Genomic DNA, 71,007 nt, shown 5'->3' on the forward strand with positions numbered 1-71,007 from the left:
GGTCCCAAGGCCCACCCGGCACCTCACTTAGGGCTGACCACAAACGTTCAGTAAATCCTGGTGATGAGAACTCAAAGAAATGCTCTGAGAGAAATATCATGAATACTGTAGGATGCATTCTCCCTTTATATTTAAATTATCTTCTTATCCTCTGATTTGCTTTAGAACTACTCTGATTTCCCAGAAAGATTCAATGTCACATTTTCCTCCAGTAACTTCTTTCATTCTTAAGTATTGAAATGACTGCTTGGTGCAGGAGGAGAAAGCAAGGACTCAAAAGGGAGGTGACTGGTTCCAAGCCCCTTGGGGAAAGGGGAGCCTGAACGCCCCATGAATCTTAACAGAGGGGTTAGCCCTGGTGTGCTCTTCTGCTTCCCACAGCAGCCTAGTCAGGGAGTGAGCCAGCCCAGGACCAGCACTCAGGTTGTCCCTTGGCAACCGCTGAGGGACTGGCAGCTCCATGACGGGAAGGAATCTCAAACCAGGTGCCACGAACAAAGACTATCTAGACACATGGCGCAAGGTGACTTTTAGGCCCTGGGATTAATGCCCAGGCCCCTGGGACTCACTTAGCTGACCCCTGAGGCCTAGTTTATTTAGTAATGTGGAATATTAAATATTCACATTTTTAACAAGGCATGTGCCTTATCAGTATCTGGATTCATCTTCAGTAAAGGCCTTCAATAAACACAAGTTCTTTCGTACGTTTGGAAATACTTGGAAGACCCAGTATGACAACTATTGAACATGTGGATAGAAATAATTACTAGGGTTTGATTATATTATTCACTCTATCCACCAAATCTTAGTTTTAATAAAGGTTGTATCCTGTTGGAATTGCTGAAATCTTGTCATTATTTCTCCGACAATCAACTTCAGACATCAGGCTTAAGTCGATTAAAATTGGTGCCTTGATCACGTATTCCATCCAACATTAACTTACCGCATATAAAGCTATTAATATATAGTCCATACGTATATCCCTAATAGTAGGATTGAAAAATATTGTAGTCTAAGTTGCAACATTTGGATTTTAAAATCCACGACAAGGCTGAGATAATCCATGTATTGCACTGAACTCCATTTATTGTACTGAAAGCAAATGCCTTTTTAGTAACCAAAGACTGTGCACCCTTGGAGAAGGTAAATTGCAGCCCACTTCCTACTCTGGTAATTACATTCTCTGCTGGTTTAAATCTCCTCCCAAGGTTCTGTGCCACACACAAGGCTCTTCCTGCCCTGGCTTTGAACCTCTGGAGTCTGGAGTCCATTGGAGCAGCGTCCCTACTTTCTCTGAGCAACCCCATCTCTGGTCCTGGGCGGAATTATTTTTATGAGGTTGGACTAGTCATGTGTCTGTCACCCAGAGCTGAGAGCGTCTTCCTGGGGGCTCTACCTAAGAGCAGTCACAGCTGATTACCAGTCTATCTGAGATTCAAGCCTGGATGACTTTTAATTTTTTGATGCTTAATGTAGAGAAAATAGAATTGCTTTTGATTGATCCTGCTGAACTCCGCAAAGCATGTACTTCTTTTACCGTTCAGTGGACCACTGGAGGCTAGCAGCACAAGATGCTCTATCCAGAGGGGCCGGTGCAGTGGAAAGACTGGGCCGGGGGCCATGTTGCTGTCTTCGGCTACTGGCTCTGTTATCATCTGGTTAACTTTACCCAAATTACTTAAAGCCTCTGAGTCTCAGTTTCCTCATCTTTCAAGCTGTGCTTAAATATGCTGTTGTTACAAAGAGCAAATGAAACTATGTGTGTCACATGACATTGCAGGTATTGTGATTATTCACAACATGCAAAACTATTCTTTTAAAGGCATGAACACTGTGCATCACACACATAATCAATTTTACTTTACTAATATTACCGAGAAGATTATAAACTTTGACAATAAAGTTTGCACCAATTATCTTATAGAAAATATATTAATAGAACTATGGTGAAAGCTTTAATAAAAAGTACATGGTCTTAAGAAAATGCAAGGCAGCGCTCCCTTGTCCAAATTTTGGTTTATGTTGAATTGTCAGTACAGGCTGACCTGGTTTCCTATAGATGTATGAGCCTGGAAGAAGCACAGTTATATTTTCATTGACAAACAATTCCACTCCCTCTATAAATCAACATCATTTCCTCCTGGCCCCCTCCAAGATTCAGCAGCTGTCACAAGGTTGCCAGGTAGAATAATGATTCAGGACCCATAGACCACACTGTCTTATTGAACTGCTCCCAAGCTCACTGGCTCTGGGACCAATAAATCATTGCTTTACAAGTCATCTGGAACACAAGGTGTAGCCCAGAGTCAAGAGTCAAGGTTCCACGGTACTGTTAGGAGGTATTTGTTATGAAAAGATTTCTTTAAAAAAAAAATAGTTTTAGTCACAGAATAACCTTTCTCCTGATCCTTTGAATGGTTTCCTATCGGCATGGTTTTCATCCTCTGAATACTTAATAATCCCAATTCAGTGTTCAGATACCACTGTGGTTTTCTTCTCTTGATTTTGAAGCTCTTCCAGAGCCCCTGTTGTTTGTTAAAACGTGGAACTCAGGATTCTTTCTGGTGTGGCTTCCACCTCGTTCTATCCCACTTCCCACGGAGATTACACACTCGGTAAAGAGCCGGCCTGTTTTCGGTGTCCCTAGCAGATGGAGACAAAGTTATTCTCCACTTTTGTTCCAAGAAACAAGGCAATAGGGTGTTGCCAAATTTTTGCTTTTTTGTACTGAGCAGTTGGAACAATAATAATAATACCAACCTCTCCTCTTTGTAGGAACTTTGCCATTTATACAGTTTCTGCCCCTCCCTTCTTGCACCATCCTGGTCTCTTTTGGGAGAATCAACTGTGAAATGTGCTTCCTGCTGCCACTGAGAAAAAAAGTGAAGGGTAAGGACTTTGTATTTTAAACAACATCTAAGACTCCAGAAGTTACAAGATTTGCTGGTGAGACTGAAAACTCAAAAACTTCTCTGGGTCTTATGGATTTCTGCATAAGTATTTAATCATCCCACTTTATTGATAGCACCTCTTCTGTTTCTTATAACTCTCCTGTCTTAATTTTCGTAACAAATATCTGAGCTGAAAATTGAGACGTATTCTTGTAAATTAAGGACTATTGCTTGACTTCAAAGTTAGGGCTAGGAAAAGGGGGAAAAAACCTCAATAAACCCCTCATTCCCATTCCTCTAGGATGAATACTCTTTGCTGCAGGAGCAATGCCTTCAGTTGATTAGAAAACTAAATTTCAAATTTCAAATGAGTTTAAGGATTTGCATTCTTTGTACCAAAAGGTATCCAGGAACATCACAATGGTAGTTGCTACCAGGCAGGCAAGATCCCTGATGAATGCTAAAATTTGTGGGTGAAAAAAAAATTAAATAGTAGCATGGACTCAAAGTATCTCCCCTCAAATAAATTACTGTGGTGGTTTTAACATGTGTCCACAATTTATTTGATTCTTCTTTCTCCAGGAGGTAGAACTTCATTCCCTTCCCCTTGAATGTGAGCTCAAATTAATGACTTACCTCTATTGAATGGAAAGAAAAAAATTGTAAGTTTACATGGTAACTTTACATAGACACCACCTTAACTAAGTGATCAAGTTAACATTATGGTAATAATACTTATCAACAATTTGTATCTCCCTAATATAATGGGATGAAAAGGGTATAGTACCTCTGTAATATACCTCCCCCAAATCCATAACTACAGAAATCATGAAAAAGCATTGGATAAACCCAAACTGAGGGACATTCTGCAAACTAGCTGACCACTACTTCTCAAAAGTGACAAGGTTATAAGAAACAAGAAAAGAGGATGAAAAAAATCATAGATAGAAGGAGACCAAGAAGACACTATAATTAAATGTAATATGGTATTCTGGATTGGATCCTGAAACAGAAAAAGGTCGTTAATGGAAAAACTGGTGTAATCTGAATAAAGTCTGTAGTTTGCTTACTAGAATTGTAGCAATGTTAATTTCTCAGTTTTGATAAATGTATCATGGCTATGTAAGATGTATAACATTAGAGGAAGCTGGTTGAAAGTTTACAAGGACTCTCTACTATCTCTGGAAATCTAAAATTCCCTCAAAATATAAAAAAGTTTTAAAATAATCTCCATGTTTATGGGTATGCCTAAAGTCAGCATAGATGAAGTTTACATTCATTCATTCTTTCAATTCAGTTCATTCTACATATATTTATTGAGTGTCTACTTTCTGCCAGGCACTGTTCTAGGCACTGGAGAAACAGGGCTAAAATGAGTGAGGTTCACACACTGATGCCAAGTTACAGCCTCACAGGTATAACAGATATAATGAGTGATACAAAGGATAGGTTGCTATGGGCGCATATTACAGGGGGCAAACCTGTTCTGAGGGTTAGGGAAGGCTTATCTCAGCAGAGAATGTTTTAGCTGAGACCATAAGCATAGTGTTAGCTGGGGTGGGAGCTGTTTGGACCGAGAGGGGTTGCTTCCAGGCAGAAGGAACAGACAGCATGGCAAGAAAAGAATGAGGGATCAAAAGGAAAGCCAAGAAATGGATTTGAGGAGTAGAGAGAGGGATCTTAATACAAAGGCAGGGACTAGATCATTCAAAGTCTTATAGATCAGGGAAAGGATTTTGAACTTTATCCTAAAGTAATGAGTAACCAATGGAGTATTTTAAGTAAATTTTGTAATTTTGTTGCGATCTATTTCTCTTAATTTATGTAATTCCTAGCTACATAAGTCAGAATTGTTCATGTTTGAGAATGGTTTCAACTTCCTAATTATTAATGACTTTACATAACAAAGGAATCATTTATTTTTCACCCTGACCCCATCTCTACCCTCCAGCAATGAGCTGAGTTGAAATCTCCTTTATTGACTGAGCCACATTGTGGATAAGGAGGAGTCTCTGAGCAAGCAAATATATTTTCCAGTTGGCTCCCCAGCACTCAAATGACCTTCCATTTGGGGTACTCTCTCCATCATCAGGGCCTTGATAGAAGGCAGGGCCCTACCTCCCACTGCAGATGCCCGTGACTTAGGGTCAGCTCTCTGGGTCTCTTCAACCAGATCTTTCAGTCTTAAGTAGATAATGCAAAAACACAAGGGCTATCAAGAATCCTTCCTGGGAGGAAGTACTGGCAACCAGATCTAGGGGCACTGGTGGCAGCAGTACCAGCAGAGATGTCCAAAAACTGGACAGGTCCTGTGGCACCATGTGGGCTCTGGTTCTGCTGCCAGCCTCCCCTTGCCTCCTTCCCATTTGTTAATCCTAGCTAAGTCTCTGTGGGCTATCCAATATCTTCCTGATAATTTCTTTATTTGCAGGTCTTTTTCTGACATTAATGACAAAAGACATTGACTAGTAATAATAAGAGTTCACATTCATATAGCACCTCATTATTTGAATAAGCACTGTTTTAAGTGCTTTGTCAGACCTATCATCTCCTTTAATACTAGTAAAATAGAGAAATAAATTTCTCTGCTGACAGAAATAAATTTCTCTGCTGACAAGCCATATGCCAGAATCATTTACTTTAATAGGAAGAAACTAAAGTATAGAGGCAAACCTTTTTTCAGGCCAAGAGACTATAAAGGTGCTTTTCTCTAATAGCAGGAAATTGGAAGTAACCTGAAATGTTTGAGAATGGGGGACCAAATGGGCAAATTACAATACAGTCACTCAAGGGACTAGTATGCAACCATTTAAAACAATAATTAGCAAACCTGAGATGTAAAGTGAGAGAAGCTTGTGATGGTAATGGTGTGGACATATGAAAGCAAATGGAGGAATTATGAAGACATTCAGAGTTGTTTTGTTAGGGTGGTGATTATAGGGGGGGTTCCTCCTCTGTTTCTAAACCCTCTCTAACGTTATAGTGTATCTATAATTTTAAAAGGAAGCACCCTTGACCTCGCTATATATTTATCCCAGTGCTGCAGGATGACTCTTCTCCAATCATCCCCTTAGCAACCATTTAAGATAATGAACTTCAGGGCCACTTTCAAGCCTATGCTGGCAGGGCAGATATTGACTGCAATGTTGAACTGAAGTTTTCAGTACCAAATCCCCAAATGGACCAAAATTTCAATCCCCATCAGCTTCTGTCGTGAGGTTAAAATCCGAACCCAGATGCACATATCTGGGGCTGGGAGCCACCGCTGCCCTGACCCAGTTGTTCTTGCTGCACAGCAGTTTTCTGCCTCACACAGGGAACTCAGACATCTGATTCAGTTTGTGAAAATTTGCAGAAACAAGATGTCAGTCCTCTGAGTCAAACTTTTACCTTCCATACAGGCTTATTCCCAGGGGTCTTCTATACCCTCAGTTTGTGATGTTCTTGTCCAATTTCCTGACCCTCGCTCCTATCTCTCTGCTTCCTGGGCTCCGAAGTCCACCTTCCCTGTGAAACCTTCCCCGTGAAACCTTCCCCAGTTCCCTAAGGAATTTTCCCTAAGATACCAATGAATAAACTTAATGTTAGTTGAACTGCTAATGAGATGAAAATAACACTTGCAATTTTTGGAGATGAAAAATGTTCTAATATCTAAAATTTCATATGGCACAGCCTAATTAATAGCAGGCAGCACTACCTACAGTGTGCAACACCAACAGCCCCCGTAAGTCACACTTTAGAGTCACTTATTCTGCCCATTAGGATCTGCAGGGCTCCACGGGTCAACTTTGACATTACTTTCGACAGGTAGGTCCCACATCTCCAACTCATGCCTTTTTCATACGTTCCAGAGATTTGTAGTTGGCACCTAATTGAGACATTCTCAGAAAGGACCTTTGAGGTCCCTTCTGACCTAGACACTAATTTATATATAGCAGGATGATCTTATTAAATAAGAACTGCTAAACAGTTCTGCTTAATAACACACACACTGATTAGCTTTCAAACTGAAAAAATGCTTGAGTCCTGTGACCTAGCGATTCCATTTCTTGGTAATTTGTCCAACAAATACACCCACATTCATGCAAAATGATGTATATTTAAGAACATTTATTGCTACTTTGGTTTGTAATAGCAAAAGACTATTTTTTACTGATTAAATACACTTGGCACATCAATACGGTGGATTGAGTAATGCATCTCCAAGATACAGCATTAAGTGTAAGATAGTGTTATGGTATGTTTCCATTTCCATGAGGAAGTGGTACAGAGAGAACATGTGTGTTTGTGTGCATGTCAAATTGTGTGAGTACATAGAAAATCTCTATTTAGATACACAAATCTCTATTTAGATACTTTTGGGAAGGGAACTCAGTGGTCCAGGAAAGGGAAGAAAATTTATCTTTCAGTATATGCAATTTGGTGCACTGTAAATTTTCCACCACGTGTATGGATTATTTATTAAAAAATAAAAGTAATGTTTCTTAACTAGGTTTTTTCTTAAATGAATAAGATTCATAATTAAGAGCACAAAAAGAAAAAAAGCACAAAAAGGAATATATTATATGTATAAATGAATCACTATGCTGTATAACAGAAATTAACACAACATTGTAAATTGACTGTACTTCAGTAAAAATTTTAAAATTTTTAAAAAATTTAAAAAATAATTAAGAGCACAATCCTGCTTTGCTGTTGACTGAAGGAGAAGTCCCTTTCACTGATCCCCATAGAGTTAGAGTGAGCCGTGCCTTATATTCACCTGGTTCATTCCAACCCTCCTGAGAAAGGCTGAAGTATTGATGCACAGCATCATACCTCTCCTGACATAAAACTCCCAGATCACTCAAAAACTTCCTCAGTTTGTTCTTTCAAGCCTGGAGCAGGGGGAGGAAGGGGACAATTTCGGGGGAGGCAGAACATATCAAGCAAATTAAGCATAGATGTAATGACATGTAGATCTATATTTTCTTGTAAACCACTAAGAACACTGTCCCATAGTAAATGTCCCCCCAGGTTTACACAATATTTATTTGTTTCTAGAAAATTAAATTGTTAAGATCCTTGAAAGCAGAGCATTCTTTTGAGTAGGCAACATATCTCCCCCATAATTTTGAAAGTAATTTGAACCCAAATGAATAAAGATTTCCTACTCAGCCACCACTATCCATTAAGTACTACAAAGCAAGCACACAAAATCTAGGATGTTTTCCAAGGTTGTTTTATTTTTGGTTTAGTCCCTTGCCTTTAACCTCTAGTTGTAGGCCAATTCCTTATACAAAGGACCATACATTTGATCTTTAGGCAGATTTTAGACATGAAGACTACTGAGGGAAAAAGAAAAGAAGAAACCAAATGACAGTAAAAGAGACCCATCCAATTATGTTTTAGTTTTGGCCACCCTGGTGCTATAACCACCCAGACGCTCCTTCAAAACAACCCCAGTCCTAAGAGGTCTGAGCAATTCATGAAACTTTGAGAAAAGTAATGAAAAATAAGTTTATGTTATACTCAGATTTTTTCCAACTGGGTTTTCTTTCCTTACTTTTGGAAAATACATAAGCAAATAGTGTTAGAATATCTTCGAAGCCTCTGGCATGTTAACTGCCCAGCAGCTCCTTCTGCATCCTCAATCAAAGATGCCACCTACCCTTCGCAACTGTTTCCTTCAGTGAAAGCTTTTGATAGCATTATGATACATGTATCATTCCCCCTTTACAAGTGCATTTTTCTCTTTTTAAAGGGAAATGCAAAAATATAATTAATTAAATTTAATTACAATAAAAACAAAAATTGAAAACTAATGGAAAAATATATGCAACATATACAAGACAGACCAATGGTTACTATTCATGATAAATAAATTCTCCATTTTTTTAAGGAGCAAAGAATACGAATTGGTCATTAAATATATGAAAAGGTGTCAAACTTTACTAATAAAGAAATGCAAGTTCAACTCAGCAACAAAAGAACATAAATAACCCAATTAAAAAAACGGGCAGAGAATCTGAACAGACATTTTTCCAAAGAAGACATTCAGATGGGCAACAGACACGTGAAAAGATGTGCCGCATCACTAATCATCAGGAAAATGAAAATCAAAACTATGATACAATATCACCTCACAACTGTTAGAATGGCTATTTTCAAAAAGACAAGAGATAACAAGTGTTGGAGAGGAAGTAGAGAAAAGGGAACCCTGGTACACTGTTGGTAGGAATGTAAATTTATGCAGCCATTATAGAAAACAGTATGGAGATTCCTCAAAAAAATTTTAAAAAGAACTACCATTGATCCAGCTATTCCATTTTTGGGTATCCAAAGAATACAAAAACACTAATTCAAAAAGACATGTACACCCCTATGTTCACTGCAGCACTGTTTACAATAGCCAAGATATGGAAACAACCTGAATATCCCTTGATGAGTGAATGGATAAGGAAGATGTGGTATATATAAAATGGAATACTAAATAGCCATAAAAAGAAGAATATCTTGCCATTTGTGACAACATAAATGGACCTTGAGGGAATTATGCTAAGTGAAGTAAGTCAGATGGAAAAAGACAAATACTATATGATTTTAGATATATGTGGAGTCCAAAAAACAAGGCAAACAAATAAAACAAAAACAATCTCATAGGTACAGAGAACAGATTGGCAGTTACTAGAGGAGAAGGGAGTTGGGGTGGGTAAAATAAGTGAAGGAGGGTCAATTATATGGTGATGGAAGATTACTAGACTTTTGGTGATAATCACTTTGAAGTGTATACAAATATCAAATTATAATGTTGTACACTTGAAACTTATTTAATGTTTTTGCCAATTTTACCTCAATTTTTAAAAAGTAACCCAAATTCAAATCTGTCATTTCACCTATCAAATTAGCAAAGATAAACATTAAGTAAACATTGTTACTATTTAATGTTCTCTACCATTTGGGGGAATAAACACTCAAAACTTGCTATGGAATCATTAGAGAACTGAGTAAATTGTAATGCATCCATAAAACAAAATGTTTATCAATGTCCGAAACAATACCCAAGAAAATGGCAATTAATAATGGCAATAATAATCACGGAAAAAGCAGTTTACAAGAATATGGTCCATGTAAAAGCAGAGTGTTTCTAGAAATGTGTTTCACCAAAATGTTAAGGTGATTCTTTTTGGGTTGTGGGATTTCATGTTATTTTTTAAACTTTCTTCATTGTATTTGTCTGCATTATCTGATTATTTATTATCAATATATCAATTTTACAAAACCCAAAAAGCTCCTCTCTAAAAAAATGTAAGGGAATAAGTGACTCTTCTTTGGAAAGCATCTACCATGTGTATGGGAAGATTCATTTTTCTTGAGGCCTTTTATTACCCATTAAAATGAACTGCACATTATTTTTACTGCTTGAAGTCCTCTGAATAAATTTGTGGGTGTTCTCTTCCAAAGACTCAGTCTGGAAAGATTAATCTGTGGTTTTGGTTTAAGAAATGAAGTCTATTAAGTGGTCTTAAAAACAAAAGTGGGCATCAATGCTCATGCAAATTATTGGTGCTTTAAAACTCCCGAGCTTCAGCGAGCACTGGCTTTCTCTTCTTTTGCACTTTATTTTCAATCAGTGGAGAAGGCAATGGGGAGGGAACCCTGTAGGAGAAGCATCCACCTGTCCTACACACTCGGACTGAAGGCCAATAGACCTTCTAAAGTTGGGAGTCTGAGTGAGCCTGTGAGATGACAGCGGGGCTTTGATTTTGTGATTACAATAAAAGATCAAGGTGAGCACTCGGTGCCTGCAGACCTTGCCTGATGGAAATGAATAAACACTTGGCTCTAATACTATACCCAGCTAGAATACAAATAGAGCATATTATCAGCCATCAGAGCATGTCGTCCCTGAATAGCACTGGATTGAGGAGCAGCCTTTAAATCAAAGTGAAGGAGAGTGCCCCAGTGCCCCTTATCAACCATTCCTCAGCTGGGCTCCCCATGGAGCCAAGAGAGAGGGGGGACCCCCCTTAGGCAGCCAGATCAGCAGAAAGAGCTCTGGGATTCAACAAGGTGTCAGGTGTATTCATTGTACACAGATTCTCATTTGCCTCTTCCGCTGTCTGACAGATTGCTTCTTTGCAGACCTCCACAAGGAGGCAAATTACTGGGTAGGGCGTGGGGAAAGAGGCGCACACACTGCTGGTGGGAGTGTAGATTGGTACATGATTTGGGGAGAAGGACTATTTGGCAGTGTCTGTCAATTTTTTAAATACATGTGCTGTGTACCATAGCAACTTCGTTTCTAGGAGTCTAGCTTCCAAACTTCTAGCACAAGGATATATGTACAGGGAAGTATATTGCAGAATTGCTTATAATGGAAAAAGTTCCAAATAATCTAAATGTCCATTGCTGTGGGACCATTTAAATAAAATACGTCCTATCCATACAGTGGAATATTAAGTGTGGCCATTAAAAATGAAATTCTATGACATTGACTGTTAAATGATGCCCCTTGGGGGTAGGAGGGAATCCTTATTTCCACAAATGAACATATAGATATATGTATATGTCTACTTAATGTTGAAAAGAATTTGAAACAGTTTATGATTTTTAAGGATGTGGTTAGGATTGAAATAGAAACAGAAACTCCCTTCCTACTCTATAAATTTCTGTATTGTTTTCATTCAGAAGTTTTTCCTTATGATGTTTACTGTTATGTCTTAAATGACACATTTTTTTAAAAGGGGTCAAACGTGTCTGTTCACTTAATAGTTCATGTTGACGTTCTGTTCAAGGTGACCCTCCCTCTGTGTAGAGGAGGTTGTCTTGTAAGTTCTGAACGTACTAGATCAAACTTGACCATTGATATCTACTCCCGAGAGAGTGTTGTTCTCTCTCTCTTGGTTCTGTCTACCTGGGTAGAACAGGAACACCCAGGAGCAAAGGAGGAAGCAGCAAAGGCTCTCCCTCCGTGTCCTCTCAGGGACATCACTCCCTATGTCTGCCAAGTGTAACAGCTGATGGGGCCACTTGTCATGTCTTCTTTTTTATCTCTTTCTGCCATTTTACACCCTATGTTCTAAGTAAGAAAGGAGAACAAAAGGAGAGGGCAAGAGAGGAAGAAAGGAAAGACAGAGGGAAGGAAGGAAGGAAATTGGGGAGGGAGAGGGGGAGAGAGAAATGAGAAAGTAAGCAGAAAATTTGAAAGATGAATGGAAGAGAAGGCAGGGAGGACAGAGGAAGAATTTGGAATGGCCAGAGAGGACTGCTCTGTAGAAACAAGGGAGGAGGGTCCTGGAGGGAGGGAATAAATTAGAAGGCATAAAGTCTTGGCATCTCCAGAGGGACTAGGATATGGGAGGTTCAGGGTTGCTGTGAGTGGGTACATGTCCTGATCTGACTCCATCTCCTCCCACCACACCCTCGGGTCTGTCCTTGGTACAACCACCTCCAGCCGCTTTTCTGAGAGGCCCCTTCACTTTCTTCTCCTGACGCTTGGCTCTTCCTCTACAGTTCCCTCGGTTGGTAGCTGCTTCACACCTCAGGACCTGTTCTCTGGCAGTTTCACACTAGTTTCTCCCTCCTCTGCAAAATGCCTCAGCTTTGATCTGCACCCCCGCCATCCCACTATAGCATCTACTATCCTGAGCTGTTGGCTGAAGTCTTTAGACCCCCAGGTCTTTCTCTCTCATTCTTTAAGAACTTTAGATCCTATCTTAACATCCTTCTCTCCCACATCGGCCCCTCCTAATTCTTGGGGAATTTCAATATCCATGAACCTTCTGGTGCCCTGGCCTTTCAGTTCCTTGACCTCTTCTGCTCCAATCACTCATTCTCATAGTCTTGATGTTGACATTAATTTCACCCTTCCATCATTTCTATTTCATCCCAACCTCCAACCATCAGTTCCTATCTTTCCAGCCCACTCCATCACTTCGACAATTCATTGACCCACTAAGATCTGAAATTCAGTAATCCTACAACCTCTTCATTGTCCTTCACTCCCTTGGGTCTTCATTTCCTTTCCTACCCAGTTTAGATTCCATGGAATCACCTCCTTGCTCACATAAGTAATGCCCTTGCCCCCCTCTCTCTCCCTTCTTCATATTGTCCTTGCAAAAGCCCAACCATGGCCAAATCCAGCCCCAGAGCTGACTTTCTGAAGAAAAATATACACCAGTGAGGCTGACTGGGCCTCCAGAGATAACCAGAAACCTTGCACAAGTCTCCAACCACTTCACACATCCATTCTCTAGATGACGTTCATGATTTCCTCCTTTCACCCCAAACCCACAATACCTCCTCCTCCATCCTTACTCTAAGATGATGACCTGACTTCCTGTTTCACTGAGAAAATCAGATGAGAACCAGCTCCAACTCCACCACATCCACCCCACCGTATCTGAGCTCATCAGCTCTGCTTTCCTCAATTTTTGTGGCTAGACCATCCATGCTCTCAACTAGACCAACACCTCCATTTATGCACTGTATCCTATTTCTTCTCGCCTCCTGATGGACACTTAGAAAATTCTCCCCTCTCTCCCCTGCATCATTGATTTTTCCCTTTTAATGCAAGATTTCCCAGCAGAATGCAAACTGGTTGATTGTTTTCTCCCATCTTTAACAGATCTTGACCTCTGTCTACTGTCTTATTTCCCTGCTCCCCTTTGCAACAAAAATCAGTGAAGTACTTACACCACCTCAAAGTTCTCTTCTCTCACTATGTTGCAATCTCACTACAACAAGATTTTATTCCCACTGTTCACACTATCGAACAGTTCATGACAAGGTCCCGAGTGACCTCCACATTGGTAAATCCCACAGTCCATTCTCCGTCATCACCCAACCTGATCTATTTATAGCATATGATGCTCTAGTTGATGGCCAACTGACCACTCTCTCCTTCCTAACATGCTTTCTCCACTTGGCCTCCTGTGTATCACTCTTTTTTGATTCTCCTCTTGCCTCACTGGATGTTCTTCTTAAATTCCTTTCCTGATTTCTTCTCAACTCCCAGATCTCTAAACACTGATATGCTCCAGAGCTTGATCCTTAGACCTCTTCTTCTCTGCCTATATTGACTCCCTGGCTGATTTCATTAAATCTCATAGTTTTAAAAAATATCTCTTTGTTAACAATTCCCAAATTCACCAGCCTGGACAGATCCCCTGAACACCAGACTCATAATCCAATCCTTATTTGACATTTCCACTTGGATATCTAATAGGCATCTCAAACTCTTTATTTTTGATAATACCAAATTTTATACCAAATTCTTTATTTTCCTCCATAACCCCCAACCCCACCACTGCCGCCCCAGTCTTCCTCTTCTCTACAAATTGCAAATCCATTCTTTCAGTTTCTCAGGCTAAAACCTTGACTCTTATTTCTCTCAAAACTCAATCCAATCCATTAGGAAAAAAAATTTTTTAAGTATGTCCAGAATCCAATCACTTCTCATAACTTCCATGCTACCATCATTGTCACTTATTGGGATTAACAGTTTCCTGACTGTATTGTGTATTGTTGTGGATCCCGCTGGTAGTTCACCACAATCCATTAGCCTTTCCTTTTTTGCACGTGGGTTGATACATTTCCCAGTTCTGCCTGCAGTTTATTGTGGACACATGACTAAGTTCTGGACAATGGAATGCAAGAAGGGATGTGTGCCACTTCCAAGGTAGACCTACAGATCATGGGATGCTTCCTGTATCCTCTTTTTACTTCCCATAAGCCAGAACCTGTAGAAACCTGTGAGCCATGTAAACAAAGGCAGTGTCCTAGGGGATAGAGGATCCTAAACGTCTGAATAATCATACAAAGCAGAGCTGCCTGCTGTCCTGAAACACACACCACAGGCTGTTAGATGAGAGAGGAATAAACTTAAAAGGTGTTTGAACATAGTCCCTTCCCTCTAATAATTTAGCAGCTCTAAAATATGAAAAAAAAAAAAAAAACAACAACCTGTAAAGTCAGCACGAATAAGTGTTTACATGACTAAAAATGTTAACATGTCAACAGGCCAGCTGCAACTCAAATATGTTACATATGATCATGAAAACAAAATGAATAATATGTTCCTAACAAAATTCAAAATTCTTTCAGAAAAGCTTATAGCAAAAAATAATGCACATTTTATTGTTTGATATGATGTTGGGGGTATGGTCTCAAAACCAGAGTGTTTATAGGTCCTGGAGTGGCCTTAAGTCATACTTCCTGACTCTGCTATTTCCTAGCTGAGTTGCCCTGATTAAGTCCCTTAAACTCTGAGACTCGCTTTCTATCTCCAGTAAAATGGAGAGCGAACAGGAAAATAATACTTATTTCACAGGGTTGCAAGGAGAATCAAAAAGTACACTTGTTTTGAAAATACTTTGCACTCACAGCGAAAATAAAATGTGACAATGAATATATGTATGTTCACGTATAACTGAAAAATTGTTCTCTACACTGGAATTTGACACAACATTGTAAAATGACTATAACTCAATAAAAAAAAATGTTAAAAGAAAAAAAGAAAGAAAGACTTTGTCCAAAAAAACTCAGCACCTAAAAAATGTTCTGGTATTACTTTTTATGAAATAAAGATTATTTGTAATATGAAACAAAAAAAGAAAAAAAGAAAATACTTTGCACACATTATGGAAATGTATGGAAGGAACGCTATTACATTATCATGTACTATTACAGTTACCATAAAATCTCAGTGTTTGAAGGTAGTCTAGAAATCAGTTAAGACTATAGTGCCCAACCCAACAGAACTCTCTGGAAAGGTTTTGAAAACAGATGGAAAGGCCCTTCTCTCCAAAGAGTCTTATTAAGTAAGCCCTGGGACTCTGTGCTTTTTAAGCTCCCCTATACTCAGGTATACTGAGTAACTGGTAATACTGGTTGCTTCCAATGGTTAACTGGGTGGCTGAGTGACAGAATAAGAAGGAGAATTTGCACAAAATGTTTTTTGAACCTTTAGAATTCTGAAACACGTGAATGCATAGTCATATTTAAAAAGTAGTTATATTAAAATTATTTAGTGTATTAACCAGCAGATAAATAAAAGCTCATTGAAGGATCCTAATATAGCTGGATATATCGAGGGTTTGGGGAATAGGTCAAATTTCCCAACCATGGCTCATGCAGATTTAACCTTCACTGTATCCCAGGTCCCACCTGAACGTTCCCCAATGTCTCCACACACCTTACTTTACAAAGCAGACCACTGAGTTGTCAGACAGCTGTAATTGTTAGCATATTGTTCTGTGGAAGTCTGTGTCAAAGTGAGGGATGCTATAAACATCATCATGGAGGTGGGGGTATAATTTAACCCACAGTATAACTGAATTCATAGATGACAGTGAGATACTTGATAACAGGGTTTATTGGCTACGATTCTGGTGGGTCTCCACCTGTCACCAAGATAGAAAACTAACATTGATTTTATCTTCAGATTTTTGCTTGACCTACTGATGTGATTGTGGCTTTGGTTATTAGGGAGCTTTCAAAATGGGATATGAGTCCTTGTTTAATCAGCATTGTGTCTATCTTGTCCCTGATTCTTATTATCTAATGCAAATTGGCTTCCTTATTACCTAACATAGTAGCTTCAAGCAGGGAGAGCCAAGCAAACTGAAGCTACAAAACTCAAGCAACGGCACTGTCTTGCCCTAGAACAATGTAAGATTTCTTGGTAAATGAATGTGTCAATGCCCCAATCCAAATGCACTACAATATTCAAAAGAACAGAAATCACTAAAAGAAGTGATTGGGAAGAGTTTAATTTTGTACTTGGGTCCATGATTTCAGAATAGAAACCAATTGTTTCAACCCACGAGACTATACCAATTGCCCTTACTTTATCTCCACCTCCACTACCAAATTCCTATTATTTGTTCTCATTTGAATGGTCTGAAACTGTCACGCAACAGAAAGGTTGTTATCAATACTGCATCAGCCCCAGATGGATTAGAGGGGGAGTGATGGCTGTGGCTCTCTTTAATCCCTCCATCGATTCCAGGATTCTGAGCTTCTCCAGGGAATGTGGCAAAGCCACAGGAAGTCCCCAAAGGCAAGATGTTACAGGCTGCTCTGTGGTTCAGCTGCCAAACACAGAAAAAGTAATGCAGGCAAGAAGATGAGAGGAAACTCTTCCTTGCCTGAAACTCATAGGCAAGTGAGAGCATTTTGTTTGTTTGTTTCTTTGTTTTTTTAAGTTCCTCCAGAAGTCCACTATAGCTTGTCAAGGAACACATACTTCCATGTGTGTCTTCTGTTTCCAAAATGAACCCCAAAGCCACCTGCTTCAAGTAGCCTCATATGGAGCCAGAGATGTGTGCTGAAGTTGCCTCCAGCCCAGTTCTGTTTCCAAGTCCAAAAATAGATTTGAAGGGGTCTTTGAACAAAATCTTTATATTCCCTGTGCTTGAGTGCCACTAAATTGAATGGCATTTGCCACTTACTTTCATCATGGAATTGAGGGGAAGTAGCTGCAATGAGATTTGTAAAGAAAAAATGTTTTTATAGCAGATTGTAAAGAGAGAACAATGAGATATAGAGTAGCCATTCTTTACTCTATTAAGCAGTAATCTATATTTATTGAAATTCATAGCGCACACATAAGCTATGAGAAGACGGCAAGGCAAAACAGAGCAGAGGTGAATGTTCTTATAAAAACATAGAATGAAGTAACAGAATAACATTTGCTGAAAAACTCAGATTCCTTATATACACACACACAAAATTAGGACCACAAGCAACGTTATAGGCAGTTGTAACAGCATTATCTCTTTTATGTTTTCAAGCACTTTTGTCAGCATTGTGTAAGACTGTATTAAATTCTCAGCACTATGCTTTATTTCATTTAAATGAATTTGCTATAAACAAAACAAAAATTTTCAGTTTTATGTTTCATGAACATAAAGTATTTGATTTTTGAAAGGACTTAAGGAGCCCAAAATGTTTTATGTAAAGTATTCATTAAATTATAGGAGAATAAGACAGAGAAATAAATACATTATAGCTTGTCTTCCTAGAGCATCCAGGCCCTAAAACGGCTACAACTGACATTAACAGTGCAGATATTTAAAAATCAAGAATAAGGGGGGAGGGTATAGCTCAAGTGGTAGAATGAATGCTTAGCATGTATGAGGTCCTGGGTTCAATCCCCAGTACCTCCCCCCAAGATAAATAAACCTAATTACCTCTCCCTCAAAAAAAAAAAAAAAAACCAAAAAAATTTTAAATTAAGAATAAGATATTAGCACTTTAATAACAACAAAAACAGAGCTGAAGTCAATTTTTTATACCATATCTGTGTTTAGAAATATTTTCAGACTATAAAATCACAGATACATTGATACTGGGGAATGTTTGATATGTATTTTTTGGAAAAAACACATGTGAAAATGCATCATGTGAAAAACACGTGATGCCTTATGCCCCCTGGCAATTTTTGCTTCATTTTGAATGAAAAGACATTCATTATATTATTTGTACTCCATACAGAAGCTAGGGAAATTCCTTCGTCCTATTTTCCTCCTTATTTTAGCTTCTCTGAAGTTTGCATTATGTTTCAGCATATATGCTTTTTATCAAATACTAAAGCAGAAAGAAAGAAATCCCCACTTCAAACACACAGAAGAGCTAAACAGGTCTTCAAGGTTTTCAAAAATCACTTCTATTTTTGCACACATCACATACACGTCCTACAGCAGGAGAGGTAAAAGAGATAAGAGTGAAGCAAGGTGAAATTTGATCTTGCCACAACCCTATCAAAGTCCTATTAGACTGATTTTTCTTCCCTGCAAACAATTGGAAAGTAGCAGTGACAGGTAGTCCTTAAAATCTGAACAAACACTAGGGAATACTTCATTTCATTATACAAACAGGGAGTTGAGTGGTCTCCACTAGCTCTGTGAGTTTCCTCAACAAGAGAGAATCTAACACCCAAGTTTTGAAACTATGAACTACAGTATTCTACAGATGATTGTGCTTGGTGTTTAAAAAGGCCCCTGCAGAGTTCCAGTCAAAATATTTACATTCCTCTCAGAAACTGTAACGCCAAGGAAAAGAAAAACATAGTGAGAGGACGAATCAAAAGAAAAACTTTCCTTCCCCCGCAGGGAGAGAAGGTGTCAGGCCGCTGGGTCTTCTCCAACGACAGTCCTGCTCTCTTCCTTTAAATCAGGCGTGGATAACACACCTTTTCGGTGAGTGTTCGTCTCTGGCAAGGTGTATTAGAAGGATTTTGCGTCAAAATTAGGGTTGTATCAATTTTTGAAAGCAAGTGGGTAACAGAAAGCCGTGAGTGGGCGTGTTTAATTGTCCATGCGTGCTCCCCCGGACACTGCACCGGCGCTGTAAATAGACGGGTGAGTGATGGGCACGTATATTTTTTTCCATGAAGTGCAGCCACTGGCTCAAAGTGAGTCAGACTCTGGCATGGAAGCGTTTTCGGGGCTGGACGGCGGCGGGGCTGGGGTGCGCGTGGAGGAAGGAGCCGGCGGGGGCGATGATTAGCGAAGGAAATGACCCAGCTCCCTCCCTTCTGTTTTCACAATCTGCGTCACGCTTCTGTACGCTCCGAGCCCGCGGCGGGCGAGCGGGCGGCCGCGCACGCCAGGTCAGGCCGGGCACCCGCCAGGCGGTCGCCTTTCCCGCCCGGGGTCCTCCAGCCCTGACCCCGCCTGCGGGAGGACCCCAAGAGAGGCCGAGATGGGGACCTGGCCTGGCGCCTCGGGGACCAGGCCCGGGAGCCGCGGAACTTCTTCCATCACGGCGCCCCTCGACGTGGACGCGGAGCTGGGAGTCCGGAAGCCGGGTGTGACCGCCACGGAGCCCGGCCTAGGCCAGCCGGCCGCGGAGCCGCGCCGGGCCGGTGGGGAGGGGGCGCGGAGACACCTTGGCCTGCCCCGCCGCGGCCGGGCCCGCGTTCTAGACAGAAATGAACCTTCAGCCCAAGCATTAGTAGTAATACTCCATTATTCCTGTTAGAACAAGTTAATGTAAGGGTTGGGCCGGGAGGCCCCGGGCGGGGTCACGTGCGCCCCCGTCACTCCGGCTCCCCTCGCCTCTCCGGTTCGAGTTATGCCATCAAGCTAATATATTGTGACTGCTCTTCTCTCCTGTGACAAAGGCGTGCAGCTGCCTCCAAATCAATAGACGTCAAAGAAATATGAAAACAGTCATGACACAAAACTTAAATCCTGGCTGGAGCCTACACAATCAGAACTGTGCTTCTGTTCTCCAAGCCGCCGATTAATTTATCCCAAAGTTTAGTCAAATTTTTATTCCGGTACCTTTTTCCCAGCAGATCCCGCTACATCTGTCGGGTTTGTAATGTAATTTGTAATTACTGCCCTTCATGTGGTCCAGTGCCTTGAACCATCTTTAATTAAAAGCATAATTAAGGGAAGATCTAAAGAAAGACAATTACCAGATGGTCTTTTTTTTTTTTTTTTTAGAGGCGGTAGTTTCGCGGAGAGGGGTTCAGGGTCTGTCCCCTGGACCCTATGCCTGGGGAGGGGGCGGCGGGCCTGAGCGACGCTTGCGCACAGCGATGGCCTCGGCCCGGAGCACCACGGGCCCCTCCCAAGTTCTGGCCCAGAGATTTGGCCGAGGCCGCGCCCCAAGGTGAGCGCCAGCGTCCCCGCGGTGCAAAGAGACCCTACCTTCCTTCGCTCCTCTCCTTCCCTAGTGTCGTGTGGCGTGGGTGTCAGCAGGGAAAGCTGGGGCAAGTTCAAGGCCAAAACAGCTTCCAAATTCTCGAGAGGGCCCCCGGAGTCAGCCTTGCCCTGCCCTTAGCGCAAGCCTGAGAACTCAGAAGCTGAAAGAAGGAAAGGACACGGGGGCTGGAAGGAAGGGGAGAGGGAGAAAGGCAGCTGTCCCCTGCCCCCATCCCTGAGAGGGCCACCTGGAGAGAAGGTCCCAGCCTAGGCCCTCCCTAGACCCGGCGGGGTTAGGGTGGGAGCTGGGACACCTGTCCCTTGAGGGTCTGAGAACCCCTGGGGACAACGACCTTGCCATCGCCCGCAGCCCCCTCGGGCAAGGTGCGTCTTGACAGCGATTGTCTCGGCTGTCGGCTCTCCTGTGCTCCCTAGTCCCTGGGATTTTCAGAACAAGTTTTGGGGTGAGGAAGGAACAAACCCATTTTCCACCCTATCCAACCCTCACGTCCCCGAAATGAATAATGCAGGCAGGAGCCAAGATTTCTGACTTAGAGCCGCGTTGCTCCGGCGGCTGGCGCTAGGATCCCGAAGTCGGATAATGGAAATTAAACTGTTGTTGTACGGCAGGGGATGTCATTATGTGACTGTTCATATTCAAAGTCAGGCAGCAATGAATTGTAATCATTTCAATTATCTTCAATGCACTTTCTTTAGGACACAAGTTGTTAACGATAAAAAAAAAAAAAGTAGATTCTTGCGGCTCTGTGGGTCCATTTTCCAGACGGTTTGTTGCTCTTGCTGCCTGATTTGGTTTCGGCTTTTATTCCCCAGCCTCAGATTGTCTTACAGCGACTCTAGTATAGCAGAGTGAGCGAGCCGGGGTTCCGACGATGCTGTCCGGCTACCGCGCGAGTCTGGGATTGGCCTCCGTGCGCCTAGCGCGCGCATTTTGGTTGCTTTCAGGTTTAATTAACTTTGAACAACGAAAATGCCCGGAGCTCTAGATCTGGTGTCGCCTTGGGGAAGGGGGCCATCTTATATTGTGTCCTCCCCAGCCTAAAAGGGTGGGGTGGCTGCAGCAGCCTGCGCCCCCTGAGGCCAGCACCGTGCGACCGAAAGGCACGTGCCCTAGCTTTGGAGATCCCCCAAGAGAGCCGGTACCGTCTTCTTCCAGCCCGGAGAAGGCAGGGAAGAGCCAGAACCCGCGGAGCCTGCTCTTCTTTGTTGAAACTACTGCGAACCCGTGCTCGCTCCCTCTTGTCCCTGAACTTGAGGCAGCAGCGAGTTGGATGTGGTGTCTTCGGGGGATGGCAAAGCGCCCTCCGCCCCTAGACCGGGCAGAGAGAGTAGGGGTCGCCTTTGAAGCCCGCGTGCATTGCGCCGATTAGGACTAATCCCGATCTTTACACTAATATCGCCTCTCGGGTTTTTATTATACCCATTTGGGAGGAAATGAGCTCTTGCCAGGCAAATAGCACCCCGCACCCCACTTTTCATAGCTGCGCAGGGCTGGGGCCTGAACAACCCCGCGGGCAATCTCTGAGCTGCCGATATTATATTTGTGAAATGTCCTTTTGTTGAAGCTTTTAACACCTTCTTATAACGAATCATTTGTTCTTTTCTCTTTAATTTTGATAGACAATTAGCCATCAGAGATACACCAGTTGACTGTAACCGAGCATTAAACTCGCCTTTATGTAACGCTAATTTAGCATAGCTGCTTTGTTTAACTTTGCTATATAAGAACCAGGTTTTGTAGCAAAAAAAAAAAAAAAAAGTGTAATTTTATGTGGGGCTTCATTTCTTTTGGCCCTGTACGCAGCAAGACCTCTCCTCTTTGTGAAGCGTTCTGCTGGGGCCTGACGCCATTTCCCGTGCCTAGCACCTGCAGGGTGGGGGTGGGGGGGGGAGAATTAGCATTGATATAGATTTAGTTGAAATGTAATCTCTTAAATCTGTCCAAGATTCGGGGAGATAATTACACTTTCACTGAATTGCCAGGGGTCAGCATCTCAGAGGACCTGAAGAGTTGATTTACTAACAATAGTGTTACATAAAAAATGGCGTTTGAGATTATAATGTTAATGGCTGCGGTCGCTGGGGAATGCGGGCGCTTCCAACTAATTCCATGTAACTTGTTTTTTGCCTCCCTTTTCCTCCCTCCCCTTCTTCTCTGTCTCCATTTTTGGAAAGACGCGGCTTTGCGGCGTTTCTTTTGGTGGCAGGATCCAGGACGCTGGAGCGTGGAGTTGACGCGCTTTTTCAGAGAGTGTTTGTGGTGACAGGTAACGGCCTCGACAGCAAGGCTGGGCTCTTCCTCACGAGGACCAGGTCGAGGGCGCGGGCTCCCGGCATCACGCAGCGAGACTCTGGCTGGAGCGGAGCGCAGGCGGCGGAGGCGGACCACGGTGCCCTCCCAGGCCCGGCCTCACCGGCCCTCCTGGAACCGGACCTGCCCAGCTTCCAGCGGCCTCGAGCTCCGGGGCTGGGCGAGGGCGAGGCCCTGCTCAGCACCCTAGTCTCCCGCCCAGGCCGCGCTTCTGCTCGTAGGGATACTCACTTCCCGCCGCTAACTTTCCGAAGTTCCATCTGGAGTTTGGCGACGGCCCGAAGCAGAGGTGACCAGGAATACCGAGAGACATCGTGAAGTCCAGAGTCTAGCTCGGGTGAGACTAATCGTAAAACTAAGAATTCAGCCTCCTTTGGGCTTGGAAACCGTTAAGGAGTTTACACTCCCCAACACACTTGTCAAACTCACGTCAAATTTTACCCACATTGGTCTCTAGCCACAGACCCTAGACTCCATCCGAAATCCCACCACCACCCCTAACTAGATGCCCCACCTGGTACTTCCTGAGCTTTGCTCCTCCTAAACCTCACTAACCCTACTTGAATGGCCTCAGGCCCCTCCCCTGAGAGACCTGCCCCCTGGACTCCCCCCCCCACCCATGGGCCAACAAGGAGCCCCTGAAACTGTGAACAGAAGTCAAGGGATGAATAGGGAAAAGCAGCCCCTCAGCCTGGGTAGGACTAAAAGAGCTGGTTTTGTGACCTCCACCCAGGTGGCGCTGGGCCAGACAATTAGAGCAGGAGTCCAGAGCATAGGAGCTCCCTCAGGCCACACCAGGGTTCAGGGGCCTAGGCCTAGCCCCAGGACGTGGCCATTGTTGATACCCCAAGATCAGGAGCTTAGATTCTCTAGTGAGGCTGAGGCTTCGGAGCATGAAAGGGAGGTGCCCCTGCTACCTCTTACTCCCTACTCAGCAACTAAGGGAGGCAGAGAGAGCGGGGCTCATCTTGCCAGACCTGGACACAGGCCTTGTCTGGGTTCTCTCTTGGTCTGGGAGCTCGCTTCAGTGAAGAAAGGGTATGGAGCCATGAGTAAAGGAAAGGTTGGAGCAAAAGAAAGGACCACCCTCAGCCCAATACACCCTCAGTCACCTTACCCAGCCTGGCGGTGCCTGCAAACTGGCTGGGCACTGTGGCCCATGGGTGCCCTCCAGGGCTCACCGATGAACGCAGCTGGGGAGGCCTGGATGCCCAAGCCCTTGGTGCTGGGTTGGGGTGAGGGAGGAGGTCCCAGACCTTCACAAGTGTTTATGTCGGTGCCCCCTTATCTTATATGTAACAGCAATATATATGTTAATTGAAAACTTCTGAATTTAAAAAGGTTGTGACAAGTTATAATTTGTCCTGTCAATGCCTGGAATCCTTATTTATCTCTTTAGCTTGCCTCCCTCTTGCGCCTGTCAGCTAACAGCTTGCCTAACTCGTTGACTTCCTCACTCATGGCACGGAAATGACAAATGTGCTGTTTTATCCGTACAATTTATTTCATTATTGTTGCCAGCACGAAGCATCACAATCAATCATAAGAAAGTCCAGTTGGCAGGTGTCAATCTTGGTGTGTTTTTGTACGTCTCAGTCTATATTTAATCCAATTATAAGGGTCACAGAGTAAGTGCCAATCCTCTTGTTACAACTCACATCTTATTTAAGATTTAAAGTAAAAAAAAAAAGTCAACTCAATCACATGGACCTTTTGGGGGATGGGAGGGGATGCCTTTGAAACCCCCATCTCTCTCTTTCTCTGCCTTCTCACTTCCAGTTTAAATTATGCAGCCATCTCTTTTTATTAAAGAGTTGCAGGGAATCTGAGTTTTATGAACATTTGTGTGCAAATGAAGGCTCTCGTTATTTTGCTAAAGTAGAAGCAGGCTTAATGATGATCTTTCCGCTCATTGCCCATTCAAATACAATTGTAGATCGAAGGCGGCCTTGTCACGTTGAGAAAAAGTGAATTTCTAACATCCAGGACGTGCCTGTCTACTTTCAGCGAATTGCATCCAATCACCCCCAGGGAATTCAGCTAGTGTCTCAGTCTCCACCCGGACAAGGGAGAGAAAGAAATCAAACATGGTGCCACAGACTGACTTAACACGAAAATGTTTAAAAGGAAAAGAAAAGCAGAGTTTTCTCGAATTGATTGTAACAGAGATTTTTCTTAGCAGGAAAGCAAACTGGAAGGATTTGGAGATTTTTCTCAAATGTCCAAGAAAACTTTATGGTGAGGTAGAACAGACAGAAGAGAGAAGAAACTAAGTATTTCTTTAAAAGAGAGCAGGAAAAATAATTGAATAGCAGAGAAACAAAAAAGAAGAAACTAAATATCTCTTTGAATGAGAATAGGAAAATAACCGAATAGCAAAGAAATCACAGCATTGCACATTATCATGCCATTATGCAGTCTTCTAGACCTGGGTAAAGAGATGGCAAATATTACCTATGCTATTTCCCTTTTTGATGCTCAGATTCAAACATTCCTCTAGTTTTTACTTAAAATGAAAATCTGGTTTTAAAAACTTGCCATCTAAAGGGGAGGAAGTGCAAAGGAGGAAAGGAAGAGCAAAAGCCACATGCAGTGTCCAGTAAATTCAATTCCTAAGATAATATATGGATTTCTGGCTTGGACAGCCATTTGAAATGACACACAATGTACACAATATTTTTTCCTCAGTGAGTCAGACTTCTCCCTCTATTAATTTTTATATGGAAAAGTTTTATTAAACCCCTTTATAAATTAGCACCCACTCAGGAATAATAATTTTAAAAACAGAGTTAATAGGATGCATTATCGTCCAGACTTAGTAAAATGAAATTAAAATACTGAAGTGGAAAATCCATTTCTACTCTTCAGTTGTTTCTGAGACTCTGCCCATTCTCAGTCAAAAGACAAATTCACTACTAAATCAATTCCCACCCACCCCGAAGCACAGATCCGGCGGGAGGGGCTCTGCCAATCTGGAAGCCGATTTATCTGCATAAAGTAGTTAAGGGGTGGGGGAGAAACCTACCTTGGACAAGAACACAGATCTCAGCTACAGTTCAAGCCAAGAACGGGTATCTCTAGTGTCTCTCCTCGTCTCCTTCCCATTAAACCTCGCTCTTTAATCTTTCCTCTCACTCCCTTCCTCCACTCCTACCCTCAATCTCAGGCCCCTCAACCCCACCCTCCTCCCCACCTCTGCTGGAAGGAAAGCTCTGGGCTTCCCTGCAATCACAGGTCGGGGGTGGGGGTAGTGGTGACCAGGGAACCCCGCGGACCCAGGGGCTGCCGAGCTCGCTCGCTGCTGTCTTGGAGAGCGAGAGCGTAAGACTGTCCTGGATGCCGGCGAGAGCTGAGGGGAAGCCCGGAAGGAAAGGGGTTCCTTTCCCGTTTCTGGCCCTTTGCACCCCACCTGCAGCCCGCCTCGGGTACACTCCTCATCCTCAGACTGCGAGTCGTCGGTGACGCCCCCCGAGCCGCCCTTGGTGCCCTTGTGCCGGCGCTGCTGGCCGGTGCGGCCTACAGTCTGCCCCTGCCCAGGCGGGGCAAAGCCAGGCCTCGCAGACTGGGCACCACGAGGGCCCGCGCCCCGCCAGGCCGAGCCGCCCACAAAGCGAGTGGCAGTCTTGAAGGGGCTCCCCGGCTCTCGGGTTCCGGGAGGATCTCCAGAGTAGTCCCAGGCCACCAGTTAGCCAGTGGGGTCGGTACCGAGCTTCGCGGCGACTCAACTTGCATCCTTCCCAGTGGCCACCCCAGCGCGGGCTTCCTCCCGCCCTGCCTTCTGTGCCCGGGGCGAATGGAGAGCGGCTTGTGCGTTGGCCAGGAGCTCGGAAGGGCCTAGTCCGGCCTCGCCTCCACCGCCCGGTGCTCCCGCGCGGCCCGAGGGCGCCCTTTATTGACAGGCAGATAAGAAGGCGGCTGCCGTGGCGTTTCCAGCGTCGCTCTCGAGCACCCTGCTGGGTTGCAGGGATCCGCGCACACTTAATGGCCTGTACTCCAAACATGCTGGGAGCAGCCTTGCCCGCGGCCTCCGGTCGGGACAGAGAGGGCGGGTGGGGAGCGAGCCGCGGACTGAAGCTAGGGAGCCCCGAAGGCCTACTCAAGCCCGGGGCCTACCCGCAATCCAAACTCCAAGGCAGACCAAGGGGCGGGGGAGACCTCAGGACATCTGGGGTCTCGAACTGGACCAAGTCCTGGAGGTGAGTTAGGGGCTTACCAAGAAACTAGGTCACAGGAGGTGGTTGATGACCGCGGAAAAACCAGAGCTAACTCCTCCCTGAGCGCCACTCCCTAGGAGAGCCGGGTTTGGGGAGGCAGGACCAAGGATGCGTCCTGGCCCAGATTAGAGTGGTCGGTGGAGGGATGGATGCTCCTTGTTCTTGACACTGGAAGACCAGGGATTTGGGATGGGAAGGAGTGTGGGGAACGTTTCTAAATAAATAAAACACCAGCTTAGACCTCTCTGCCAACAGGGTCCCATTTTCTTTTCTATCTCCAGCCTACCCTCGACGGGCTGAGCAAAAAATTTTAAAAAGAAAGAAAAAAATCAAGTCCATCACGCAGCTGGCCTGGCCAAGAGGAGGCGTCAGGCAGGCTGCCTGGAGATGCCTCTCTGCCCGTTGCGAAGTCCCACACCTATCCAGGTGTGCCAGGGGCGGGAGCGGGAACCGCTCGACCTCTGGTGCCTCGGTGCCATCTGTGTTCTCTGTGCTCTCTTCTCTCCCCCACCCTGCCAAGCAAGGTGCACAAGAACTGGCCCTGGGGCCCTTCTCCAGCCTAGGCGCCCCCTCTTCTAGCCTACACACCCACACACACACACACACACACACTTGGGTCCAACAGAGCTAGGCCTCCCACGAGCTGCCTAAAGGCGATTCCACGCCCCACCACTTCCCCTGCCGCCACCTAGTAAACTGCCCCCTGCCCCTCTGGGCCGGACCTCTGTCACTTCCAAGTTCGATACCCGGTTGGAAGCAGAAAAGGAAGGGATTGGACACTAAGAAGCCCCCTCCCCTGTTTGGGAGGAGGGAGGGAGACACCAGAATGACAACGCAGGTCTAAGTCCCCGTCACAAGATAGCCAGGCCCAACTCGATTAAGCCAGTCTCCCAGTCCACAGCAGGTGAGGGAAAAACAAGCACAGGCCACCAGGTCGGTATCCTGCGAACCTCTCCCCATTTCTGTTCTTTCCTTGCCTCCAGGAAGGGGACTCAACTTCAGAATCTGGGTATTTTCCCTATTTCCCACCCCTAGGCCACAAAGTCAACAGTTAACCCCCAAGTCAAAGATTAATACAATCACCTAATATTTTCTACGTGGCTGGAGCCTTTTAGCCCAAATGGGTGAGGGAAGCCTGGGCCGGTGCCGTTTGGGGTTGCCCTTCTTTCCCTTCCCCCATCCCGGCCCCGGAGCCCCTGTCGATGCCCAGCTGGTGACTTTAAGGCTCGATGGCCAGGTTGGAATACCAATCGCTCCTCGAGCTCCTCCTGAATACGATTCCTGCCAAAGCTCCCTCTCAACCAGGCGCCGCCTCCGGTCTCTCTGATGAAGTGACTTCCTTGGGGGATTCGAGGAGGGGATTGGTGGGCACCCAGAAAAGCAGCTGGCCAGTTTAGGGGCAGGGGCTCGCGTGCCAGACGGGGAGGAAGATCACACTCAGGAGGACTAGTTTCCTTGGGGTTGACGCTACGGCCTAAAGGAGGGCGGGGCAGGCCCCTACAGGTTGGGCGTGGGCAGCCAAGGGCCGGGCTCAGGAAAGCCGCGGCAGGGCACGGAGCGGGCCGGACTTGAGATGGGGAGGGGAGGCTCCCGCCGGGCGCGAGCGCTAGTCTGCGCAGAGCTGAACCCAACTCTGGCCGCCATGACGTCACGCGAGTCGGGCAGCCAATGAGGACCACGCTGGCGTGGATATTAAGGAAAGTTAGCGCCTGCCTGAGCACCCTCTTTTCTTATCATTGACATTTAAACTCTGGGGCAGGTCCTCGCATAGAACGCGGCTGTCAGATCTGCCACTTCCCCTGCCGAGCGGCGGTGAGAAGTGTGGGAACCGGCGCCGCCAGGCTCACCTGCCTCCCCGCCCTCCGCTCCCAGGTAACCTCCCGGGCTCCGGCCTGGGCCAGTCTCGGGACCTGCGCCGTATCTCTGCTGCCCGCGACGGGTTTCCCCAAACCAGGCCGCCCCAAGTAGCCCAAGGGCTTGACTTTTGCTTTTAAAAGGAGACAAAGATGGAGGGGAGTTACTGAGGGCGGGATAGGATAGGGGTGGGGGAGTCTTGTCTTTGCCGAGCGTGCTTTTCCGCAAAAGTGGAAAAAAATTACAGTCTCCAGAGTGGACTTCTAGTTGGGTGCTGAGCTGGGGGTGAGAGGGGCTGGGGAGATGGAGACTGGGATCTTACGCTACTGTCTGCAGAAGCTTCTTGCGACCATGAGAAATGCGGGGAAGGGGGTGCAGTTTGCACCCAGAACTCCCCGGTACAGCAGTTCACGACATTCACGCGTGCGGAAGTCCCCACCCGCGCCTGGAGCGCGTGGAAACGCCCCGCCGAGGGTCGGGCTAAGTGCAGCAAAAGTTTCCCGCGGTTGCAAGGTGTAGATGACTGGACCGAAACAAAGTCTTAGGAATAGGAGTTCGTTTCTCAGAAAGGAGCGGAGAACGAAAGAATGCTGCCCGTAGAGCCGGGCAGCGCGTAAAGCCCGTTGCATGTGATTTGAGCTTCACTTCGGAAGACCTAATAATTAGCGATTCTCACTGAGCTAGAATGTAGGCTCGGGTTACCGCCGGCGCTGGGCTCGCTGCCTCGGTGGGAAGCTTGTGGGCGCCAGAGAAGCCGGGCCTCTGAGTGCCGGGGAAAGCAGCGCCCAGCCACACTCTCCTGCCTTCGGACGACCCAGGTCGGGCGCCAGAAGTTTCTCCAAAGTGGGTCAGGGAGGAAACTACCCCCAACTTCTTGGTTCCCCTAGACGAAAGTTCCAGGAGTCCAGCCCCAAGCAGTGGGAGAAGCCAGAACAGGCTTAGAAAGGGCGCGGGAGCCCCAGCCTGAGAGGTTGAGGAGGCCTCTAGGTCAGGCCTGGGCTCCCCCGACAACCTCGCTTGAGCTCCTGGCGCCCCCTCTCTAGACCTTCTGGGGGCATCTTCGGAGGACGTGTGTAACTCAGGCACCTGTGACAGGTGCTTGGGACTGCCGCTCCACTCCTAAGCCGTGGCCGCCCCCGCCCATCTCCTCCGGGAAGCAGGAGAACGAGACAAGTGGCCACTCGGGCGCGAGCCTTACCTGGGCCTGGGTCCTCTCCTCTGCGGGTTCCTTTCTCCGGAGCAGGGCGGCGAGCAGGTTGCCCGCTTCACAGTGAGAAGTGGACCTTCTCCTCCAGTCATAAATCAAACCCAGCCATCCTTGGGCCTCCTCCCTCATTAGAGATGTTTATTGGAGATTGTGTTTATTCGGCTGTCACGGCGAGAAAACGCAGTGACATAATTACCTCTGACCAGAGTCCTCGCTCCGCGCCCAGGGCGAGCCGGGGACCTCCTCTGTCGCCTTCTCACTCCCGTGCCCTCCTTGATAGGAGGGCTATGCGGCTAGCTTGTCCTTTTTTCTCAGACCCTCTCATATAATTTGGATTATTGAATGAGTTATTACTCAAATTCCCCCAGGGCCTGGGCGTTTATTTATTTATTTATTTTGGAATTTGAAAGGAAAACCGAAGGGAACTTAACGCCCCTCCGGGGCAGAAGAGGGCAGCGCGGCAGAGACGGAAGGAAAGTCCCTCTTGCTGCGGCAACTTTCTGGCCCGCCCCGCTGCGGCGCGCGGGGGCCAGACGCCACCCCGCGCAGGAGCCCGGCCTGAGCAGTGGGGAGCTGACCCGAAGGGATGGATGTCGATATTGGTGGTGATATAAATTGTTTTATTTATCATTCTCTTTTCTCTTGGGAGGAATGAATTTGAGGCTTCAGGGCCCCAGGCTGAGGATTCTTAAACTCTCGCTGGCTGAACTCCGAGAAGCCAACCGGCAGATCCTCCCCCACCTCTCGCCCCTGGCTGCCCCTGGGCATCAGACTGAGTTAGGAAGTGATGAAAAGCGCTGAATTGTTTTCTAATTGAAAATACTTTTTTTTTTTTTTTTTTTGGTGACCGGGTTGACAAATATCTGGGATTCCGGCTTTTGATCCCTCGCTGCCGCCTCTTTTCTCCAATCGCTAATAAAACTCACATTGAGCCCCTTAGTGCCTTGATTAACAGGCAGATTAACTCTTACTGGGGTGGGGAACAGCTTGTCCCAATCAACGTCATTTTAAAAGCTGGTCAGGATATGCTTAGCTCTGCTTCCCTGGCTGCTCCAGCGAACCAGCCATGACATTTGCTCCCTCCTTCTTGCCTTGCCTCAAATTCCCCGCTAAACCCGCAGTTCCCAGCCCCAGATCCCTGCTTGCTTTAGGACAAACTGCAGGACCCAATCCCTGGCTTTTAAAACAAGCAGCTGTTTAGAGAGGGGATTTCCAGGAAGAAGGGACTGAGGTGGCCTTGGCTTGCTTTTCGTTTGAAGCTAAACACTTGTCTCTTGATGGCGGATGTTACAGGGAAGGGAGAGATAGGGAACTGTCCCAGGTGACGAAATGGAAAGAACTTTCCTAGGAACCATATTTGCAAAAATAACTGATTGCAAGTGTCCTATATACATCAAGAGTTTTAAACCTGGTCTCTATATGGACGACAGCATATAGGGTCCGGGAAGCAAAGCCTTAGGAGTCTGACCTGTTGGGCTGCAGGGATCTCTTTGCTGGGAGATACAGCTGGACAATGTTTTTAAAAAGTATTTTTCGGGGATGAGGGGGAAGAGAAAGAGACGCTTGCCACCTAATGCGAATGGAAGAGAATCGAACCCAGAGAGCGCTCTGACACACTTGCCGTTTGGCAGGAGGCGAGGAAGGGCTAGAGCACCGCGGCTTTCCCTAGTCTAGCGTGGCCACAGCCTGGAGGACCGGCCGGCTCTGGGCTCTGCTCGGTTTCCCCGCGCTCTGGACTCCCCGAGGCTGCCGGGTGAGCTGGAAACCCGCAGCTGCCGGAGAAGAGAGGGAGAGAGGCCCCGAGTGGAGGAGGCACCCCGAGCCCGGCGGAAGGCGCCCCTTTGCCTTTGGTGCTCGTTTGACCCGTTTCGTCAGCTCCGCTATCCGGGTAACCCACCTTCCCAGGGCCTGCAGAGAGAGAGCCGTTTGAAGCTCTACAAATTGACTCAGGTGTCTGCGGAGACTTCCCTCCTTCAAAGAAAAGCTCGTTTCTACCCTTCCCAGCGCTCCAACACCATGCCTCTGCTTGGCGGTGGAAAACTGCAGTTCAGAGATGTCGCAACACTGAGTGGGAGACTCTTGGTTCCGAAGCTGGGAACCGAACATACATCCTCCGAGAGCTGGGCACGTCTTTGAGTTGCCAGAGGCCGCCTCCGGACCGGAAACCTGGAGAGCGGGCATGGGAGAATGCCAGGGACCGCCGGGAGTGAGATGCTGCCTGATCTCTCACCTACGCACCAATACTGGCCAGAGGCTTCAGGCACTCTTGAGCGAGCGGCGATCCCCCAGCGTGACTCCCTCGGCAAAGACAGCCTCCCCCTACCGGGTGGGATGACCCGGCAGCCCCTGCGGGAACAGGCCGAAGAGAAGTCCTCCTCGGGTGCCGAAGGGCGGGTGCGGGGGAGGGGACCTGGGGAGAGGCGGGAAAAGGCGAGACGGGACGGAAGGCACTACCATTCCCCACCCAAACCCCCACCCACCCCCACCCGCCTCGGAGGGCAGCAAGTGGGCCTCGATGGTTGCTGGAAGCCACAATTAAAATGGCGATCTGTGAATTGTCTGTTTTGCGCACACCTCTGGCCCTGGTGCCCTGCACCTCCGTCGCAGCCCCCTAAACGGCGGCGTCGTCCCCAGAATAGGCACTTGTCAGATGGCGTGAGGCGACCCAAGAGGTAGAACAGCACCTCTACCCTCCTTGAGACTCGCCTAGAGAGAACAGGAAATCTCACTCTCCACTCCTTAAACTTTGAAAGTTCTGCCTCCCTCCAGGCTGAGCTCTCCCACCCCCTACCCACTAAATATTGACACATTGGAAGCAGCCAAGTCCTTTTTGTTTCTTGTTTGTGCAGAGGGGTTTTCAAGAGTTCTTCTCTGAGCCCCCACCCCCACCAATGACGTCAGTGGCATTCACTCTCGGCTACTCGCCTCTTATGATTTTTTGTTGTTAAAACTTTTTCTCCAAGGTGAGGTGGGGTGGCGAGGGTGGGAGGGGTGGGAGAGAGAACTGATTCAAAGAGCCAGTGCCCTGGGGGAAAATAGCAACAAGATTACGGCTGCTTCTTTCCGAGGCAAAGCTTAAGAAGGTGCTAATCCACTGGGTCGCTAATTGAGAGGTTGTAAAAATGATATTTGCCTCCAATTCGGACAGTCTCTGGGGTTTTTTCCCCTACTTCACTATTGCCCTGTGGACTTGAGCCCGAACTTCTTTAATAATTATTTGAGAAGTAAAAGGAGAGAGAAAAAGAATGCAGGCTCTCGCCTATCTGGGACCTCCGCCCGGTGCCCACTTCCTGGGCTCCTCTGAAAGTCGCGGTCCTACGAAGTCTCGCAAAGGGGGCCGCCGACCCAAGAGCGGGCGCAGTCTTCTTAGCCACTGTGGTTGGGTTTTCTTCGGACGCTGAGTGCTCCTGGGCTGCAGGAAGGGCCATACGCAGGCGGAGATGGTGGTCGGGTTGTGCTACTCCAACCCTGGACCGGGCAGGGGAGGCTTCCGTTTCCAAGCCCCCGCCCCCGCCACCCCAGCTCTGCCCAGCTTCTTGGCCGCGGCTGGGTCGGGTTGGGGGCGAGAGTGTGAGGCCCACACTAGGCCCGGAGGCCCAAGGCAGCATGCTCCCAGCTCCCAGGGATGGATTCCGCGCCGAGAGTTGAGTTCTGGTTACACAGACTTTACTGATGAGCTCTGACTTTCAGCACTTTTCATAAGTCGAGGAGTCAAGTATACAGAGAGGTGGCTTCCTCTCAGCCTGCCTGCCTCAGTTCTTTCAACCCCATTCTCCTTTGCCAGTTCCTGGTGTATATCCCCCATCCCAAACCTTCCCCTTTCCTTGCTTCATGGCCTGCAAGCTCCGAGAGAGCCCAGCACTTCGCAAGACTAAGCAGGCGCTCCCTCCCCTGTCACCTTAACTGCGGGCACCGAGGGGCGCCTTTGGAGTGTACTGAGGTGTGTCCTAATCGTCAGGCATTCAACAAATGGACTTCTGGTGTGTGGTCAGAAGAGAAAAGCCATTTACTTACTTTCCTCCCCGGTTTTCTGGCAACAGTTGAAGGGGAGCTGCCTCCGTGGACTGAGTAGACCCGAGAGAGGGAATCGTGGTGCGCAGTCCCACGCATCACACAAGATAACGGGTGGCACACAAGGATACACCGCTGACACGCCGATATCGCTGGCCAGAGCGGCGGCTCCCGCGCGCGAACACACACACACACACACACACACACACACACACACACACACACTCCCAGTGTTGGCTGTCTCCCTCCACCCCAGGCCTCCACCTCCCCTCATCTCCCCCTCGAGTCCCCTCCTCTTGGGCCCCTGGAAAAACAGCCTCACTTAGTCAACAAATGGCACGTGGGAGAAGTTGGTGAGTGTTTGGTGAGGACTCTTCAGGGCTTTTCACAAGAATCCTCTGTACACAAACTAAGTGGCCGTGTTTGCTCGGGCCTCTCCAGTCCCGGCTGTGCCTCCGCTCCACTGCGCACCACGCCTTCCGAAAGGAGAAAGGACAGAAGAAAGGGCCTGGGGGGCGACAATGGGGGAATGAGCAGGCCCGGGAGGCCTGGACTGCGAAGGCCGCCCGGCCTCGCCGAGTTCCCAGCCAGGCGGCCTTCTCTCGGCCTAATCTTCGCCTCGGCCTTCGCGGGAGTGTGCCTGCCGGGACCCAGTGCGGCTCACGCACCCTTTCTCTTCTTTCTGGAGGCCAGGTGGGCTAGGACTCGGCCACTGCTATGCTGTGCGTCCCAGCGCCCTGGCGGAGATTGGGGGGGGGGGGGCGGAGGCGGGGCGGCAGGCCATGTTGCGCTGGAGTTGGCAAGAAAGGTCCGCGCAGAGCTACAGAAACTTGCTTTCTCCAAGAGCTGGGAGTCCCGCGCCCAGCTTAAAGAGGTGGGGGCTGCGACCCCCAGCCCAGCGGCCTTCACTCGTACCCTCAAGTTCGCGGCCACGGTGCGGGCAATGCAGATTCCCAGAGCGCTGGGAGCGTAGAGATGTCGCGAGCGCCAGCCCCAGAACCCAGGCGCGGGGGCCCAGCACCGGGGAGAAAAGCCGGGACCCACCGGCGGAGCCGAAAACAAGTGTATTCATATTCAAACAAACGGACCAATTGCACCAGGCGGGGAGAGGGAGCATCCAATCGGCTGGCGCGAGGCCCCGGCGCTGCTTTGCATAAAGCAATATTTTGTGTGGGAGCGATCGGTGCATTTGCATGTTGCGGAGTGATTAGTGGGTTTGAAAAGCGAACCGTGGCTCGGCCTCATTTCCCGCTCTGGTTCAGGCGCAGGAGGAAGTGTTTTGCTGGAGGATGATGACAGAGGTCAGGCTTCGCTAATGGGCCAGTGAGGAGCGGTGGAGGCGAGGCCGGGCGCCGGCACACACACATTAACACACTTGAGCCATCACCAATCAGCATAGGTGTGCTGGCTGCAGCCACTTCCCTCACCCACACTCTTTATCTCTCACTCTCCAGCCGCTGACAGCCCATTTTATTGTCAATCTCTGTCTCCTTCCCAGGGATCTAAGAATTGCTCTCACAAACCAAACCAGCAGCGTCCGTGGAGAAAACTCTCGCCAACAACTCCTTTAAAACACCGTCATTTCAAACCCTTGTGGTCTTTAAGCAACAACAACAGCGAAATAACCCCAACCAAACAAAACTCTTGACAGCAGCTTTGACGAGAGAGGATGCCTCATAAAGGTGAGTAGGCTTCTTTCTTCTCGCTTCATTTTTATTGCAATATTCAGGCAGGTCTCCCCCTTCCTCCCCCCTTCCTTACTCCCCCTCGCCGGTCCCCTCCCCCACTGCGACGCCGGGAGAGTTGGGCTGGAGAAGTTTCCACGCAGGAGACCAAACTTTCTACTTCCAGCGAAAGCCCGCGTCAGAGGGCGACCGCCAGCGAGCGGGAGCGGCGCCGGGCTCGGGGCCGACGGCCGGCTCAACCCCAGCGCCAGTGTGGGCTGAGCTCGCTGGAAGAACCGAGGCTCCAGGCGCCGCAGCCGCCGCGGCTCCCTGCCCCAGCGTCGCCAAATGCTCCCGGCCCGCGGGAGAGGACGAAGAGGCTCTGCGGTGCCGCAGGCCCGGGCACGGCTGCAGAGACGGACCACCGCCGACCGCTTTGTCCAGCCGCGGGCCCAGCGAGCGCGCAGGGAGCGGGCGCGCCGAGGGAGCGCCGAAGGAGCCGGCTTGCCGCGCCGCCCGCCCTCCGGCTTTGTGCGGCGCTTGCCGGGGCACCAAGGAGTCCGCTGGCACTCGAGCGCCGAGGGCCACCTCGCCCGCCGCCAGCCGGAGCAGTCAGTCGGCAAGGCAGCCCCACGCCAGAGGAGAGAAAGAGCGAGGGAGCATGAGCCGGGAAGGAAGCCGCCAGGCAGGCCGAGGCGGTCGAACGCGCGCTCCGAGGAGCTCAGAGCCGAGCGGGAGGATTGTCAGCTTCCATCAAGCCCCCAAGCTCTAGCCCCCAACTTGAGCGCAGAGCTTGGAACTTGAAAACTCTGCTCCCCAGGCTTCCCCCAACCTTGGCCCTCGCCCTGCGAAAGCTGGGGTCCTCTCCGTCCTCCGGCCCCCAGCGCTCGGTGGATACTTTTACTTGTCTTCCTCTGACAAAACTGCACTCGGTGTTGCCATTTCAACAAGTTTCAAGGTGGAAAGGTGGATTTTTTTTTTTTTTCAGTCTAAAGGTCCTGATTTTTTTCTTTGTGAGGCCTTTGGAAATTCGACATGAAAGCATTGGTTTCCCCTTGGTCTGATCACATCCTCTCCCAGCTAATTAGTCTGAGTAATTTGAGAGCTTTTCGATTAAGACCCCGGGAGGAAAAGTGTCTTTTCAAAGTTCATAAAGTTGTTGCCTCTTTCCTTGTGCAGATTTTCTCAGTCTCTCTGCACCATAATAGCCCTGAATTTTAGCAAGTGTAATTGGGGGGAAATGGAGTTGAATTTCAAGTGGAAATGCTTTCTTTTTCAAGTGCTAAAACCCGGCCTTCTACCATGAATGATTTCTAGAAAGTTTAAAAACAAAGTGAACGATGGTTTCTTTTTTTTTTTTCTAATTTGATCCAAAGCTCCCTAAGCCATATTGGACGTTTAACTCGAATTTGGGAAGATTTGAGGAGGGGCAGGAGCAGAAAATGAAATGGAAAGCAAAGAGATTGAAAGCCTAGCGAATTTACGGAGGAGAAATAATAGTTGTTGCATTGACATTACATTTTTTATAGCCGGTGACCTTTGCAAATGTCTAAAGGCAGTTTGATTAGTTGTTATCTTATTTGGCCCTAGAGAGTAAAACTTTGTCATCTTAATTGGTAATTACTCTCTGGCTGGGGCCGGGAGGGCCGAAAGTGAGCTCTCTCCTTCACCCTAGCTAAGAAGTTTGGAGATGAATTTTGAGAATTAAGTAATTAAAACAAGAGCATTTAGAAGCTAAGGCTTGGGTCAGGGATAAGGGAGGCAGGAGCCCAGTGGCCTAGTGGACCAAGGGCCAGGTGACTCTGAGGTGTCTGGAGACTCCTTCCTTTCCGGAGTGGATCTCTGACCTGGCTAAGGCCATAGGATGCCAGGGGCTGAGCTGGGGGGCTTTGGCTGTGGCTGAGTCGTTGGGGGGGTGGGGTGGGTGTAGCCTCCCAGTGCACGACTGCTTCCGGGTGTCCGGTGCCTGGCTCCCGGGTTGCTTTTGCACTAAGTGTTAACGATTACTTAAGTAATTAGATAGCTTCTTAGCAGAGAGGGGGGTGGGAAAGGAGTAGAACCGGAATTTGAAATGCTTCCACCTTGCAGCTGCTTCGAAAATTAATCGGCTAGGCCTCTCTTGAATCAGCTAGTGGATTTTAAAAAATGGTTCCAAGAACGTACCGGCTGAGATGGGGGCATTTGGTTGTGGTTGAGTACAGTATGGATCACAGTATGGGTTTAGGAAGTTTTAGCCTTCTAGGGGAATTCCACTCTCCCTTTACCCGCCTGCTACTATGTGCAGTTTCAGTATCCCACCTTGTGGAGGGGGCATTCTGTGCAAAGTTGGGTTTTCTGCCTTTCCTGGGTGTGACTGTGGTCTTGGGGACTGAGAAACAGGAGGGAGGCCTTGGAAGTCAACTCAGCTAAGGGTAACTAGTTAGCCCTCTGTTACCAATTGTCGTTACCAATATTTGCCAACCTGCATTGAGCAGCTGGGAAAAAGTCCTCCTTTTAAGTTTATCTTTATGGATTTAAGCTGTTTCCCAGCTAGTTAATAAATTCGACCATTAATGGCCTTGAAGAGAAAAAAGATGTGCTTCTTGGAATTCTTTGCTTGCAGGCAGGCAAAATTAATAATCGTAATAGGCAGAAGAGGAAAAAGAAAGAATATTTTAGGTTTTTTTTTTAAACAGGGAGAAATGATGCTGTGACTATTTAATTATTTTACCTCTTTTTTTTTTTTTTTGCAAACCTTTTAAATGGGTTCTTTATTGTAATTCTCTCTTCCCAATTGAGCTCCCCACGGTGCCGTTGTATCTTTTTACAGCCCCTAACAACTCACACCAGTAACACAATTACCTCCAGATATTTATAACAAGAAATTACTTTTCTATCCCCCCCAACCTTCTTCTTAGGGGAAGACAGGGAGGGGGTGGTGGAGGAGGTGGTAACCTTGGGGACTAGCACTGGGTCAGGACTTACAAAGCAAAAAGTGTCCCTCTGTTCCCTTTGTGAGTTGGTGGGTTGTTGGTACCTTTGGTTGGAAGCTGTGTAGCTGGTGAGGGAGACTTGGTTTTGCTCTTTGGGTTTGGGGAGAGCTGGAGAATAGAAGCCATTGTTCGCTGTCTGCAGGCTTTGTCGACCACGCTCACCCCCTCCTGTTCGTACTTTTTAAAGCAGTGAGGCAAGCTAGACAGCGTGTGTCACAGTACAGTAAAAAGGGGGAAGATCTAAACACCAAAAGAGAAGTTAATCACAATAAGTGAGGTTTGGGGGGAAAAAGTTGGGCTTGCCACTTGCAAAGTCCCAGAAAGTCTGGGAGGTGGGTGGAGATGGGGCCTGACTGGTAAGCTCTGATGGGGAGAGTGAACGATAAGGAGTAACCAGAGAGTTGGGTTCTGGGGAGCTTGGGTCAAACAGGGTGGTAAAATTCTTTAAGGAAAGAGGGAGTAATGGCTCTTAAGCCCTCTCAGTCGGCCTCAGCCTGCACCCTCAGGCACCCTGAAGTTCCACGGTCCCCTTTCCCTCACCTCTAAACTTCAGGTATTATTCCTTTTTCCCTCCAGCTCTTAGTCTGTACTCAGCAGCCCCACTGTCTCTCTTGTTCTCCCCCTTTCCTTTCCCTGGTTCTTGATTTTTTTTTTTTTTCAAAATGGGGTCCCAACTTGTCAGATTCTCCAAACCTCCCAAGCCAGGCCAGAGCAGCTACTACCAAAAGGTGGGGACTTCTGCAGAATAGGCTGCTGTGGGTGTAACTCTGGGATTTAGGGTTTTATGGAATTTGAGCCCTTGATGCATTTGTTTTTCTTTCTGAGAATATGGATCAGAGAGCCCATGGGCCTACACTTTTGAGCCACAGTTTCATATACATTTCTCTCCTTCTGTTTTGTCTTAGGGGGAAGACTTTAACTAGGGGTGCGCAGATGTGTGAGACCTTTTATTGTGAGAGTGGACAGACATCCCAGATTTCAGGCAAGTTCTACATTGGCTGCTATGGGTTCCAAAACCTGAAAGAGTCAGAATGCTTCTTCACTCTTGTTCAGTTGGAAGAAAAATTTCAAAATCGGGTCACTGATTCTCCTGATTAAAGGGTTAACTACTAAGTGGTTTGGGGAAAACAGATTGAGAGTACTGGAGTATTTGTAGTCCAAAGAGTAGGCTGCATGCACTGGAGGGCAGAACTGGATGACCCTCACATTGCCCTAAGCGACTGAGTGGATCATTTCCTTAAAGAAGGGGCTTTCTTCTGTCCTGGCTCCAGGTCATCCTCTGTTGGGATGTAGGCTTACCTGGAGTGCACCCAGGATTAATGCCTATATTCTTGCTAGCAGAGCCCCATATTCGAGCCCCGTGGGATCTCGCGGCCCCCAGCCAGCGCCAAGATGCAGAACAGTAAGTGCCTCCGGTATTTCTCGGACTTTGGACTTCGGGCTGGGGACACTTTGGACTTCAGGCTGGGGACGCACAGACCCGTGGGTCAAGGGAGGGCACAGAGGTTCACGGCGTCAGTGCTGGCCAGGCCGCCCTGCTTGAGGGAAGAGGCCCAGGGACCCGAGGCAGCTGCACCCCTTTCTGCGCCGGCAACCCAAGAGGGGAGGGTGTTTGCTCTGTTCTCCCTCCTGGAAGAACAGGGGCTGGGCCCTTTAGAACAGCCCGCAAGAGTTTGCGAAGCTGCGGTAGAGAAACCCCATCCCCCCAAATCCTGTGACTCACACCCCCTCCCCGCCCCTGCCCGGTCTCTGACCCCAGAGAGAGGGGCTGGGCTGAGCAGGGCAGGGCGGAGGCTTCTCCTAGTTGCACGAGAAGGAGGCCCCTTTGGGCTTAGCCAAGACTGAATGTCTCTACCGTCCGGGTGGGGTGGGGGCTCTCCTCCCTCAGTCACTCTCAGGGCAGCTCCTCCCCTCCTCACTCCGGATAGGGGCCTGGAAGGCTAGGGGAGCAGGGCGCCCAGGCCTGCAGTGAGGTAGAAGTGGTACACTTGAATCATAGGGCTGTTACAGGGCGCCTGCCAGAGCAGGTTTACTGTGTGTAGGAACAGAATGGGGGTCGAGCCAAGGAGTTGGAGAAGCCCTGCCCTGGTAGTTGCAACGGTGTGGGTCCTGGTCATTCCAGGTCCACAGTGTCTTTGATTCCCCAGCTCTTGTGCCTCCCATCCTACCTCTGCCCACCCAACTCGGGCCCCTGGCCCACCTTCCTGCTTGGCCAGTTCATGGGTACCAGTACGGGACACGGCATGTCTGGAGCCTGGGTCTGGGAGCCTGGAGGCCAGTGAAACTAGGCCCTGGTTGAGGTGTGCAGTCTGGATGCCGTTTAAGGGCTCAGCTCTAAGGAGTGCAGAAAGGCCTAAGTCTTCTAGCAACCCTCCCTCGCCGAACTGCAGATGGAGGAGGGTCCGCAGCACCCAAATCCATCTGTCCTGGAAACGCTAGCCACCCCCTGGTGCTTTTGCAGCTGGTGGGTGTGGAGCATAGGAGAGGAAGCAAAGGTGGTGAACTTTAAGGCAGCTTAGTTGTGCAGAACCTGACAGGCCCTGGGGCTTGGCTCCAAGGCGAGGCTTAGGATTCTGTCCACCCTTCCTGACTGCTGTGTTCTCCCCCTACAGCTCAGTGTCCCCAGCCGCTGGCTCTCAGGCTGGCCAGGCTGGGGTGCATGGCGCTGAGCGTTTGCCACTGCGGCCTGGCAGGCGGGCCCCAAGGGGTGCGGGGTCGCAGGCAGGCCTGCAGGGCTTTGTGCTGCTCGCTCCCGGGTGTGCGAGAGGCCCAGAGCATCCAAATTGACACCATATGTTTTCCTATTAGATGCTTCGCGGTTGAATTCTAGGCGCATAATCATCACCACTGGGCGAGAGCGCCAGCCATCCCTAGGGAAGGGACACAATGATTGAGGCTTAACCTCTGAAGGGGAATTTAGAGCTGCGCTTCCTCGCTGCCATTTCGATGCTGGCAGAGGCTATCTGGCCCTGGGCAGCACCCGCCGGTGCTGGGGAGGTGGTGGCACATCGCTTTTTGCACTGGGGGAGAAAGAGGGAGGTCTAGGATTAGGCGGCCTCACATGCCTTGGCATTCCTAGATTGGGAGCTGCCTAGGCTGTGCATGAAGTTTGGAAAGTCTCAGTCTCTGTGAGACAGCCTATTTTCCGGAAGACTCTCTTTGCCCAAGGGGGAGGCCCCTTAGCTGGAGCAATAGAAGGGTCTTTCAAGGCAAAGGAAGGCAATGAAATGAATTTAGGAGAAACTGGAAGCTCGGAGTAGGCCTTGCTTTGTTGGAGAAGCGGTGTCCCGGCGACGTCCCTTCTCACGCTGGGCCCGGCCGGAGCCCAGATCCCCCTAATGCCTGTCACTTCTCATCGAGTTGAGGCTCCAGCACCCGCCTTAGTCAGACGCCCCCCCTCACCTCTGCCCCAAGCCTTCGGCTACCCTGAAAACACGGCTCCCCTCGAAGGGGAAATGAGTGCAGTTCAATCTCGTCTGAGTAATCTACAAATAGGGACGGAAAGGGTCGTTTTATCACGGTCCCGTTTGTCGTGACGATGCAATTTCCCGGAGCGGAGCACTGTCACAAAGTGACAAGGCTGCCACAAGCGCCCCGACTGATCTTTTCAATTAGCCTTCCATGCATGATCCAGAGCGACTTCCGCCTATTTCCAGAAATTAAGCTCAAACTTGACGTGCAGCTAGTTTTATTTTAAAGACAAATGTCAGAGAGGCTCATCATATTTTCCCCCCTCTTCTATATTTGGAGCTTATTTATTGCTAAGAAGCTCAGACTCCTGGAGTCAATTTATCAGAGGCTCCAAGGAGAAGAGAGGAGAGGAGAAGAGAGGAGAGCTGAGCGGAGAGCCACGTCTTCTCCTGGAAGGGCTGCTCTCTAGAGTCGGGGCTGCAGGTTGGAGATTTTTAAGGAAGTGGAAATCGGCAATTGGCTTTATTTGTGCGGCTGTGGTTTCTGGGGAAGGGGCTACAGAGAGGCATTAACTCCCTCTCCCTATTACCTAAGATTAGACAATGGGGTGAGGTTGTGGGATAACAAGATAAAGGAGGGATAGGGGACTCTGGGGTGTGGTCTTTTCGTTTTCTTTTCACTTTTTTATTTTTGCTTATATCTGTCCCTGGCCGTGGGGAGGGCCGTGTTTAGCAGCGGAAGTAAAGCGAGCTGTGGCGGTGCTAATAGACTCCCAGCTCTCCGCCCCACTGCAGCAGGCAGACTACTTTGTGGTTGGAGCCGATCAGGGGCTCTGGCCCTCAAGCCTACAGTGGAGGTGCTGAAACCCAGGTTAGGGGACACTAGCCACAGATTTGCTGTTCTGGTTCTTCCCTACTTCTTTCCCTTTTCTCCTCCATTTTTTTTTTAACCCATGCTTGTGTGGTGCCTTCGTCAGAGTTCAGAGTGTGACAGCAACCATTTCTGGACTCTAGCGTACGAGGGAGTGTTGAAGAGCTGTAGGATTTGCTAGCACAGTTCTAACAATGCAGACACGTTGGAGATTCAATGTGGGTTTCGTAGAACCCACGCTTTGCCGTGACACTCAGAGGAAGTCTTTGGGAGGATATTTTTGAGCCGATTGTTTGCACCTTGCGGGTTCAGAGGCTGACTGGGGTGCTTATGAAGGGCAGCGGAGGGCTGGGGACTCGTCTGGAGTGAAGGCGATAGTGAGGTGCGTGTGTTCTTGCTCATTGGCATGTGTCTGCACGGCGCTTCTGCAGTCTGGTGGGCAGGAGCTCGGCTGTGTTTGGGCTGGTCTGCTCGTTGCCCCGCATGACTGCGAGGTCCTGTTGTCGTTTTTGATCGATAGCAGGGACCTGATGGCTGAGGTTGGCTGGGGTTGGCAGGGAGCTCAGGATGCATTGTGGTTGTCTTCTCTTCTTTCTCCTCCTCCTCCTCTTTCTTCTCCTTCTCCTCCTTCCTCTTCCTCCTTCTCCCTCATCCTTTTTCTCTGTACTCTTCTTCCCCTCGTCTCCTCTCTGCTCTGCTCTCCTCTCCCTTTCCTCAGGTCACAGCGGAGTGAATCAGCTCGGTGGTGTCTTTGTCAACGGGCGGCCACTGCCGGACTCCACCCGGCAGAAGATCGTAGAGCTAGCTCACAGCGGGGCCCGGCCGTGCGACATTTCCCGAATTCTGCAGGTGATCCTCCCGGCGCCGCCCCACTCGCCGCCCCCGCGGCCCTCCACTCTCAACGCCCTCTCTTCATTTCTTACTGTAAACGCTGCTAATTATGGACCCCCCACCCTCACCCCCCACTCCAGTCCCCACCCCACTCCCCTGCCTTCCGCTTTCCCCTTTCCTTCCACCATCCTTCCCGATCTCTTTCAACCTGGGTCAGTCACATAAGATAATTCATCTGCTTAAGAAAAAAAATTGTGTGTGTGAATTAAAAAAAAACCAAAACCCACAACTTTCTCTTTTTGTTTGGTGAAAACATTCATTGTGGTAACAGTTTATGAATGATAATAAAGTGAGTTATACAAACCAGCATAATTTCATTCCCCGCTCCCTCATCCCATGCTTACCTCAGAGTTTGAGATATTTGTTTGATTTCTTCATATTCATGAAGAATATATATTGATTTAAAAAGACAAATGCTGTTTGCCTCCCTCCCTGTTCACATTTACTCAATTGGGCATATTTTTAAGAAAAATAAGAATTCAGTTTATTTCCCCCCTTTGCACATTAAAGCATAACACAATTTTAAACAAGGTCAGATCAAAAAATTTAATCTGACTTCATTTTGATGCATCTTCAGGCAGTGTTTATTTTCAAAAACAGTTTTACAAACTTTTAAATTAGTTTTTTTTTTTTAGTTCAAACTGTTTGAAAGTATCATCATATTTGTAGTTTTTAGGGCTACAAATGTAATTTTAAGAAAAAACTCTCTACAGTAAGTTCTCATACCATTGAAGGTATATTTTTGTGTTATAGACCCATGCAGATGCAAAAGTCCAAGTGCTGGACAATCAAAACGTAAGCTTGTCATTGTTTAATGCATACTTAAACAATTTTATTTTTGTCTTGAAATTATTAATAATGTGGTTTTCTGTCCACTTCCCCTATGCAGGTGTCCAACGGATGTGTGAGTAAAATTCTGGGCAGGTATTACGAGACTGGCTCCATCAGACCCAGGGCAATCGGTGGTAGTAAACCGAGAGTAGCGACTCCAGAAGTTGTAAGCAAAATAGCCCAGTATAAGCGGGAGTGCCCGTCCATCTTTGCTTGGGAAATCCGAGACAGATTACTGTCCGAGGGGGTCTGTACCAACGATAACATACCAAGTGTAAGTTCACTGAGAACATTCTCCCTCCCTGCCCTAAGCTCCATGCTCTTTCCTATATACCATCTCTTTCTTTACCTCCCCCTGCTGTCCTCCTGCCAGTGTCTTTCTTTCTGTCTCTCCTCCCTGCTCCACATTTGTCTCCTCTGTACCTGGGGATCTTGAGAGGAGCACCTTGACCTTTTTTTTTGACCTTCTGGAAAATGGGAGTCAAGTGTGCGGGGTTATTTACCTAATTTGCATGAGGCGAAGTAGAAGGCAGAGACATGCAGAGAAAAGCACTTGAATTTGGAAGGAAAATGAAAATAAAAACCAGATTCTAGCTTCCTCCAAATCCACCTGCTTGAACCTTCCTTCCTTCGGGTGTGAAATATCCATTTCTATCCTAATATAAAACAAATAAAGTGAATGAAAGCTCTAAGCCAAGTCTCAACATTGGAGGGGGGGATCTTTAACAAAATAAAGCAACCAGGTGAGTTAGGTCACCAGAGACACTGAGCAACAGTGAAGGACCTCCTCCCCAGTCTTCCAATTATCTGACTAACTCAGTTTCCATGTTCAAAGTGATGGCTGGCATTCTTTCCACGATGTCTCTGCAAATCCACCCACTGTCCCAGGGTGGCTGGGAGGGTTTTTGTTTTTGTTTTTGTTTTTTGGTTTGGTTTGGTTTGGTTTTAATGTATTATGGGTCATTCTTTAAGGGGTGGAGATGCTGAAATGGGGACTTAAGACAGGGCAAACCTGTCTTCAGGAGACACTACCATTTGGTTTGATTTTGGTTTGATTTGCAGGTGTCATCAATAAACAGAGTTCTTCGCAACCTGGCTAGCGAAAAGCAACAGATGGGCGCAGACGGCATGTATGATAAACTAAGGATGTTGAACGGGCAGACCGGAAGCTGGGGCACCCGCCCGGGTTGGTATCCGGGGACATCGGTGCCAGGGCAACCTGCGCAAGGTAAAAACCCAAGCATCCATCTTCAAACTTTCCATATATGCAGCCCCTTCCCATCTTCTCCCCTAACCTTTTCCCTCTCTGGGGGCTTTTGTGCTTGGAGAATGTAGTGCAGAGACTCTTCAAAGGCTTGGGACACACTGACTTGCTTTGTAGTGGTGTTTGTAGAACTATCTGGTTGGCCTGGGAGTTCAAGGGTTGTGTATGTCAGGAGTAGTATGAATGTGGCTGGTGTGTGTGCTTGAGTGTGTTATGGGCAGGAGTATGCGAGTGCTAGAACAGAGCTAGCTGCGTGGTGCCCTATTCAAATTTGCCATTAAAATGCACGGAGAGCCCCCTTGCTGTAGAAGTGTGACAAGTTAACACACTGACAGACTGCAAGGTAAACATAATTGTATCGTTTTGCTTTTTGCTGTAATTGACAAATTATGTGACTATGAATAGGGTGCATATGAGAAGGGATAGGGAGCAGTGAGATGCAGGGCCGAGTTGAGGATGGGCATTGGAAATGATCTCCTAACTTAAATCAACCCTACCCTCTGGGCTCCTACCTCCTACTCCCCTCTGGGCCTCTGGTTCTCACTCTCTGTGGGTGGCGACTGAATAGAAGAGTAGGATGAGGATACTGTGAGCCAGATTTCGGGGTGCCGGGAGCGACTCTGGGGCTGGGAGGAAAGATAGAACCTGGACTGTCCCAGGATCTGTAAGAAGGGATGGAAGAAGAGGAGCAGATGGGGGTGGGGCCGAGTCGGTTGGCTCTCCCCTCCCCTCATACACCGAGGTAGCTTGGTCAAGAATAGGAAACAGTTTACTCCGAAGATTAATAGGTATTTGTTGTCCTCGTGACAAGGAGATAATATGCGGGATAATGGGACGTGGCGTCTCACTCCCCGGAGCACAGCGAAGCCTGGGGGCTCCCGGCCGGGGGCGGCGGCTCGGGGACGCTGACGGGGCTGCCGGCGCGTCCGTGCGCTCTCGGACCCTCTCTGGGTGCCCCGGGCCTCCGCGGAGCCGGGCTAGAGGAGGGAAAATCGGTAACAGTATGCGAAATATCTGGTACAAAGGATGCTTCTGTCACTCGCAAGAATTTGTTATGGGAACAATCCTGTCGCTCTGTAATTGCTCATTAGAGAACGTTTTGTTTCTCATTAAGGCGACATGAATAAGCGTCTAGTTGAAGGAGACAGCTGTAGAAATGTTCCACAAGAGACCTCTGGACACGATTCGGCACCAATTGCCAATTAGACATGTCAGTTTTAAGAGCAGAAAACAATATAGGACGGACACTGGGAAGATAGGGAGCAAAGCGCTGACTCCGTGTTTCCCAGCGCGGCCGCTCTGCCGGCCGAGGCCTTCCTACGCTCGGGGCCCCGGCTCCCCTGGGCGACCTGCCAGCCTGCTCGCCGGATCGGGCCGAACCGCGGCTTTCCGGGTTCGTGCCTCTGGTGAGGACTAGGGAGCAACCACCACACCCTCACCTGACCTTTGAAACTGTAGGGTTCCCACGTGCGCACACCAGACACACCCAAGTGACGCCCGAACTTCGCACTCCCGGTTGCCCGCCCCCAGCTTCCCGGCAAACTGAGGTCTCGGCAGCCCCTCCCCTGCCTTGTCAGGCTAGGGGGTCTGGGGGCGCAATGGCCGGGCCTGAGGGCTGAGCCCTGGGCGCGAGGGCTCATGTTTGCCCGGGGCCTAGAACACGGACACCCGACTCCTGCTTCCCAGAGCTCGGACCGAAGCCGAGGGCAGCAGCTCTACCAGCCCCTCCACTGCCACCAGAGGTGGAGCTGGGTTGGGGCAGCTTTTCGTTGATGGGATCGTGAGGGCGGGAAGCGAGAGCCTAACTGCAAGGACCTGGTGGTGGAGGCTGGGGCGGGAGGTGGCGCTAGTTCAGGAGCTTTTAACTTTCAGACGCCCAGTTGCTAGGGCATTCTAGCTCACCAACTGCCAATTCCCCCTCCGCCCCGCAAAAGCCTCCACTCCTGGGCCTGGTCCCTGGGCCTGCCCGCAGCCCCCGCTGAGTGGGGAAGACGCGTGGCGCCAGCGGAGCGCGGAGTCCCCGGCATGGGGGCCGCTGGTGGCGGCGGCTGACGAGCACCGGGAGTCCTCGGACCTTTTTGCTCCAAGAAGACCCCACCAACCCCCCGCCCTTTTTCCCGGCCCAGGGAGCCGGTTTTGGGTTTTAAAGAGTCCATTACTCCGAAAGCATAAGGCGAGGTTAGGTCTCAGAGGGAGACAAATATGGTTTCCATCTGATAAACGACATGCGGCGTTGAATAAAATTGCGACGACGTGGGCTGACAACAACAAGAGACAACTCTATCCAGCCCCAATTCTCCAGCGATTTGGTGGTTTTAGGGATCACGGAGACACTTTTTCTTATCTCCTCCCACCCCTCCCCATAATACCCAGGCCCTTCTATAGGATTTAGTCAGTCTCTTTTTCAACAGATGCTACAATGTTTTGATCCGCGCTCTAGAGCTGAAAAGGTGCCGCAACCGGGTTGCTATCTTTTCTTGCTTGTTTTCCGCCTCACTGATTAAGACACTAAGAAACTAAGGAATGATTTTATTTCCCAGCGTCTTTTTCTTTCTTTCTTTCTTTTTTCTCTTCTCCTTCTTCCAGGAAACAAATCCTGTCCCGAGCGTCAGATGGTCCTGGGGCCGGGATAATGGGAGGCGCTTTCACTCGCCTTCTCGCGGATTAGGCTGGAAGGTGGACGGCGCCCATTGAAGGCCCCTTCTTTGCGCTCCGTGGGGGCGCCTTTTAAAGAAGATATCTTAATTGTCTGCCACTTAGGTTTATCATGTGGGGAATTCGAGATCCAACTTCTAGTTTTATTTTGCTAAAAGCTTTAAGAGTGGAAGGTAAATCCATTGAAGAGAAAAGGGGGGCGGCGGCGCCCAGTCTAAGAGTGACCTCTCCGGCCTTGCCTGGCTGCGAACAGTTGCTACTTTGAGTAGCAAACAAACTTTCCGTGGTGCACGCTCGCTCTGCGGGTCGCGGAGGGATCCTGCAGCCAAGGGTTTCTCCTGACGAGCCTCTAATTCCACTGTTGTGTTTTTCCCCCACGCCCCTCACAAAGAGGTTTAAAAACGAGCTCTCCTCATCCTCGTTGACTTTCTTCCCCTTAAATGTCTGTTCTGAAGTTAGCACTGCGCCTGCTTTCTGAGTGTGGTTGTGTGTGTGCGTGGGGGGGGGTGTCGTGGGAGGGAGGAAGAAAGGGAGAGGAAGAGAGTGTGCAAATGTCCACCTTTTAAAATTAGGAAAACGTCAGAGAAGAAACCCGAGCAGAGAATGCTATCTGCTGGGGTCTTCTGAGGCAGACCCAGTAGCTTTGTTTAATTGGCGAGATCGAATGTGCCAGAAAAAGGACTGAGGTGGGGCCTCCTGAAGGCGTGAGTGGTCACTCCGGCGAAATGGGATTGCGTTATCCACAGCGCTCCCATCCCTAAAGGTCGAATGATCGCTGGTTTTCGTTTGTGCTTTCCAAAAACAATAACTGATGGGCCTTTCTAGTTGGCCCAAAACGTGTATTTCTAAAGTCTTCCTCGTTGACCAAATCCGAATATAAAAGGAACTCTTCATTTCGTTCCCTGAAAACACTTTGAAAAGTCACCGGGAAACTTGGGGCAGTAAATTAGCGCAGACACTGGTGCAGGCACACATTAGTGAGCGTCACTCCCTCAGCTGAGCAGCTCCCTCGATGCCCCCCACCTTTCTGATGTAGCGCAACAGGACCGAAAGTAGAGCCACGGCCCATTCACAAAGTCTCTCTCTCTGTCAGTTTCCTTTTTCTCTTTCCTCATCTTCTTGGACCCTCTCCTCTCTTTTTCCTTTCAGCGCTCTTTTCTGTCTTTACACCTTTCCAGCCTCTGTCTCTTCGGAGCCTTCTGTCTTCCTCCATCTTTCTATACCTCTTCCCTCTCCTACTCCCCCAACCCCCCAGCCAGGCCCCCACCCCTCCTCCCGGCTTCCCTCCCCCACACCCCGCACCCTGGTCTCCACTCTCCCTGCCTGCCCCGCTCACTACCCCCACCACAAGCCCCCGGTCCTCATCCACCGCCCCTGCCTTCCTCCACCCCCTGTCCTGGCCCCCCATCCATTCCCCCCAACTAAGCGCCCTAAATAGCATTGAGGCGCCCGCACTTCGGACAGTGATTAATGATAGCAGAGCAGAGGGGTTAACACACTTCACTGAAAAGTCTGTTGACTGGGCTTCTTGTAACACAATGTGGCCCGCTGCACGCCTCAAGAGAATCCTTTTGTTGTCCGCGCTCATTGTGGCCTCAAAATTCTGCCCACGAAAGTTTGCCAACGCTCCTGCCCCAGGAGTTTAATAGTTTCCCTTACTCGCGGGGCATTGTGCGGCGCTGAAAAGCAGCCCCTCGCTATTCAAGTGTTGGTGGTCATCTCAATAGATCTCCAAGGGCCCATATGGTGGCCAGTGCCGATGAATCCGCCTGTTTAAATGGGGGAGAAAGTTGGGGTTTTAAAACATTTCAAAGTTCCTGAAAAGATCCCACTAGATCCTGTCACAATTCCCTGAACTCTTTGAAGGCGCTGCCTATTGTCTCCTGGTTATAAATGATATTCCTGGCCAAGTCGATTCCCACCAAGGCCCCCTAGAGGCCCCTCCCCCCCACTGACCAAGTTTCTAGGATGGGGGTGGGCAGCCCCTGTTGGTATCCCTTGGGGGCCTCAGGACCCAAGACCCTGGACCTAGCATGCAGTGGCCCTAGGGGCCCAACCAGGGCTGAGTCCTTCCCTTCAGACAGGCTGTGGCCTCTCCAGCCAGGCGCAAGAGGAGACAGCTAGCCTTAGAGCATGCACATCTTGCCCTCCATGCAGCAAGGGAAAACAATAAAACTTTCCCCTGTTTAATGATAGAAATTACATTAAAAGTGGTGGAAATGCCCTAATTAAAAATGTACCACTTAAATGATATGCCAAGGATTCAGCTGCAGCATAGCGTATTTAGCTAGTTAGTGAACTCTCTACTATTTCTTTTTTAAAATTACACGTTAAAAATTTAAAAGAAATCTTACTTTTCTCTGGTGCAACACATTACAAAGAATGGACAGTCCTTTTATCTAAATATAAAATTCCATTTTCAGCAATTATAGCCTGTTCTTGGTGATGATATAATTACAGCTGTGCTCGTAATAGGTGTCAAGGCAAAGCGCACTCATACAATAGTTGAATAAAACTGCAGAACAATGCGAGCACTTCTAAATTCACAACCTTTAAAATGAAATTGACTGTGCAGAATTCAAATAAAAACTAGATAAATATTTTTTTTAAAGATTACAAGCTTGGTTTGGTTTCTTAATAGCATTTTCTACAAACCTATCAACATCTAATTGATTAGATAGGAATTACTGATTATAGATCAGCTGAAATCTTGAACATCACTCTCTTATTTTCCCAACACAGCCATAGGTAAATAAATTCTCTAAGGAAAAGGAACTGGATGAGGCATTTGGAGAGTCAAGGTTAGTTATGAAAGATCATTTTAATTGGAAACTTTAGCACCTGTTTTGTTATTCAACAAAATATATAGAGTGGCATTAAGAGTGGCATTAAGATAATCAGAGTATGTGTTAGTATCTAAATTGTACAGTCTCATCTTGATCAAGACAGAAAGAAAATGGTGGTCAGGTAACATAGGTCACTAACATCTTTTATTGAATGAAGGCTGACAGTTACCTTGGGAGTTTTGGTGAGACTGTCAGAATAGACTGCTCTTGGAGTTTGTGGCTATTTGAGGCTCCTTTTGGAGGCTCCAAGTTATTCCAAATTTCTCTTACTGTCCTATTCTTTTTGTTCCAGATGGCTGCCAGCAACAGGAAGGAGGGGGAGAGAATACCAACTCCATCAGTTCCAACGGAGAAGATTCAGATGAGGCCCAGATGAGACTTCAGCTGAAGCGGAAGCTGCAAAGAAATAGAACATCCTTTACCCAAGAGCAAATTGAGGCCCTGGAGAAAGGTGATGGAGTTTTTCAAAGTAGAGAAGCAGTAAATCAAAGTAAATGCCACATCTTCAGTACAAAGAGCTAAATTTAGCCAGGGCCCTTGCACAGAGATCTGAAAAGGTTTCTTTTTCTGTCTTTTTTTTTTTTTTTTTTTTTTCTGGGCATCTTTTCAGTGTGTGTTTCCTTTCTTCTTTTCATGTACCAGTAATTCAAAGACGAAAAGTCTGACTTCTCATAAAGAAAAAAAAAAATAATGATATGGCTAATTCAGGCCACAGAAGAGATCTTGAATGAATGTCATTCCAAAGAAAATAGAATTTGCTTCTGATGGGATAGTTCAAGTATAATCAATGCTAATAGTAGTAGCATTTTAAAGAGAACTGGTTGGAGGTTACAGAAGTGGGGAGGCAAGAACCAGCTTGATTCAAGGTTTGATTGACATATTTTGTATAATTCTGGCACAACATAGAAAATGCAACTTACTCTTTCAGAGTTTGAGAGAACCCATTATCCAGATGTGTTTGCTCGAGAAAGACTAGCAGCCAAAATAGATCTTCCTGAAGCAAGAATACAGGTACCCAGGGACTGTGTGTTCATGCTTTGTGATTCATAGCATTTGCCTTTTCTAGAGACACAGATGCTTCTAAGGAACGCCATTTGTTTATATAAATAGTCAAAGACTCAGTTTGCTGAATGCTTTGTCACCGCTGGGGGCTGGGGGAGGAGGACAGCGGACATGCCAGGAGTGGGGAGGAGCTGGCAGCAGGCGCAGGGCTCACCTGTTCCATCTGATTTCCAGGTATGGTTTTCTAATCGAAGGGCCAAATGGAGAAGAGAAGAAAAGCTGAGGAATCAGAGAAGACAGGCCAGCAACACACCCAGTCACATTCCTATCAGCAGTAGTTTCAGCACCAGTGTCTACCAGCCAATCCCACAACCCACCACGCCTGGTAATTTGGAATATGAATACTCCTCATAAGTGTGTTTCAGCCTGTTTACCCTTGGCTTTGATCCTCACCATGACCGTCTGTCGTGTGCCTCTCCCTGCAGTTTCCTCCTTCACCTCTGGCTCCATGTTGGGCCGAACAGATACGGCCCTCACAAACACATACAGTGCGCTGCCGCCCATGCCCAGCTTCACCATGGCGAATAACCTGCCTATGCAAGTAAGTGAGGCCAGAGGCGGCCTGCTTAACAGGACCCTGGGAGAAGAAGTGAGGAGTGGGTTGAGGCCTGCAGACCTCAATGGCCCTGTGTGTACTTTTGGGAGCCTTTCCCAATATAATGATTGGCTTGACCAGTGAGATCCGAAATGCAGTCAGTCAGTCCAGTCTTTTAGTTGATTGATTAATTGATTGATTCATGCCTTTAATAAAATAAAAACCTGATGTTTAGTCAAGATAGTCTGCATTTTGCTCGTAGGGAATGTCAGTTTGATAAAGTTGGGTGAGAAGGGGGCATGTTCTGGGGACCAGTGAAACTTGCACCAGAAAGTGAAAATGAAATAAAGCTGGCAAGTTAGTAGATAGTAAGGAGTTGGTAAACGTAAAAAATTGGGTTTATATAAATATGTTCATTTTAATAAATACATTCTGTATATGCGTTTTGGATATTATTTAGGATGTTTGTGATAAACTAGTGAGGAAGAAAAACAGGATCAGAAACGGGATTCGCATTTGCATAGTGCAATACACTTAACACAGAGAAAAGCTAGATTTCTTTCTATACCTTACAATAAAAAAAGGGATGGAAGGTTTTGCTAGAAATTTAGTGTAACTTTGCCATGAATTGTGTGACAAGTTTGTGGTGTTCCTAGGTGCCTGGAAGAGTTGAAGAAGAGTATTCACTTTCTATAAAACCTGCTCCTCCTCTCAATTCCATCCTAAATATTTATCAGCCCCTACATGTTCTAGGCTCTGTACTAGGTTAACCCTTTGTGATGGAAGTTGTAGAAGGCAGGTGGGGTGTACTTTGGAGCCAGAGAGATTCTTGATGGGGAAAAAACTGGCCTTCTGCAGTGACTTTCCCAGAACTCCTGTTCTGTGTGGGCAGCAGTTAGAGATGCCAGACAGCATGAGATGGGCCAGCATGAGCCCCTGATGGAAACAGACCTGGGGTTATTCTCTACTGAGCATCTTTTGCTGGATTTCTAATCCAAATCACACCAACATAAATATTTTATAGTCTTTAGACTAATATAAAAGAGTAGCTAGATAAGCACCTTCAGAGGCATTATTCAGACGTCTATTTTTATTACATTTGGATATTATTGGCCATGGAGCAATTAATGTAAATTAAGGGATTAACAGCCCATTAGTTGGTGTTGCTACAACTGCCTTGGAATTTTCCAGAAGTCAAGGTTGCCTAGAGGAAGTGATTTCAGGAATTAGAAACAAATGCAAGCTGAAGTTCTGGCAGGGCCCTGAAGGCCTGCTTGCCTCTTTGAACTTGGTGTTAGCATCACTCTGACTTTAATAAGGCCACTGAGTGTCTTGTTCAGTTTTGTAAATTGTAGCAACATCTAGGTTTCTATGAAGATAAAAAATGTGTGTGAGAGAAAACAACTGGAAACAATTAAATAGATGCTGCTATTCTGTTAGGGTTGTTTCCACATGTAGACTGGTGTGGGTCAATTTTTTTTCAAATACAGACTTTTAAAAATTGTACATACATCATTCAAACCATACATACATTCATAAGACATAAAGAAAATACATTTAACAATGATTCTACTATGCAGAGAAAATTGCTCTTTGAATTTTGGAGTGGGGTGAGAGCTGTTTTGTCTGTCCATCAATTTATCCTGTTGACCAAAATCTTCAACCATTTTGCAAAGGGTGGGTGTTCTCCTCTGAACTTTCTTTAATACGTCCCTCTCTCTGAGGATATGGGTCTTGGAATGTTAAACATTTCTGGTTTACAGAGCAGAGAGTACCATCATGTCCCTTGTTCTTGACATTGTGCCCCTGTTAATTCACCCCAAGCTTGCTGTTCTGGCATAGCCCCGTGAGAGCTCATGAGGGGTTCCATCCCAGCTCTGTGTATTTTTTTTTCCTTAATTAAGAAAAAGGTTTATCTTTTCAATATCATGATTCCAGACACTTAGAGCACAGCCACGCAGTTTTGTGGGTAAAACTCAATGTCAGTTTTGGGGGCTCTAAGGAAGTCACAGCTGATTCTCAGGATGGGGCTAGGGTTTTACTGACACTTCTGACTACTTCAGGCTGAGATCATGACTGATCTGCTTCTTCAAAGGCTCTTTAAATCCATGAGTTCAACTATGAAGGGCTTTCAAGGTCCCTAAACCAAACTTTACGGTGAGCTCCTCCCGCTGTTCTCTGCCTCAGAGCTTGAGATACAGGGTTTGGGGCAGGGAGGATGTCACTGGATTGCCAAATAAATTGGATTTGTGGGAGAGGGAGTATGTGTTTATGGAAGTCCTCATGTTACAGTTTCTCTAAAGGTGCCAGCAGAGGTCCAAGATAAAAATGGGCAAAAATTCTATTAATTTTATGAATAATGCCAACCGTCTAGCCGGACAATTGTCTGAATTTTTGGTTCTTTAAAAACTTTAGTGCGTAGGCAACTTTAGCAGTGGCCAATAGAAGGACTGGTTGGAGGCTGGATCGTAGAGTTATCATATGGAATTCCCGTGCTTTACCCGAGGGCATCGTCAGTGATCAGACTTGTTGGCAGGGTTCCTGGGGAGGTGGGAGCCTGGGGATATGGCTGTGCGGTGTGTCTCTCAGTAACCACCGGTTTGCCTTTCTCCTCTCAGCCCCCCGTCCCCAGCCAGACCTCCTCGTACTCCTGCATGCTGCCCACCAGCCCTTCGGTCAACGGGCGGAGTTATGATACCTACACCCCACCACATATGCAGACACACATGAACAGTCAGCCAATGGGCACCTCGGGCACCACTTCCACAGGTGAGCTGCCGCTCTCCGCGGGCTGCGCAGAGGTGGCCTTTGCAGCTTCTTTTGCCAGGTGATCTCCCTTCACTCAAAGTTTACCTAGAAGGAATCTCCTAGCCTTGTGGGATGGGATGTTTAACTCTCTGATGCTCACTTCTCTGGGGAGAACGGATTAAAAAGGGAAATTTAGTCAAGCCAGCTGGGAACTTTTGATGCCATTTTGACAAAAAAACCAAAACTGTTTTTCCTGAATTTGGTCACCAAAGTTGTATATAAAGATAAGGCCTGAAAATGTAAGTCTTCTGAGGAGGAATGATTACATCAGCCAAAGCCCAACTGTAAGGCCCCCTGAGTCTATTGGAAGACCTCACTTCCCTCCTAGCCCCTCTGTGCCTTTCATTGCGGCTGAAAAAGTACCTCTTTGGTTTTCCAGACAAGTTTTCTTGCTGAAATTCCAAACATACAAACAAATGGAGTTTTTTTTGGGGGGGGGTGGTTTGGGTGGAGGAGCTTGGGATTCAATAAGGATGTGTAAACATGTTATCTGGTTTCTGAAGGTGTTGCTTTTGTTTGTAAGACTTAAAAAAAAATTTAAATACAGTTAACATGTTAGAAAGTATTAGAGTTTTTTTTTTTTTTTAAACCTATAAATTCATACTCCATGCCTGTCTCTCGAAGGGAATATCTACATGGCTATTTCTTTCGTCCACTTCTAGGGCTCATTTCCCCTGGTGTGTCAGTTCCAGTTCAAGTTCCTGGAAGTGAACCTGATATGTCTCAATATTGGCCAAGATTACAGTAAAAAAACAAACAAAAAAAAACAATCAGAAAAACAAACAAAAAGAAAGGATATATTGTGTTGATTCGGTCAGTGACTGTGTGGACACAACAGTTGGGCGTTCAGGAAGGAGAGAAAAATGGCTGTTAGAAGCACTTCAGTTCTGCAGTTGTGTCCTGTGTCGTAACACTGGGGAGTGGACTTGAAACAAGGACCTTTGTACACAGAAGGCACGGTATCAGTTGGAACAAATCTTCATTTTGGTATCCAAACTTTTATTCATTTTGGTGTATTATTTGTAAATGGGCATTTGTATGTTATAATGAAAAAAGAACAATGCAGACTGGATGGATGTTTGATCTGTGTTGGTCATGAAGTTGTTCAAAAAAGAAAAAAAAAAAGGAAACCATGATCAACAAGCTTTGCCACAACTTTAAGAGTTTTATCAAGATATATCGAATACTTCTACCCATCTGTTCATAGTTTATGGACTGATGTTCCAAGTTTGTATCATTCCTTTGCATATAATTAAACCTGGAACAACATGCACTAGATTTATGTAAGAAATATCTGTTGGTTTTTCCAAAGGTTGTTAACAGATGAAGTTTATGTGCAAAAAAAGGGGTAAGATATAAATTCAAGGAAGAAAAAAGTTGATAGCTAAAAGGTAGAGTGTGTTTTCGATATAATCCAATTTGTTTTATGTCAAAATGTAAGTATTTGTCTTCCCTAGAAATCCTCAGAATGATTTCTATAATAAAGTTAATTTCATTTATATTTGACAAGAATATTCTATAGATGTTTTATACACATTTTCATGCAATCATAAGTTTCTTTTTTGGCCAGCGGAAGTTAATTGTTCTTAGATATAGTTGTATTACTGTTCACAGTCCAATCATTTTGTGCATCTAGAATTCATTCCTAATCAATTAAAAGTGCTTGCAAGAGTTTTAAACTTAAGTGTTTTGAAGTTGTTCACAACTACATATCAAAATTAACCATTGTTGATTGTAAAAACCATGCCAAAGCCTTTGTATTTCCTTTATTATACTATTTTCTTTTTAACCTTATAGTGTGGTGTTACAAATTTTGTTTCCATGTTAGATTAACATTCTAAACCAGTGGTTACCTTCAGACATACTCTATTTTAAATTCTGATCATCCTTAAAGAAATGATTCTTATAGCTACTGTAAGTTGGAAATGTGTTCAAAAAAAAATTCCACAAAGCTGTGTGTAGATCTGTGCCCATTTATAACCATAATATATATACAATACACAAAATGGTAACATTTCCCAGTTAGCCATTTAATTCGGAAGCTCACAGCCTAGAAATAATTTTAAAATGCAACAAGCTATTAACCAGGACTCGTCTTTTGAATTAAGGCTGGCATTTTCAATCTGGGCAGATTTCCATTGTCAGCCTGCTTCAACAGCGATTTCACTGAAGTATATTCAGAAGTAGGTTTCTTATACAAGATTCCCTGAAAGCTGTTGCCTTTCTCAAATAGGCCCTCTCCCTTTTCTGTCTCCCTCCCCTTTGCACAAGAGGCATCATTTCCCATTGAACCACTACAGCTGTTCCCATTTGAATCTCGCTTTCTGTGCGGGTGTGGATGGTTGGAGGGTGGAAGGGGGGATGTTGCATGTCAAGGAATAATGAGCACAGACACATCAACAGACAACAAAGCGGACTGTGACTGGCCGGTGGGAGTTAAAGGCCTTCAGTCATTGGCAGCTTAAGCCAAACATTCCCAAATCTATGAAGCAGGGCCCATTGTTGGTCAGTTGTTATTTGCAATGAAGCACAGATCCGATCATGTTTAAAGTGGCGGCACGCAGGGCAGGAGTGCTTGAGCCCAAGCAAAGGATGGAAAAAAATAAGCCTTTGTTGGGTGAAAAAGGCCTGTCTGAGACTTTTATTTCTGGCTGTTCTGTGTAACATATAAGTCAACATAGATAAGTTTTCTCCTGCAAACTTCAGTCAAAGGCTTGGGGTCTGGCAGTCTAGATTAAATGCTTGCACAGGCAGAAACCTCTGGGGACAAAGACACACTTCCACTGAATAGTACTCTGCTCTTGTTTGGTTTTGTTTTTCAATTCCCAAAAGCAGATGATCAGAAACATAGGAATTAATTGGAGGCTTTAAAAAATAACGTTCTAATTCAACATCTACTATTTTCTAGTTAAGGAATTACTTGTGAACGGATAATTGTGATTCATCTCTCTGGCATGCTGCATATTAATAATTTTTTTCCACCAGAGTTGCTGCACATTTAGAGAAACACTGACTACAGTTTTTGTATGTGTGACGTGGTTTGATTCACTGTTAGACTGCCCTGCACGCGTGCACACTTCAGCAGAGTGTGTACATGTAGACACTGTTGGTACAGTTGCCCATGCAAATATATCTACCTCCTGACATTTTGCAGCCTACATTCCCTGAGGGACATGTGCCCAGGGAGCTGTCAGAGGAGGGCTGTGTGTGAGTGTGTACAGCAGCTGCTGGCTGGCTCACTTCTCCCCTGCAAGGAGGATGGTTCCAACTGGCTGTGATTTGGGCCAGGGTCAGGCACCCAGTCCTGGCCCGCGGCTCTGTTGTGCAGAGAGCAGAGACTTCGGAGAACCAGGTGTGGCATTTGGGAGCAGGAGCTGGAGACGGGAGAAGGGGAGTGTAGTGGGAGCGGTGGAGCTGCATGTGTGCACTTGGGCATGTATACGTGTCCTCTGAGGGTCAGGCTTGCCAGGGCGTAGTGGGTCAGCAGCCTGGTTTAGTCTGAAGGAGCGGCCGCTCAGCTGCAGAAGCCCTCTGGTCCAGCGGGATGGGACGGCTGCCTTGCCTTCTGCCCTCACCCTAGGGAGACGAGCTGTCCTTTTGAACGGAGTGCCAGGCACGCCCCTAGGGGCAGTGTGGCAGGCACTGTGTGGAAGCGGTGCACAGAAGTGGACTTCGACTCATTCTTGAAATAATTTGTTTTTGTTTATTTATTTATTGATAGGTATATTTATATATTTATGAATGGGAACTCTTCAGGGATGCTCTGATGCCGTTTTCCAAGATTGTGGCCATCTATTTGTGATGTCCTTGGTAGAATTGCAAGACTTAACAGCTTCTGATTTTTCTCCAAACTTGACTGACTTAGGGAGACCAGGTGAACAGAATTCAAGCTGAATGAGTAGGAAACATTCAAATTACTCTGAGTCAACAAATTTTTTTTTTACTACAATGAATTCCTAGGCTATCCCTCCCCCACCCCAAAGCAGTGCCTCCTTTTAAATGGAAAGCAATTGGGCTTTTTGATATGGCTCACATAATTTTTTTTCCTCCTTTTTCAAAAAAAATCATAACTAGATTTCCTAAGGCTTATTCATACAGTATTATTCTAAGAATCAGGTTTGTTTTGTGAATTTTTGTCATCTCAGGATGGTTTCCATATTCTTCTGCTTATTTCTTTTTTACTCTGGGCCTTAATGTTAACAAGATTAAAAAAAAAAAAAAAAAGGCTTTCTTCTCTGTATAATGTTTGGCTCACCAAAGCCAAACATAAGTTCTTCCCTTTTCTGTTTCCCAAGAGTAAACCTCATCTATTTTTTATTTTAAAAAATTTATTTTTTTATTTTGCCTCAGTTTTGAATGACTTCACTGCTCAGTTTTAAAGTTCAAAGTGTAAGTACTTAGGGTTAGTATTGCTTAAATTTGGTGGTGTTGATGGTGACTATCTTTGGAGAGAATTAATGTGATGCTTTAGAAATGACATTCATAATGGGCTTAAACAAATGAATAGCACCCCCCCCCACTTTCGCTTTGTATGCGCATTTGTGTGTCTGATTCTTTAATAGACAGAGAATTGATTGCAGAGTGTTGCTTCCTTTTGAAGTAGTTTTATTTTGTCTAGGGTTAATATTTGCAGATCCTGGAGGTGGAGATGAAGCATAAAAGGAAGAGAAAAGTGGAAATTGGTGGCCACTAAACAGAAATTCAGAAGGTCTCAGAACCCCAGCACCTGAGCAGACGCCAGCAGTCAAAATGTTTACCTCATGTTAAAGAAAGGCAAACCTAGCGTAAGAAATGAATACCATAGAGGGTTTAGAAGTTTTAGAAACATTTAAAAGATATGAGGATGTTTCAAATACTGTTGGGCATTGTCGCTTAAATATTTTCGAGACAAACTGATAATTGAAAAAAGGTCTGTGAACAGATTGTATACTTCATAATATGTCAGAATGGTTTGTAAACCTACAGTAGCATTACTGAGGACCAACATTTTTATGTACTAGGTTAGTAGCATATGGAGAATTGATAATGGTTCCAGAAGGAAAGAAGGAAAGAAAACACATTTTTAGAGTGGGTTTTTATCAGCGGAAAACATAAATATACATCCCTGTCCAGTAGCTTATTTTTACAAAGCATGCCCAGTGAGTCAGAACAACTTGGATCTGATTTTCGGAAAGCCCAGATACTATTATTGTTCAAAATGCACTTTTACTGAGTTTGAAAAGTTTCTTTTATATTTAAAATAAGGGTTCAAATATGCATATTCAATTTTTATAGTATTTATCTATTTGCAAAGCATATATTAACTAGTAATTGGCTGTTAATTTTATAGACATGGTAGCCAGGGTAGTAAATCAATGACCTATTATTTTTTACAAGCAATTTTCATATCTGACCATTTTCATATCTCCCATTTCCTTTTCAGAGTCAAATGCTATGTAATTGTCCTGTTGTGTTTGTATAAAGTGAATCACAACATGGTAAGAAAAAGGTTAGGTTTATTAAAATAATAACCTGACTAAAATATTCACTTTAGTTTATTCAGTGTTCATAATGCTTTCAAAAGACATAGCAAAGCTTTTGTGGAGTATCTGCATATTATTTATTATCTATGGACTAAATTGATTTTTTGAAGTTGCTTTAAATTTTAAGAGCACCTTTGCTTAATACAAAAGCCCTTTAATTTTAACTGACAGATCAATTCTTAAACTTTATTTTGAAAAGAAAATGGGGAAGAATTTGTGTCTTTTGAATTAAAAGAAGTGAAAAAAATAAACCAGACATTCTAAAAAAATAGAAGAAGAAACCTGATTTTTAGTACTAATGAAATAGCGGGTGACAAAATAGTTGTCTTTTTGATTTTGATCACAAAAAATAAACTGGTAGTGACAGGATATGATGGAGAGATTTGACATCCTGGCAAATCACTGTCATTGATTCAATTATTCTAATTCTGAATAAAAGCTGTATACAGTATGTGTTTATGCTACAGTGGGTTTTTTTTTAAGTGACTGACATTCATCATATTGGTTAGACAGTTTTAAAAACCTAGTCTTTGTTTTCTACAATGTTGTCAAGAACAAATAAAGTATAATTTGTGGTATATTAAAAGCAAACTGCTTAAAAGTGCTACATATAACTGCTTCAAAGTAAGTCTAAGGTATTTGAAAGTGTATTTTGGAAATTCAGTTTTTCCTAACGGATGTTAAACAGCTTTTTAAAAATTGAGACTCTTTACTTAAATATGCAAGTTACTTTTTAAACTTTTGCTTTTTGTCTACTTTTTGCCAAAAGCTTTGAGAATATGGAACTATGACTCAAAAATGAGTGCTTTATATGAAAACTAGCTCAATCTGCTATATGTCTGAAAAGACATGTTTGTTTATATGGTTATAAATGTGCACACCTAACCAATGCTCATAATTAGCAAAGGGTTTACCTGATGCAATGCGAATCTCTGTAAGCTCCAGTTTTACACTTTGTCTCAGATCTCCGTTTTGTAAACAACCTCTCATCAACCTTCAATACGTGTTTTTCCGTAGTATCCTAGCATGAATGTAGCTGTCAGTTTGAATTTCAATTCTGAATTATGTCTATTGACATAATTTCATAGTGCTGACTTTAATTGTTTAGGAGTATTAAACAGAGACCATCAACTTCTTTGTCAATGTTTTCTATCACTCAAGTTCTTTTATTTATTAACTACTGTGGTAGACTGTCTTTAATGGAGTCTCCTTTTTTGTCCTTTTTCTTTTTTTTTTTTTAATTGAAGTATAGTCAGTTTACAAGGTTGTATCAATTTCTGCACAATGTTTCAGTCATACATATACATATATATTCCTTTTCACATTCGTTTTCATTATGGGTTACTATAAGATATTGAATATAGTTCCCTGTGCTATACAGTATAAACTTGTTGTTTTATCTGTTTTATATGTAGCAGTTAGTATCTGCAAATCTTGAACTCCCACTTTACCGCTTCCCGCCCCCTATTCCCCCTGGTGGTAGTTTGTTTTCTATGTCTGTGACTCTGCTTCTGTTTTGTAAATAAGTTCATTTGTCTTTTTTTTTTTAGATTTCACATATAAGTGATATCACATAATGGAGTCTTAATACCACAATATTATTTTGTCTTCGTCGATTTCATAACAGGAAGCATAAATGTGAATTCATTTTACTATAGTCTTCATATATTAGCGGTCAAATTTTTTTCATTAAAAAAAAAATCCCTGCATTTTTGGTGGGAAGCAACTTTTTCAGAAATGAAGAGAAAATATGTTTTTCATATACAGTTTTGAATTTCATAATGTTTTATATGCTGCCTGCTGTAACATGCACCATGAGCTAAGTGCCTTAAATACACACACACCAGTGACTACTGTAAGGCATCTTGAATTTCTGACATTTTATTTGCTTTTATTTAAAAATAAAATTATCTGTTTTCTCTAGATAGAACATAAAACAAAATTTTAAAATTAAAGTATTTCTAGTGTACTGTTTCTGTATAAAAAGTTGGTTAAATTAATGAAGAACGGTGGCCTCATATTGCAATCCTAACTGTTTTTCAAGGATTGGAGGGTCAAATCGTTAAGAAAAATATTTACATAAGCTATTAGCAGTCATAATTAGAGTGTCATATAATTCTGCTGCAATGACTAAGGAGGAGTCACTAGAAGTCCAGGTGCTTCTTGCCTCCGGCCATCATGCCACAGCCTGGGCCCAGCAGCTTGGCGGATTCTGCCAGATCCTGTTTGCTCGAGCGGCTCACTGTGTCTGACAAGTCTGGAGGCAAATGCAGTCGCTATGGCGGAAGATTTCAGGAGAGGGAAAGAAAGAAGAAAAAAAATAATTAATTCTGCTTTTGCTAGCACACTTCAGGATACAATATTATGCTCTGTTGATCAGCATTTAGTCTTGCATATAAAATTCCTGCTTAAACAATTCTTCACAGTGAAGCCCACTATAATCACATCCTATTCCTACTAGATTTTACAAATTGTAGCCATTACAGAAACTGGACAAGGAATCTTAGTGGAACATTTCCAGAGTCCAAACCTAAATGTATTAAGATTTTTCTTATTTACGTAGAAATTAAAACATGCAAATGCACACACAAAAAGCATAATTTAACAAATACCACATAATACTGGCAGGATTGTTTTTTGGCTTTGTATTGCCTTTTTTTTTTTTTTTTTTGCCAGGGGGCTCCAAAATGGTACTTTTCAATCGAATGTAGCTTTTCAGCAATTATGGATTCCCACAAATGCTTGTTTCCCTTTGTCTATTAAGTTGACCTGATCCTTTTCATTTCAAGCCTGTACTTTATTTAAGGAACAATTTTCATAGACACATCTCATATTGACATAATGAAAAAAATTATACCAATCAAAGGGTCAATATTTTTCACATGCTCAGAAAAGTCAGCCATAACATGTGCTACAGGTCTTGGTAAGTTTATTTCTATGCATTGTGTTGGGTCATGTGTTTAAAAGTACAGTGTAACTTTGAACATCTCCCCATCTAAACTGTTTTTCTGCAGACAGAGGCTGATTTAAGGAGACCCAGTTACCAACCATGATTACAGGACAGCTACTGTAATTAGGGAGAAATATTCGTATTTCAAAAGAACTTTTTTTTTGTTTTCACAAGGATCTCTATTCAGTTCCTTTAACTATCAGTGCTCCCAGCCCACATGTTTTGTTTCATGAAAATCCAAACTCAAACGACACATTTGTCCTGTGAGATAGAGTGGGTGTGGGAGGCTAAAGATACATAGGGTGGGTTGGGGTCATCCCCCGACTAAGCGAAGCCTGGAGGAGGTAAGCTGACCTGGAGACAACCTCCCAGAAACCCTTCATTTGAAAACTCCCTTCAATACGAAAAAAAATCAAGACGGGAAAAACCATTTTTTTTTTTTTTTGGTCAAAATATTATGATCCAGCAGCATATGTTCTGGCTATTTTCTTTCCTAATAAAAGGCTTGTTTATTGTCATGTAAACACAAGCTGTGTGCAGAGGATCAAAATATTTTAAATTATTAAAATAATTGATGAAAATATTCTGCCTTGGTTTCAGTTTGCCGAGACAAATATATCGAGGATGAAAGACACTATTATACAGATCAACGAAGATGTCAGAAAGGTCCAGAAAGGCTATCATATCCATATAGCAACATAGTATTGTTCCTTTGTATCCTTAGCACCCAGCCTGTCACTTATTAAGTCATTAAATGTCTAAAATTTCTTGAATAATGAAAAAGAGCTCAAATAAAGACATATTTGTTCCTTCATTTTAAATAATTCTTTCATTTCTTCAGACCTTAGTTTGCTTCAGAAAGGATTTCAGGTAGAAATGAAAAGTGTGAAAGTTCAGGAATCTAAAAGACATGTGTGGCTCTGAAGTCTGAGGTTACTAATGTCTCTGTAGTGTTAACTGTCGATGTTCACGTGAGGCAGCAGGAGGGAAAGAGACATTTAACTATATGTCTGAATTTTAATGTTTCTTTAAGATCTTAGAGTTATTGCTAATGAGCAAAGGAAAAATGACTAGGATACATGCATGATCTGAAGGCTCTCTGAAACTTAAAGAAAATTCACCATTAAAAAATGTGTGTGTGTGTGGACTTCTGATGGGACCTCCCAAAGATGAGGTCAGATGGTGACTAGGCTGTTTAGGAAGTCAACTGGAGTCAACAAATATTTAGACTCTACTTCAAGCAAGGCATTCAGAAAAGATATGTGAACAGAGCACCTTCTATACTCCGTGCTGTCCTACAATCTAGTAATTGGCATGAGATGAGCACACAGGTGACCCTCATGGTGAGTAGTCCAAGTTACAGCTACAAGAAAGGCAGAGACAAAGCAGAAATCATGGTGGGGCCCAGCGAGGCAGGAAAAAGGTTCATGGAGATGAGCTAGGTGTTAAATAATGAACTGGATTCTGATACTTAGAAATGGTGATTTCCTTAATGGTAGAACTGATACATCTTTAAGATGTGTTTGGTGGAAGGGGCATACTGCTCTGACAATCTAGGTGAGGAAGCTAGTGAAGTTTATTCAGAACCAGCATAATACAATTTATTTCAGGAGCTTACCTATTTGCTAAAAATTTCTCTTCCTCTGCTTCTCTAGGCAATGAGTTTGAGCCAGTTGGCTGAAAGCCCTTCATAGCAAAAGTAGCTAAATGTGACCTGTGACATGCTTGGAAATCTTTCAGGTTGAATGGCTTTGAAGAAAAGTCAAATACCATCCGTGTGTAACTTCTGAGCACAAAAATTTGGGGTGATGTGATTGAATGTTTCTAACCAAATGCTACACTGTAAAAGCTCGTTGCACACTATTGTCCTCTGAAAAAAGCCCAAGGATGGCTCTGGGAAACATGTGGATCTATGTGTGAGTTCGCCAGCTTTTGCTGATTACTTGAACAAGCTTACTATGCAGCCTAAATTCTCAAGCAGTGGGTTTTGTTTTCTCCCTTTCTAAGCCTCCCCCTGTGCACCATGTCAGTGCGATGTGAAGCAGGGAGGAAGAAGGAGATATCAGGTTCCAGGCTTGCCAGGTGTGTCAGGGACTTTCCCTTTGAGGCTTCCAAAGCATTTACACACTTGACATGTAAACGTTCAGATGCTGCTATACCCCAGATCTGTCTTCTGAAAAAACATGCTGTAAGATCCTCTGCATAGCACGGTGACCTCCTTTAGACTAAAGCTGCAAGGCTGTGTGTGTGTGGGAGGTATATAAACTTCTAGACCTGGAGGTTTCACCAAGTAATGGTTTCAATAATAATCAGACTATGGAAAAAAATCTGGTATATTTTCAAGCTTATAAACCAAATCAAGGTATTAATCTTTCTCGTTTTATACCTGGGGTTCTAAGACCAGGGCCGAAAACACATCTAACATCTTGAGCTAACATTTTCCCACCTGATTTTCTTCTCCCAGGTTCTGGGAGGAAGGGGTTGTGCTACTGAGGCAGGAGATGCTTATTGGGCTGGCTGGCTGGCTACCTGTTTTTTCCATGAATGCCTCGTCTAAAATGATGATTTCTAGGTAGGCAAAGGGACCTGGGAAAGGTGTGACAACTCCCAAGGTTCTGCAGGGGCCTGGGTGCTTCACAGCGACTCATCCCACTGGACGAATGGGACCCTTTCCTTCAGAGGTACCAGGTGGGAAATAGCGAGGCTGGCAGGCTGCTGTGGCGGATCGGGGAGCTCCTGCCAAAGGCACCCTCAGGCCCATGTGCAGCCCTGGGTCGTAATGGAGCAGCAGCAGCAGGAGAAGCGCGTTGCTCTGAGGCTCCAGGAGTTCCACGCTGAGCCGGACGGAGGTGCTTCCCCTCGGCCGGCCTCTCTGTCTCTTTATTGGGCTCAGCCAGAGTCTGTATTTTGTTCCTTCTCGAGTCAGCAACTGCACTGATCCTATAGACACACAGGATTGGGTTTCCTGGCTCCCCAGCTCCCTTCCTAATTCCTTTCCTCCCAGCCTGCCAGACCTGTGCTCGGTTCCCAGACAGAAGGGGCAAGATAATGAATCTAGAGTACACCTGGATTTGAGACAAATTGCTGGTAAATACCCATTAAAATAAGTTTAATCAATTTATATTTTTCATATTTTGCCAAGACCAAATCACCAGGCACTGTTTGTTCTTGGAAAACAATTGATGTAGTACATTTTAACCCCTCACAAAGGAATAGAGATTTGTTTTCATTGTTTTAAAATTTATGACATTTCCTGAAAAGTCACTTTCCACTACTCACAGTCACAGAAATAGGTGTTAATATTTCAAAATATTTCCTAACAAATTTTTCTTATTTCTTTAAAACACAGTTGACTTAAATTAAAACTTGTAAACACTTTAGAACCTATACGTTCTACATTGGTCCCTTCACAGAGGCAGCCAGTGACAGTCTGATGCCTCCTTCTGCCACTCGCTCTCAGTGTGACTTCAGAGAAGTCACCGCACTTGTCTAGCCCCAGTGTCCTCCTCTATCACAGGTGAATAGTCCTCCCCTCACATGACTGTCATCGGATCAGATGAGATATAGAGCGTTTCGTGAATTATGAAGTACTACCTACACTAATTTATTTATACCTCTTCTTCCTCCAAAACAGCACTTGAGGTGGGTCACAAAAATACATATGGTACAAGATAAAAACCAGTGAGTTTATCAAGGCAAGGAAATGAATCTACAAATTTAACAAAATACATATAATTATAAGCAACAGCAGCAGAATATCGGACTTAGCCGGTAGGTCTCATCACTAAGTCTGGGTATTGCCCTCTACTGTAGTGTTGTAAAGAAATATAAGTATAAAAGGAAACTGCATTCATAGTCCTTGCTTCTGGAAAGATTTAAAAAGTCTACACATTTCCCTCACACTTAGAAAGGCAGTAGTGAAAATGGGGCCTGTCAGGTGCCTGGCATCTGGGCCAGTAAAAACACGCAAGGCTGTATTAAGGGGCAATTTAGGGCCCATTATTTAAAAAAACCTATCTTTTGCACATGTCTTTCTTGCTGACAAAATAACTAATAAAGGAAATGTCAGAAGATGAAGTTTCTCCACTCAAGTTTTAAAAGTGTTTGGTGGGGAGGGCACAGCTTAGGAGGTCCTAGGTTCAATCCCCAGTACCTCCATTTAAAAACAAAACAAAACAAAACATTCTGTGTTATGAGGCACTGCTCTGAATGGCAGGGAATGACTACAGGCTAAGATAATAATACAGAGACATCCTGACCTGCTCCAAAAATGGCTTAAAAAAGACAGAAGTGTATTTCTCTCCCACTCTACAGTCCAGAGCAGGCAATCCCGAGCTGGAAGGACTCGCCTGCCATCCTCAACGAACGGCTTCCACTTCCAGCTCCGAGACTGACGGTTTTGCTCTCGCTCAGCTGGTGGGAAGAAGGGGCCAAGAAGGCAACACTTGCAAGTTGGACACATCACTTCCACTCACGTCCAGGACTTAGACATGGCCACAACTGGTTGCTAGGGAGGCTGGGAAATGTTTTAAGACTTGTGAAAATGTTCAGCAACTCTATTACTATGGAAGAAGGAGCAAATGGGTACTGAGACACAACCAGTAGTCAGCCACAGTTTCGAGAAGGGTCACAGCAAAGCCCTCCAGAAGCGCTGACTCAGTGTGTGAGCTCCTGCTGAGTCGGCCTGGGGCTCCGTTCTTAGTTTCTGATCAAGGAAATGTACACCTGTTGCCCCTACCAGCCCAGAGGGCAGGGGTTAAAGTAGTGCTCAGAGTCTCTTTTATATCATAAGAAGAACATATTTCCTTTCTGGAAAGACCAATTTCCTTCTGGGGGCGATTTCCTTCTGGAGGAGGAGGGCTGAGGAGAGGAAACAGATGAAGCAGGCTTTGATGTATTTATCATCACTATTAATTCTTCACAAGATTTCATTCTTTCTTTGATTTTTTTTTTTTTTTTTTGGTGGAGGTATTGGGGATAGAGCCCGGGACCTTGTGCCCGCCAAGCATGCACTCTACCCCTTCTTCACAAGATATCAGAATATTATTTCAACTTGTAAAAAAAAAACAAAAAAAACAAAAAAAAAAAACCAATGTTATATAATAGTATATTATTATATTTTTACATGATTATATTATTCTGTAATCATTACATTATTAAAATACACAGTTACATTGTAATTATTTTACATCTGGTTAAAAATTTACAATGTAGAAGATGCATTTGCCTAATTTTGGTGAATTTTGTGTTACTCTTATATATGAAAAGGGCAGCAAAAATCATGCCAAAACCATGCTTTTGCTCTTTCTGGATTGGTAAGTGTACATTTGATGGTGACCAAATATTTCTGGGAAAAAATTCTGCTAAAACATGGTCAGGTTTGAGGTTTCAGTTTTGTTTGTTTGTATAAGATCCAATTCATTCTCAGGGGTTCAGATTAAAATTGTTTTATTGAATGTCATAATCATACTATATCCTTTGAAAAAAAATCATCTGGTTCTTCCTGATAGATCTGAAAATTAGACAAAATTTCAGAGTTGGAACATTGCACACTGGCTGCCCATTGAAAAATGCTCAGGTGTGCAATTATTTTGACCGTCAATTATAACTGACAGTATTGTCTTGTCTCCAAACTCACCTCTCAAAGCAGATTGTGAAGAACTCACTTGTCTAAACAAAAGTGTGATTTGTGAAAAGGCATGTGTCTGTGGCAGAGACTGCTAGCTTACTCCCAATATCTATTCTCTTCCTTTGCAGCGAGTAAAAGGATCTCTGAATATTAGTGGGGCACACGGCCTCTTAGAATAAAAGCCACACTTCCCAGCTTCCCTTGCCAATAGATGAGGCTGAGTGATTAAGTTCTGGTTACTTCATCTTGAGCAGACGTGTGATGGTTAAGTTCAAGGTCAGATCCTTAGAGAGGGGGAGGTGCCATTCTCTTCCCTTTTCCCTTGGCTTTGCTATTTGACCCCAGCAAGAGGGCCCCCACCCTGGTCCCTGGTCCACCCTTTCTCACAGAGTGAGGAATTAACAGGGTGAAGGGGATGTGCCCACCTAGAGCCTGTCCCCTTCTTTATAGGACACACTCTGGGTACTCAGAACCTCAGAAATCCCTGTGCAGATGGTCTCTTCCCCAGATCTGTCCTCCGTGGGTGAGCTGTGTTTTCCGTGTGCACACCCTGGGGTCCAGAAAGAGCCAAGGGACGGCTGTTGGTGAGAAGCATGGACAGAGTTTGGATGGGCTGGGATCACGCCACCTGCTGTGGGTGGGAAGGAGGCAGGGGTGGGGAGAGAAAGGAGGTGGGCTGAAGGCCAGTTCTTCCTCTGACTCCATGTTCTGGAGTGGAGCCCTGATTCTGAATTTAAACTCGGTTTTCCAGGAAGGTATATTTATGAAGGAAGGAAGATAAAGCATATTTAATGATTTGTTGGCTTGATAACTATTAAATATCGAGGCATATGATAACATGGTCCTTTATCTGCCTTTCTGCTCTAGGCTCCACAATGTTAGGGACAAGCCAAAGTTCCCTCTTTCCACTTGCTGAAATGCGGACTTGAGGGCAGGTGCTGAAGCAGCC

General features: G+C 45.7%; 2 protein-coding genes across 5 annotated transcripts in view; one reads left to right on the plus strand and one right to left on the minus strand.

Annotated features, from left to right (window-relative positions):
* The first annotated feature begins 28,808 nt into the window (after window positions 1-28,808).
* PAX6 (paired box 6) lies at window positions 28,809-57,693 on the plus strand. 3 transcript variants are annotated; one of them, XM_031459846.2, is made up of 13 exons: window positions 28,809-28,948; window positions 35,647-35,830; window positions 39,690-39,766; window positions 40,126-40,186; window positions 43,784-43,914; window positions 44,846-45,061; window positions 45,850-46,015; window positions 51,845-52,003; window positions 52,481-52,563; window positions 52,789-52,939; window positions 53,040-53,155; window positions 55,768-55,918; window positions 56,620-57,693. In XM_031459846.2, exons 4-13 carry the CDS (start codon window positions 40,177-40,179, stop codon window positions 56,703-56,705), a joined length of 1,269 nt encoding a protein of 422 aa, XP_031315706.1. In that variant the 5' UTR covers window positions 28,809-28,948; window positions 35,647-35,830; window positions 39,690-39,766; window positions 40,126-40,176; the 3' UTR covers window positions 56,706-57,693. The 3 variants fall into 3 exon arrangements, with proteins under 3 accessions (XP_031315706.1, XP_064348546.1, XP_010998748.1); XM_064492476.1 differs by lacking the exon at window positions 28,809-28,948 and adding an exon at window positions 35,340-35,449; XM_011000446.3 differs by lacking the exons at window positions 28,809-28,948; window positions 35,647-35,830 and adding an exon at window positions 44,710-44,751 and having other exon boundaries at window positions 39,748-39,766; window positions 56,620-56,982.
* A 5,646-nt stretch (window positions 57,694-63,339) lies between these two features.
* The window catches only part of ELP4 (elongator acetyltransferase complex subunit 4), a 209,780-nt gene continuing 202,112 nt past the window's right edge, over window positions 63,340-71,007 (minus strand). For both annotated transcript variants that reach the window (XM_011000437.2, XM_064492477.1), the window contains one exon: window positions 63,340-63,755. In XM_011000437.2, coding sequence (XP_010998739.1) covers window positions 63,624-63,755 — 132 coding nt within the window. In that variant the 3' untranslated portion in view covers window positions 63,340-63,623. The remainder of the gene's footprint in view (window positions 63,756-71,007) is intronic.

The sequence above is a fragment of the Camelus dromedarius genome, chromosome 12 (genome assembly GCF_036321535.1).
Source record: "Camelus dromedarius isolate mCamDro1 chromosome 12, mCamDro1.pat, whole genome shotgun sequence".
Classification (NCBI taxonomy): Eukaryota; Metazoa; Chordata; class Mammalia; order Artiodactyla; family Camelidae; genus Camelus; species Camelus dromedarius.

Excerpts from the sequence above, each read along its gene's own strand:
- PAX6 (XM_011000446.3), top strand. Across the intron at positions 44,752-44,845 it reads AAGTGCTGGACAATCAAAAC|GTGTCCAACGGATGTGTGAG; the intron begins GTAAGCTTGTCA and ends TCCCCTATGCAG. Across the intron at positions 52,564-52,788 it reads TTCCTGAAGCAAGAATACAG|GTATGGTTTTCTAATCGAAG; the intron begins GTACCCAGGGAC and ends TCTGATTTCCAG.